General features: G+C 40.6%; 2 protein-coding genes and 1 non-coding gene across 8 annotated transcripts; 2 read left to right on the top strand and 1 right to left on the bottom strand.

The window, feature by feature from the left end:
* Positions 1-5,596: 5,596 nt before the first annotated feature.
* Pctp (phosphatidylcholine transfer protein) lies at positions 5,597-28,836 on the bottom strand. 2 transcript variants are annotated; one of them, XM_020179512.2, is made up of 6 exons: positions 28,533-28,836; positions 14,685-14,802; positions 11,695-11,774; positions 9,175-9,346; positions 8,268-8,335; positions 5,597-6,830 (listed from the first exon to the last, which is right to left on the bottom strand). In XM_020179512.2, the coding sequence occupies exons 1-6, from the start codon at positions 28,671-28,673 to the stop codon at positions 6,765-6,767; spliced, it is 645 nt and encodes a 214-aa protein (XP_020035101.2). In that variant the 5' UTR covers positions 28,674-28,836; the 3' UTR covers positions 5,597-6,764. The 2 variants fall into 2 exon arrangements, with proteins under 2 accessions (XP_020035101.2, XP_020035103.2); XM_020179514.2 differs by lacking the exon at positions 8,268-8,335.
* LOC141414286 (U6 spliceosomal RNA) lies at positions 25,784-25,886 on the top strand. Its single transcript, XR_012439348.1, has one exon. It is a non-coding gene; the product is annotated as a U6 spliceosomal RNA (small nuclear RNA).
* A 24,541-nt stretch (positions 28,837-53,377) lies between the features above and the next one.
* Positions 53,378-59,139, top strand: Tmem100 (transmembrane protein 100). Of its 5 annotated transcripts, none has more exons than XM_074046104.1 (3): positions 53,378-53,471; positions 56,163-56,276; positions 57,890-59,139. In XM_074046104.1, the coding sequence occupies exon 3, from the start codon at positions 57,955-57,957 to the stop codon at positions 58,357-58,359; it is 405 nt and encodes a 134-aa protein (XP_073902205.1). In that variant the 5' UTR covers positions 53,378-53,471; positions 56,163-56,276; positions 57,890-57,954; the 3' UTR covers positions 58,360-59,139. The 5 variants fall into 5 exon arrangements, with proteins under 5 accessions (XP_073902205.1, XP_073902207.1, XP_073902206.1 ...); XM_074046106.1 differs by lacking the exon at positions 53,378-53,471 and adding an exon at positions 53,485-53,879; XM_074046105.1 differs by lacking the exon at positions 53,378-53,471 and adding an exon at positions 53,887-54,061.
* The last annotated feature ends 4,390 nt before the right edge of the window (positions 59,140-63,529 follow it).

The raw sequence follows: 63,529 nt of genomic DNA, 5'->3' as shown, positions 1-63,529 counted from the left end.
CTTTGGGTACCTCTACTTGTAATCCCCTTCTCCCCATAGGCTTTTGTTGAAATCTCACCCAAGATAAGTAACTTTTAGCATGTAAACTGGCCTGGTACCCTCAAGTCTAACCCATCAGTAGGTCCTTTGGATGTACCTTTAAGATACATTCCAAATCTACCTACTTCTTTCCATTTCTGTTCTTGCTGTACTCTGGGTCACTTGAAAAGGCTGGGAACTCACCTTTAATGTTGCACCTGATGACTACTCTCCATGTATTTTTAGATTTTCTGAAAAGAAAATCAGAACATGTCACTCTAACCCTAACTTCTCATAACACTTAATAAACTACAAATTCTCTGCCTTGAGGCACAAAGTCCTACATGTGTTGGCCTTGATGTCCACCTTCAAGGGGGACATCTTTCTCTTCCATCAATGTGCCACACTTGTTCCTGGATCAGTCATTGTACCATTTGCCCTTCCTGCCTGGAATGCCCTGCTCCCTGATGCACAAATCAAGCATGTTACTGTTGAATGTCACCTTATATAAAAGACCTTGCAGTAGAATCAACCAGCGACTAGGTAAACAGTCATTCTCTACTTCATTACCCCATCCGTGTAAGATGTAGGACTTATTATTAAATGTTATTTGTTAAAGCTCCAAGACAGTACAAAGCTTTGTCTTATTTTCAATTATATATACAATATCTAGAACACAAAAATATCTAAAACTATCTCCCAAAGGAACAAATGACTCCATGGTGGGACAACCACCCATGCTTTATGATCTCAGATGACCACTATGCCAGAAAAATGGCCCAAAAATTGTTTTTAATCTTGTGTTCCACCTAATTCTTACCAAAGAGTGGACATTGAGACCAAACGAATTTTTACGATTTTTAAAGCTAGAGTTGCTTTGTTTTTCAGGATCCCCCCCTCACCATTGTTACTGTTACTATTTCATCCTGATCTAACACCTTTTGAAGATGTATACTGGCCATCCAAAAATCTATGGCAGAATGGTATTATTGATTCAACTGGGGGAAGGGAGAGTGGCAGGAGGCAAAAAAAGCAGGACTAGAAGAGAAGGCCTTTTCATTTGCAGGCCAGCAATCAGAAAGTGAAGAAAACCTGTATTACCCCAAGGACAGACCAGGGGGCGGTGGGGGAGGACAACACGCCACATCTATTATCTCATATCTATTGTACCTAATTCTTCTGTAGTGGTAAACTGAGAAAAAGTCAATGGAAGCCAAGTAGACAAGATGCCTAGAGCTCCATGCAACCCAGACTTTTGCTTCATGTTAAACAGCTTCTGAGGGACTGGATCTGCTATTAACTGGTCATGGATTCTGCTTACCAATGAATGTGGTATTTCATTTTCCAAGGGAGAGTGAAAAACATTCTTCCTTAGGAGCCTATATTTCAGGCCTGGCATTGAATAATTACAGGACGGCTGAAAGCTTCCAAGTAGGGATTTGCCCTCCACTACACAGCTTGGCTCATGTTCTCATTTTGGCTACTTTAAGCTATTGTAAACAGCACTCATTTTCCATTACAAGCTAGGAAATGTGACTGTGCAGCAGTGCTGGGTCCCTGGAGAGTGCCTACTAGGGAGGCCATTTCCTCACATCTCATTTGAGTCTGGGACTTGGTGGTGAGATTGAGTAATCACTGAAACTTCGTATCTTCCTATCCTATTCTGTTCCACTAATTCATAAAGCAGTAGTGACCCACTGGAGGACTAGCAGATCAACCAGATGTTTCCTGAGCAAAGAGAGAGTGCATTTCCCCTCGTACCTCATCTTGTGAGGGGGGGAGGCTGGCAGGGTTCTTCCCTGTCTGACATCATTGGGCGAGGTGGCTTGGGGGAGAATTTCAAAGCAGAGCAGTTTGGCCTAGGAAAGAGCTCAGCTGGCAGCTGTGTGCTGGGATTAACTGACCCAGATAACCATGGAGAAGGAATCAGCAATTTAAGCATATTCATTCTCCAGCAGGAAGTCAACTGCCTCTCTTTCATTTCCTGAATACCTATGGGTGATGGGAGACCTTCCTCAGTAGTTCCACATACACAGCCAGGATCACACTCACCTTACTTCTGCCCACCCCCCCTCCTTATTTTCCCTGAATTTTTGCTTGAGGTTGAAGTGGGAGAGGCTCAATTGATTGTAATGAGTAACAATATTAAACAACATAGAGAAGCTCAAATCCTAAAAAAAAAAGTCTATGATTTTGAACCATCCCCTTGTAGATCACCAGCTTAACGCATTTGAGGTGTTAAGATCCAGTAGAATAAATGTAGAGAAAACTGACATGGATTTGTCAGCTTGCCCATTGAATGTCATGAAAAATAAAACAAATAAGCAAATAGAATGTGTTTGCCATCCCTATGTTTTCTTAAAAGGAAAGGGAGTTTAACTTCATCTGCTCCAACTCACTCAAGGAATTTTCTTCATGCTTGTCATCAAACTAAAACTACTGAAACCTGAAAAGTTCTATATACCTAAGATCTAACCCCTGCCTACTCTTCAAGCTATGCTCCTCCTTTTAATCCCGGTCCAGCCTCTCTCTGTTCCTCAAACACATCATGGTCTTTACATTGCTGTTCCCGTCATGTGGCGTACCCTTCCCCCAGGGCTGTGTACCGCAGTGTCTAGGATAGCGTTTTCTGACATGGCTCCGAGTGGTGCCCTCTCCTCCCTGGTATTCACTGCCTGGTAATGATGCCCTCCTCTGGACGTGAGCTGATCTAGTAATTTGCTTCTCTATTATTATAGCTGTTAGTGCACAAATTTCATGTTCTCTATTCCCTAGTGGAAGAATTCATTCCACCTTTATGTTCTCTGCTGCCTAGCATTGAACTTGTGTATCATATAGAAAACTCACATGGCTACCACCTAGTTGCTCTACCATGGACTTTATACCAAGAGCATCCATAGATTCTGGAGGATTTCAGGTTGAGGTGTGACCTGATAAGATTTATGCATTCTTAACAGCCACTTATTTTTCTCCATGGCTCCCCAATGTCTCCAATGTTCCTCCCAATACAATCATGGGGAACCCTCCAGGGTGTTTTAAACCTTGTTACTTTGAATCCTCTCCACTTCAGGCAATCCGTCTCCTCTTCTCTCGTGAAATGGAGCATCTGTTATGTATATCCAAATAGGCAGACATGCATGCATGCTTATAAATAGATTAGCAAAATCAGTCCTTTATCTGAAGCCCTCCATTTGATTGGTTCTGAACTCTGTGACCCAAACAAAATATTTCTTTCTTCTTAAGTGAAAAAATATTCTTCCTTAGAGCTGGAGATGAATACAGAAAAAGGAACTTTGGAGAAAATGGACCTGCTTACATTTTTCTATGCCTTTCTTTTTTTCTCTCTCACTCCTAACATCACTCTCTCTGACAGGCTGCATGACACAGTCAAGCTTAAGAGGATGTGTTGTCAACCAGTATGGGCCAGGAGAGAGCCCCATTTAAGAATGGGCTACTCTCGGTCTTCCTGAGTGGAGGGGATTCAAAGTAATAAGGAAGCACCTTTGAGGGCTCCGCAGGGTTGCACTGGAAGGACCACTGAAGATGTGACTGACTCTGCTGCCTGAGGGTTTTGTGCGATTGATTCTTCTGTTTGAAACAATTTTCTACCTCCTCCTTCCTCCAGCCAATTCCAGTATGTTCTTCCCTGTCCTTAACCTTGGTTAGGGTCCATTGTTTCAGCAACCTCTATTTGCCCTTTCTGAGCCCTCCCCACCCATCAACAGCTTGTGTCTGCCTCATTAGGTCATAAGATCTTTGAGGGAAGTCACCAAGTCTGTTCCATTCATTCCAGGAGCCACCCTGCCTGTCATCCTGCCAGATGACATGAGCCTTTTGAGAAATATCTATAAGTGATTAAATATCTCCATGCTTTTAAAAATAATTATCTGAGCCAAATGGGTGGAGTTATCAGACATGTGAGAACCCAATGGGCTCTTCCCATTTGTCTTTTCCAAACCCAGCTGGAAAGCAAAGAGGTGAGAAGGGCAGGCATTGTGGATGGGGATCCTGAGGGAGGAATCCCAGTCAGATAGCTAGGCCAAGATTCTTGCTGTGAAACAGGAACACTGTCAAGGGAAGTAAGCCTCTCCTGGAACTCCTCAGTTCCAATGTGGTCATTAACTTTGAGTTGTTATGCAGGGTGAATAATTCACCTGGGAAAAAACTTAGCCTCCACAGTAGGGCTACTTTTGCCATTAAATTTCAACTGAAATCCTGACTAAGCTTGGCTGGACTCAGTCCACATTGTGCCATTTCTATAACATCCAGTATAACCCATAGTCACACCAGTAAAGCCACTGCTTCTCATGGTAGGACCTTGATATTTTCAAGAAAGGATTGATGGGAACCTAGGGAATCTAGAATCATTTGACTTGAATCAATGGGGAAAGAGCTAAGGTGGACTAACTTGTGGGTTTGTGACATTTGGACAATCTTCTCTAAATCAGTTATTCACTTGGTTATCACTTGAATGACTATTGCATACTATCCTTGTGATAAGGAATCAAAGTGCACAAACTACTTAATTCCAAAAACTTGAATGTCTACTCAGTGATACAGATACAGGAAGATGTAAGCTCAACAATGTGCTAGAGGAATGACAGTATATTTTAACTTCCAAATTCTGAATGATACATTTTGCCACTGTCAGAAGGCATACCCTAAAAAAAGGAGTTGAGCCATTTTTTTGTTTTGTTTTGTTTTTTTGCTTTGCACCTCTGGCACCTGCTATAGCAGGTTCAAAGAACTCAGAGTTTCTCAATTCCTCCACATTTCATATTTCAATGTTGTATAGGACTGTCACTCTAAATAAGCAAGCCAAAAAAGTCATAATTCTTCAAATTATAGCAAATTTGCTACCTTTTTTTCCTAAGTGCCTTACCTAAAAATTTGGTATTGCTAGTACTCTCAGTGTCCTTCACAAATAATTGAATGTTGTTTAAGAAATGGCTCGAGTGACACCATTTCATGTCAATTTTCTGTTAAGACTATAATCTTAATGCTTTCATTTCAAAAAATCTATACTTAAGATTTCAACTTATCTTCTATAACATGAACTATTGAAATTTAGTTGATCTAAAATTAAATTCCAGCTGCATTACTAATGACATTTTAATGATAAATTAATGAGGTATTAGCTTATTTGCATAATTCTATCCATATGCCCATAATGACTAGAACATGGGTAGGTATATGCTAGGAAGAATCTGCATTGTGGGTTAGCACAAGACCTATTAGAAAGAAATGCTGTCTTTTCTGTATTATTATTATTATTCCTTTGCTTGTTATGAATCTGGGAATATACAGGCCTATCTGTTGCTGTTAGCAGCAATTCTACCACCAAATGCAAACCAACTATCAAAGATAAATTGAAGAACACAGCTGAATTTTAATCTGAATTTGAGCCCCTGTATTAATCCCTACCTGAAGCCACCTATACCTAGCCTTGCATGTCAGTGAGCTCAAAGTTCTTTGTGTGTGTGTGTTCAAGTGTATGAGTTAGGTTGGGCATCAGTTGTAAACCAGAGACCTAACTAATTCATTCTTGCAAAAAGAAAAGAGCAGGAAGAAAGCAATACACAAGAAAAGCATAAGTCACTCTGTGTTTATTAATTATGGAACACACCTTTCTTCCCAGAAAGAAATCACACGGTCTGAGGAATTTAACAATTGCCTCCCTTTGGCTTTACATCCTGAATTGCTACATCTGTTCATCAAGGTCTGGTACCATTACACATAGTGATTAAAATTTTTCCCTGAGATCATCGAGGCTGTGCCTTTGGACACAGAGTATCTTTCCCTACCAAAATTCAGGAGAAAACATAGAACAGTATAAGTCCTTTTGGTGGCAGAAGAGGTAGAATTCCTGAGGAAAATTTTACCTGGCTATAAACTATTATTGTCCCTTCAACATCTTCAAAATGTTCTGGAAGGGAAACTGAAGCATCAAGAACAAAGATGCCTGTGCACAGCACAGCACTATGATATGTCTATGACTTTCTTTTGCTCACAGACAGGCACTCTATCATGGTGCTGTGTGTGAAACATCTTCTTAATGCCTCAGTAAAACGCAGAGCTACAGAGGTACAGACAAATTTCCCCAGTGGCGAATGGCAAAGAGGGAAACCTTGATGTGGATGATGGGAAAAATGGTATCACGTCATGTGCTCAGTAGGCCTGCGATGCTTCTCAAGCAGTCCGCTCTCATAGCAGCTGACCCTCCACAGGAGGCACAGGGTAAGACTTACTGGATTCTCACCTCAAACCCCAGCCTATTCAATCCGCAAAGCATAAGGTGAGTGGACAGCAGTCTCCAGTGTCGACTCTGAACCAAGGGAAACTGTCAGCAGCCCTCCTGGGTTGAAGACAGCACATTCTTGAAAGATGTCAGCTGGCCAGGAGTGGTCACTCTTAACATTTTGTTGTCTTTCCTCCACCCACTATGGAATGCTTATGTTCCCTATTGAGGACTTCCCTATTTGAAAATAAGCAAGCAAAGGTTTCCCTAATCTGCCGCTATCCCGTACTATTCAATAGAAGAAGGCAGCCTGGCTGGCGGGGTAGGCACAAATGGGAGAAGAGGCAGGTGGATGAGCCAGGCTTCAGGCAAACACACTTTGGGATACATGCTAGAGGGCCTGCAGGCCTCTGAGAATGGAAATATGAAAAGAAGGCTAAGCATCAAGGGATTGTGGCACTTCCAGTAACATCATTTCATGATGCAAGAGTCCGGATGATTCTCTTTCTTAGGATTTTTTGAGGTAGTTCTGACAGGCTTTTGCTGTGTCTTTCAAAAAGTTTGGGACTCCATTCTGCAAAGGAAAAGAGACTGTCATTTTTATGTCCTCCCAGCAATCACTCCTAGTTTTTTGGGATGGGACAAAAGGTAAACAAAGATGGCCTTGGGCATAAGGAAAAGGCAATAGGGCCCCTGATCTGACTTCAACACAATGTTGTCATAGATAATGAGGAAAGGCAAGACCCCAAGCATAGGTAAGAGTGATCTGCAGAGGTCAGGTGTGGTGGCTCATGCCTATAATCCCAGTTACTCAGGAGGCACAGATTATGGCTTGTGGCCAGCTCAGCCAAAAAAAAGTTAGCAAGATCTTATTTTTTTAAAAAAAAAACCCTAGGTGTGGTAATACACATCCAATCCCAGCTACTCCAGAGATGGAAGTAGGAGGACCAAGGTCTGAGCTTGGACAAAAGTGTGAGACCCTGTCTGAGAAATAAAGTAAAGCAAAAAAAAAAAACAAAAAACAAATAGGCTATGGGCATGACTCAATTGGCAGAGCACCTGACTAGCAAGCCTGAAGCCCTGAGTTCAAACCCCAGTACCACCACATACACAAAAAAGCAGAGAAACAATTATTGTTGAATAACATTCCCTTATATTTTGACTTACGCTAACAAAAAGCAAAGTTCTTTCTAGGACATCATTTCTTGAAAAGAAAAAGAAAACACAGGAATTGGGATTGGGCTAAACTGCTTGATTCTTCCAAAGAAGTGAGAGAAAGGACTTGCTTTGTACAATTAGAAAATGCTAAGAATTTGGAGTCAACACTATTATTTAGTTCAGCATTGTGCAAGATTTTTTCCCAATTCCTGCTGTGTGAAGTAGGGAATATGTACCTCCATTATTAAAGAAGCAAGAAATTCATGGTTCCCCTGAATAAAACAAGAAAGTCAACAGTAGCACCAGGATTTAAAATCACATCTGGGAAGTTTTGCTCTTCTGAGTTTGCTCAGCCCTTTTGTCAGAACTGTGCAAGAAAGCTGAATGGGTCTGTGGTGCTAGGATCATTGGCAGATTCTAGCGATCTGGGCCACCACTGCAGTTCCCTGTCCACATAGAAGAACAAACAACAAAACTGGAGGCTTCCTTCAGGCCTGGACATGTCTGGCTGTCTCCATGCCAGGACTGTCCATAAGCAGATACTAGGTCCCATGGCACTATTGTTTCTACAGGGAGCAGTCTGTTGTCCTGAGGTTCCAGAGAGTGATCCTGGCAGGGTCTGGGGCCACTAGCAAGGAGTGGCTGGCATTCCAAGCTAAGGATTCTTTGTCTTTTGTTCTAGCCTCCATCCTGGGTATTGGCAAGTCCAGCCAACCCGGAGTCACTCAAGCAAGCTCTTCATAAAAGAGCCTCATTACGCCGGGGACAATGCATCTCTTCAGCCTGACAGCTCTGTGGGCTAAGTCAACATTTGTCAAACACACTTCCTCACTCCCACCTCCTGGGATCTCACCTTGGCCGCCCAGTTAATGAGCCAGGACGGAATTTGGCCACCCGGGTTATCGAAGTAATACATGAAAACTAGAGGGGAGAAGAAAGGACAATTCAGAAAGGAGAAAAACACTGGAAAAGTGCAACAAAACCACTACAAACTTTGTATCTTCAGAAAGCAGAGGAAGGTAGCTATATTCCCAACCTTTCCTCCACTGACTTACCCTGAAGCATATTTATAGATAAGCATTTTTAAAAACATGGTGATAGGCATATTTTGCTGCTATTTATTAAACACCTGGCAAGTGCTAGACATTTGAATATAGCCTCTCATTTAATTATCCTAAAAACTCTAAAGAAACTGGCAAAATTAACCCCATTTTATAAATGATGAAAATGGAGACTCATGAAAGTTAGGTGACCATCAAGTTGACAGACCTAATAAGCATCAAAACTATGGTTCAGATTTTGCCTAAGACACAGGCCACAGTCATTGCAGTACAGCAGGTGGCCATATGCCCTGCTCTCTGCCCACACTGTCCTCCCTCAGGCTGGAACTCAACTCAGAGTGTCTTTGTGCTGATCAGAGCTACCTCCTGCCCTCTTGCAGCTCCCAGGCCCAGCCTAGATATCCACAGGAACAGCCAGAAGTGACTTTCTTTGAATGTTGTTTTGAATGCTCTCATTTCATCTACACAAGGCAAAAGTCAGTAAAGAATGGATTGGTTCGATTGAAACACTCACCTCAGGCTCTAGCCACGTTGGGGGAGGTGTATTGGTCTTCTGCAAGTGCTGTTCCCTGGTCTGCTTTGCCTGGTGTTACCTACTGCCCTCCAGGGTTAAGCTTTGTGCACTTAACACACCTCCTCAGCAGCCTGGCCTTCAGGAGGGGCCCTGCAGGTCATGCTGACCTGTGCCCCAGGCCTTACCTTTGCTCCCCTTCTTGCCATCACTCTCAATTGCCAGGCTCTGTTTGTACTGCTTCACTCGGATCACACCCGACTTCTCAGGAAACTGAGGCATAGAGATGCTCTGTGCCAGGACCACATGAATCTTCCGTCCTTCTACATCCAGGTCTTGCCGCTGCCGGACATAGACATACTGGACGACCAGTCAAGGCATGACATCAATGCCAGCATTTCAGATGGGCAGGAGGGAAGGTGCACAAGCCACACAAGCCAAAGAGTTGGTTCTGTACCTCTGGCTTGGCGTTTGCTCCCTTCTATTGCTTCTGCACTTACCTGCCCTATCCGCCTACCTTGCACAACCTTGTGAGATTGTGAAGTCTCATAGGAGTCTCTTTTGATCACATGATTACCTGCTGTGAATGACTCCCTGATGCTTTTAATTATGCAAGAAAACCATTCCTCTTTTCTCTAAGAAGGAACTAGCAGAGGGCAGAGGACTGGTCACATATTAGCTATTTGATTCTGGGTAAGATATTTGACTTCTCTGAGATTCAATTTCCCTGGCTAGGAAAAGGATTGCTACTGGTCACCAGGTAGGCTTGGCGGGGGCATGAGAGAAGGATGGAGCATCATAGCACTCAATAGCAACAGTGTCCTTCCTCTTTGCTCCTTACCCAAAGCTATAGTTACAAACCTTCAGGCACGAAAGCCATCAAGCGACTTCACAGCTAGTGACCATGGGAAGACCTGTGAATGCCTGAGGATTTAGTAGACTCTGTGTTAACACTGGTTCACCAAAAATAATGAAGCCATGTCATTTCCATAAACATTCAAAGAATGTCTATGGCTCTATTCTAGGGGAGACAAATCCTCAGAAACTTTGTGATATGTATCTCCATCTTACAGATGGCAAAATTGAGGCTCAGAGAGATAAAGAAAGTCGCACAAGATCCCATAGCCCAGTTGAACTGAAATAACCAGCTCTGACTCAGATCTGGCTCCAACACCTGCTTACAATGTCACAGCTGGATGATGAGGCTTAAAACTTTAATGAGTTAAATACATTTTCAAATAAGAGACCCTTGGGTTTCACACTAGAAGGAATTAAAAGCCTAAAATAATCGAAAGGACTCTAAGAACAACACCATTTTATTTGCTAATTACAATAACCACAGCCCCTTGCCACCTCAGTGTCTCTATAGCTCTTGCCATCCCCTGTCCCCACAAAGGATGGTCCAGTGCCCTCAGTCTCTTGGGCACTGATCAGGAAGAGGCGATTCTGCCCTGCCCTGGCTCTCTTCTCTTCCCAGCTTTGTACTTTTTCCTCACAGCAAACATTGTCTTCCTCTCTCTACAACTTGCTCAGCTCATGGATGGACATCATCCCTGACACTCCCCTGGAGGAAAAGCTACCCTAAGACATCCACTAAAATTTGGCACAGTGCCTTCAAACCGTTCACAGTTTCAGGGTTCCATATACCCTGTGACACCAGTTCACTGAGGCTCAGAGAAGTAAAGGGCATTTCTAAGGTCAAAAAGCAAACAAGCTGTACTTGCTCAGACAAGACCTGGAATCTTTTGCTCCAAAACAAATGCTCTTTTCTACTGCTTAATTTGCTGTTCTCAATAATTTAACAACCCTGACTGTGGAGACATATATACATACATAAAAACTAAGGAACTCATTATAGGATTATGTGGCATTAAAAAGCCAAGGAAACAGGATTTCAAGAAGACTCAAGTGTCCACCACTAATAATAACTGGTCAGCATGTCACTGTGAGGTCAAGAGAGGTGAGATGATGCCCTGGTGAGGAGTTCTGCCCTCGCAGACAGCTGAACTTGTAGTCTCCTTTGCCACATACTAGCTGTGCGAACCTGGCAGTGCTCTGAATTTCTCTTTGCCTTAGTTTCCATAACTGGGAAATGGGGATGATGACCTGTACCTTGCACTGTTGTTGGCAGGATTAGCGAAAACTGTGAGAAATCTAAGGGATTAAGTTGCCAGCAATTTATTGAAATATAAACCATGTGTATATAAACTAAAAATCTTTGATACTGTGCCTACAGATAAACTCATAAGAAACACACACACACACACTCACTCACTCACACTCTTTCACTCTCAATTATTCAGGAACAAATGAGACACAATGTCAGAGCTAGAAAAGGTATCAGAGATCCTCTATGTCAGTGGCTTCCAGACATTTTATTCCACATGACCTTTTGTTAAAACATGGTAAGTAAGAGACTCTGCTACTGTGACTGAAGAGGATAGCTGAGGGGTTGAACTCTCACCTGGAAAGCACGAGCTGCCTTTCAGTGACCCCAACTAGAGATGCTCCATGAGGTCAGTCTCAGAACACTTTCAAAGGTCTCCAAAAACCACACAAGAAGCAGCAGCTACAGCAGAAACTTCCATGAGATTCAAAGACAATGTTATCCCCACCTGATGGAAAATCAGCGCAAGCCCCTTCATTGAGAAAAGGCAAAGGGGCACAGAGGATGGACAGAGGAACAGTGTGCTTTATAGAAAGGATACATCCCTGTTAGACATGGGAAAAGGGTACTTCACTTCCCAGTATACCACGGTCTCTCCACTGCATTCCTTTTCATAGAGTTCTATAGGAGAACAAAAGAAGTAAATGCATAATGTGTGAAAATAAACCACTAACTCATAAGGTATAGAACAATTCTTAAAAGGTCTTGTAGACTTATTATCACTAAAAGTTTGTTGCCCAGCGATAGGCTAGAGGGCATAAAAACAGCAAAAATAAAAGAACCCAACAAAACGTGTCCAGTGTACAACATAAACAATATTCTGGGATAGAACGCAATGAAACAACATCAGGTATCAAAAAAATATAGCCTGAGGTGTTTTTAATCAGGGTTACCGCCAGATGTCACTAGAGTCCAATAGTTTTGCTTTTGTGTCCTTTATTTCCCATCAAGATTTGACGTCTCACTGCCAGCCTGAGATTGAAGGGGTCACCAGGTGGCACAGTCAGATAGGAAATGAAGGGTCCATGGAGATTAGTGTCCTCCCTAAACAGCTAGAAAGTGGCTGGCTAACTCTGGCTAACCACATGATTCTTGCTTCTCTCCCATGTTTCTTCACACTGTGCCTCAGCTTCAGTGACCAGATTTCCTTAACATTCATTCTCCCATGTGTGCAAACAGCCAACTCTTGGAGACAGACAGCATGCATACCTCCATGTCAGGCTGCACAATGGCCTTCCACCTGACCACCTAAAAGAGCCCAGCAAGTAACCAAGAGAATCCCCAGGGGAGGTGCTCAGTGGAGAGATTTAGTTTTTAAAAGAAAATCTATTAGAGACCATATATGGTGGCTCAATCCTGCAATCCTGGCTTCCTGGGAAGTAGAGATTGGTAGGATCACTGATCAAGGCCAGCCTAGGCAAAACCGTCATGAGACCCTTCTTCAATCAATGGCTGGGCACAGTGGTACACATATGTCATCCCAGCTACGGAGGGAAGCACAAATAGGAGGATCGTGGTCCAGGTCAGCTCGGGCATAAAACAAGACCCTATCTCAGAAATAACCAATATAAAAAGGGATGGGGCATTGGCTCAAGTAGTAGAGCACCTGCCTAGCAAATGCTAGGCCCTGAGTTCAAATCCCAGTACTGCCAAAAAAAAGAAAGAAAGAAAGAAAGAAAGAAAAAAATCCTGTTAGAAGCAGACCACAGATTAAGGAGTTCACCAGTGCATTAGTGCCGCAGGAGGCTAAAGATGGCCCCAAAAGGAAGGGAAGAGTAGACTGCTGTGGCTTTTGCACGCTCAGCATCGATTCCCCCTTTTCCTACCTGTATCTCAACTGTCTTCCAGGGTGTCACCTGTCCCGGGCTTCCCTAACACAGAGTTTAGGCAGGTTAAACAGTGATTTCAGGACTAAGATCACGAGCAAGACATGGCCACAGTGATTAACTGAGGGACAGCAAAGCTGGCCAGAGTCTTAGTTTGCACTCTAGCAAATTTAGGACAAAAGTGCTTCTGTAGGGTTCTTGGGTACTCATAATATCCAGGAAGACCAGAGTAAGGTTAAGAACCTCAGGATTGTTCCAGCAAAGCCTGCTGCTGCTTCCACTGGAGCAGACACCACAGCACAAGTGGCTGATGCCGCATAGCAGGCATCAGAAGCACTGCAACTGCTCTTTGTAAAGTCAGATGACTTTGCCAACATGAAAAGAAAAGGATTTTGCATGCTGCCTGCTTCCTCACGCTGCTCTTTTACAAACTGAAGCCACGGTGCCTCTCATGGGCAGAGCCTGTCTCACACAACTGCACATGGCTGCTAGGGAGACTGGGACAGAGGATCAGCCTGCGAGAGTACCACAATAACCCCTAACTAGGAAAGGTATTCAAGAACACTAAGTTGCCCAAAACCACGACAAATGTCTACAGGAAATGAACAGGTCCTCCACACTGAGCTGCTGAGAGCCAATTCTGCACTCTGGCTGCCCTCATTAGGAAAGTGGGAGTCTCTTTCCTCTGGGATTATTTATGTGGTTAGAATATAAACCTGGATCATCTGGAGGACAGTTTTGCCAAAAAAAAAAGAATCTGCCTGAGAATCAGGTCAACACAGAGGAAACAGTCCAGAGACGGAGAAAGAAACCTGATAATTTTATTTAATTTCCCAAATGCAGCTGTCCTGGAGGCCAGAAGCACCTGCACTTTTCAATACCGCAAAGCAATGCACTCTTTTCTTTACTTAACTATCTCTAGTTGGCTTTTTCTTACTTGCAGCCAGGAGTCCTAACTAAAGACTTCATGTGCCCATCGCTGGCTCTGGAGAGCTGCCCCACTGTGACTGAGACAGCAGAGGCCACTCCCAGCTCTAAGGGTCAGAAGGCCTCCCCTATTTAGTGCCTTTCATAATTCCATCTCTTCCAGGGTAACCTCACCATGTAGCCTGGTGGCCATGCTTGGTCCTTAGGGATCTGGACCCCTCTTCTGACCTTGGGCACTAGGAGTTCTCCACTCCATAGTAGAAAAGCTGGGACAAGGTTTGCTATTCCACCCAACCCAGCAACGGCAAAGCTACCGTAACTTCTGAACAGCTTGCTCTGTGCTTCCCTGTGCCTACCCATGCTGTTCCCTAGACCTAGACCTTTATGCCATCGAGTTACTCATCTCCTCACTGCCTTGCCTCCTCATGTGTATTGCTGCCTGCCCAAAAAAACCTTTAATACCTTTAATATAACTTTAACTTTCCAAAACAAAACTTGAATACCACCTCCTGCAAGAAAACTTCCATGACCAGCATGGTACACGGGATGACAGCACAACTCAACAGGCAGAATGTGCCCCGTTGAGTGGATCCAAGAGTGTATCAGGAGCAAGTGCAGGAAAGAGCAAGGTATATTTCATCCCCCACATTTAAAAAACTTCTGTGCCAAAATTTAAACACAGGCACAACACAGTAGAAATCACATCTGTTCCTTTCTACTAGAATAAACAAGAATAGCTTTGACTTTCTCATGATTTTTTTCAGTGTGTACCACTCACCTTTAACATACTGGTCCCACTGTTTTCTGTAGTCCAAGTCCATGTAGACATCTGCAAGTAGAGCTGGTGAGCAATCCTCCAGAACACCAAAGACTTTGTACTCATAAAGTCCAGTTGGCTGTAAAAACAGAACATGTATGTAGGACCAGTCTATCGGTACCAGAGTTTAGAGAAAACTGAGTTCCTCATTACATGAAAAGCAGCTGAGGAAGAGGTTCATGCTGCACTAAACACTGACCTCCTCTGGGCTCTTGGTGACAGAAAGGGTAAAAGCAGGTGGGATCCATAGTCTCATGTATCTTACCTTCAGCTGCAGGCACTGGTGGTGGGAACAGTGCTAGTCAGGCCATTTAAGTAGGATATAAAAGAAGGTTATGTAATAAATGGTACCTTGGTGGTGGGGGTTATGTCATCAGGTAGGGAAGGAAGGGCTCTAGGACATCTTGTTCTAAATTTCAGAAGGAGCCAGCCCTGGGAAGATGAGGAAAGTCCTCAGATATCCTTCAAGAGCTTGGGGTCTGGAGAACTCTGTATGGGAGAGTGGTAGGAGCTAAAGTTGGAGACTCTCTGGGGGCTGGACCCCTGGTCTTATAAACCAGGGTAAGGAGTAAGGATTTTATTCTGGTTGCTATGGAAAACTAATGGATGGCTTTAGACAGCAGAACAACCAGATCTGTCTAGGAATACACTTTAGGAATGACCACATCCAACTAACATATTGAAAAGACAATTCCTGCTGCAAGATCATAACAAGGAGATGGATTAACAGGCCAGTATAATGGTGATGGAACAGGGAGGTAACAATGGTGATTTATAGATAGAGTTTGGAAGTTATGCCAATAGGAGTTTCTTACAAACTGGCCACGGGAAAGGGGAAAGAAAAAAATAGGCTAACTGAGAACCTTTGCTAGAACAACAGGGTAGGTAGGAATTTTCTTCTCTAACACAGAGGAAAATGGAAAAGAGGTGATCTCTGGGCTAAGGAGGTAGGGAAAAAGTGCATTTTGGGAGAGTTGAGTTTGAGATGCTAATTAGGCATCTAGTGTTTTTTAGGCAGCTAGACTTCTGGGGAGGGATTATATTTTAAATATTTATGGGGCATAATGAAACCCAACGTATTTTAAAAAGTCAAAGCCAAGACAGATAATTTTTCAATTGCTTCTTTTTGACTGTTTATAAAGACCTAAAAAGGGAAGAAACATCTGCTTCGAATCACACTCGTTTCCTTTGTTCAAAAAAAAGGCCATTTCTAGATTCTAAGCACAGGAGAGTTCCCTTGTTTTCGAGTCGAGCCACATCCCTGTCTGTGAGGGGCTGGTCTTGATTTGGCCCCTTCACACATTTCACTCTATACAACCAAGGATTTACAATTCCTGACCCTCATCTTGCTTAAAGGTTTTATTATTAAGAGTAAAGCCATGGCCCTTAGATTAATTTCAATGCAAAAGAAACAAATAACACAAATGAATAAAAATGAAAGTTTTAGATAGGTTTTGCTTCCATGTGCTCTTGCTAGACATTCACGAACAAATCTATCTCCTTGAATCCCACGCTCTCTTCAAGTCAAAGGATAGACACGGTATCTTTTTAGCTTCAGGGGCCTCCAGCTCAGGTGGAAAAACCCAGGGCAAAGCACATCCCAGTTGAGGAGTCCCAGATGCATGTGAAAGTGCCTGGCAAGAAATGGAAAGGGAACTGAAATTGAACCCGTAGGATCTTGCAGCTGTACAAGCAGGTGGCTTTACACCAAGGTTCTCCAGTGATGGAGACACTGCCTTCTCCTGGCTGCCCCCTGAACACATAAGGGAACATGATGGGGAGTTACACGTGCTTACACATTTACACTACCACACACACATTTTCATCAACAGGAAGAGAGGCAATTTAGCAACTTGTTCAAGAATATAGAGGCCCCATTTTCTACACATGCTGAGCAAAAGGGGTACCTACGTGTTAAGATAGTGATCTCCCCTGCCTTACCTGATTTAACTTTGGATATCTGTATAAATTACAACAAACTGTTTCCTTACACTGGGTCCCTTCCCTTCCTGCATGCAGTTACAGCCCTTTGTGACCCCACTCCTATCTGTATCACGGAAAAGAGGAACAGAAAGCCCTCTAGGAAGAGAAAAATAGAAGGGCCCCAATTTGCGTGAATAGAGAAGAATGAACTATTGTGACGACTTCCTTTAAACACCCCCTTCATGGCAGATCTCAGAAAGGCCAGAACTCCAGAGGAACAATCTCGGTAACACCTTTCCTAGTCTATCAATACAACATTCTTTTCCAGTGCTGAATGGCACACCCCAAATTCCTGGATCAAAGCACTTTCTCACTCATGATCTCTTTCTAAATAGGCTTTCATGAAACATACTCATTATTATATCATTTTTTAAAAATAAAGTGCATTTTTAATAATTATAATAAACAATCCATACTGGTTATAAGAAAATTTGAAAAGAATTTTAGGAAGTGACATGTAACCTCACAATCCACCATGACTACTGATAATATTTGAAAACAGTACTTCTTTAAAGAGATTAAGTACTTCTCTATGGGGCCAAATGGAAATAATATGGTATAAACAGCTAGCATCCTTTTTTACAATTGTATTGGTATATGATAGCTATACAATGGGTTTCACTGTGACATTCCCGTATATGCATTATACCCAGGTTTGGTAGATCTTCTCCATTGTTCTCCCTCATACCCCAGACCCCTTCTTAAAATGACTTCAGCAGGTTTTAATGTTCCATATGCACATCTGTATAAAATGTACATCACCTATGTTCACCCTCCTTTATCCTCATTTACCTTTCTCCTCCCACTAGTGCCCTCCCTCTAACATGACCTGTTTTACTTGCCTGTCCTTCATTGGTTAAGTTTCTGCTCACTGAGTAGTGGGGATTCTGTCTTGGTATTTCACCTGGAAATAAATATATCAGTCTAACTCCCTCCACCACTCTTCCTCACCCTGCTCTGTATTGTTCAGCAGTTTTCAGTGTGGTTTATTTTTAACTTATTTAGGCTAAGGAAAGGTCACATGAAACTTAATTATTCTCCAAAGATATATCTATTTCTAAATATTCTTATGCCAATAAATATTTCCAGAATAATCATAAAACACATGGTCCAAAATTCTAATTTTTTCATTAGGAAAGCTTCCTTGCAGATGAATTTAGGGGCAAGTACATTCATGTTTTAGGGTGCTTTATATATCATTATAACCCTCCAGAAAGTTTATACCAAGTGTGTACCCTCATCAACAGAAAGAAGCAGCTTCCCAGGATTGGGCACCAGTGTTTTACAAACAATTTGATATAGAAAAACACAATTCTTAGCTTTATTTGGGCAAAGTTTATACTATTGATGTGTAAGACCTCTTTAAAATTGGAGATGGAAATACTTTGTGATATTTGCATTAGGTTTGTTTTTAATCTTACAAACATTTCAATAAATGACTCTCAATTAGCTTGCTCAAGAGATTCTTGGCTTTTCCTGAAGTTCTTCCCAAAACTACCTTTGAGAATAGCTCAATTTCCTGACCTAGAGCAAAACTTACTGGACACCTTTCTAATGTGCCACTTCAAACTGTGAAAGGATTACGCTGGTGGTAGAGAATTAACCAATACGTGTAGAACACAATTACCAGAAGAAGCAGAAGATTTGGTGTGGTAGACACCTCCTTTCTTTCTTACTAAGAGAACTCTTACGGAATGTGCACAGCTAGTAACTTTTCTAGTCTCCGATGCAGGTAGAGGTAGCCATGTGACACTCTTTCCCTGTTTTGAATGTGGACACAATGTTTGGAGCTCCCAGAACTACTTTGTGAACAAGAGGCAACACATACAAGCAGGCAGAGTAGAAAGACTCAAGGAGTTGTTGGTGTCACTGATCAGCCAAACCAATACCATCAACTGTAGACCTCTGAGCTATTTTTCAGGTTAAGAAAATGAAACCTTTCTTGTCTAAGTCATTGCTAGTTGTTTTCTATTACTTGCAGGTAAAAGCAATCCTAATTGATACAAACGGTCCTTACTGGCAGTGTTGAATTTTACTTGAAACTTGTGATCTCAGAAAACAAGATTAAGAAATCCTCCCCCCTCCTTTTTGGTCATGAAACATCTTCCTGCAAAGAACCCCCCTTCGCCATATGACTTAAGTAGGACTCACAAATGACAAGCACACCCTCCAAATTCCTTTCTCTGCCTCATAAATGATTAGCTGAGAAACCTGTACTGTACCCATTGATCAATCAGGACAAAATGTTAACAAAACTGGTTGAACTCTTCTCCTTCCTTCAGGTCCTGACCTTTGCCCTACCCTAGGTTTGAGCTGTCAGACACCCGCTCCTGAGCACAGGGGCCTCAGGTTCCTGTGTTCTCTGATCTCCAATGATCTCCCATCACACCGCCCTTTCATCCCCCTTCCTGCACACATGCTTCTTCCTAACCTTCTTTACTCCTCTTTATAAAATGAAAATTCATGTGCCTAAGTTTCCAGATGCTTGAAAAACTTGCAAGCAAAGGGCTCTCTCTGCTGAAATAAATTCCTTCCCACACTCCTTGAACTAATCTTTTGGAACAAAAGTCTCATACTAAGCCCAGATTGTTTGTTTCATTTCACATTACTCTAAAGCAGAATGGCAAATCATGCTGGTAAGACTTACGAATATTTACAAAGAAAATGATTATGTATAAATTCATTAACAGTGCAGAAGTACATAAACATTGCTAAAATGCACTGTCAGGGAAGTAAGAGAAGAGATAACAGATACGATGACAGGCATTAAGATGAGGGGGTTAACGTTTAATTTTGCACAGAGACATATGGAACTGCTCATGCCCTTTTACAGGAAGCACGGTCTCTTTTCGCTGAGTAACTCAGGAAACAAAGTACCAGTTTGCAGGGACCCACCAGGTTCTTTGCCCTGAGAAGAGACAGGGGTAGACTTCTACTTGACTTTGCAGCTCCAAATGTGTGTCTGTTGGTGACAGCAGTCACTGTGATAGTCACAGATTGTTTATTTGAAGGAGTTTTTCAATCATTTTGGCATGACGTGAATGCTTTCAATAATATTAGTAATTGTTTTTCTAGCTGGGTTTTGTTTCCAAGCTATATTCATTATCTTACACAATCATTAACAAAGCCCTGTGATGTACACAGAGAAGTTTCTATATCGCCATCTTTATATGAAGAAATGAAGGTTAGAAAAGCTAAACTACTGCCTGAGTCCCACAGCTGGTATCAGGACAGACGGCAGCAATGAGCCTTATCACACCAGCCCCTCCTACTTACAGCAATGTCTCCCGATTTCTCTTTACTTTCCTTGCATGCTTTCTCTGAAAAACTGTTCCAAACCACCAGCTGGTGATTAAGGCAAAGAAGACATATCTCACAGGATTTTATAGCAGGAAGATGCCATTGATCAGTTATGTAAAAGATGTCAATGACATGCCAAGGGTCAAGTGATGACACTGTTGGTGGCGAAGCCTGGATGAGAATTCCTCCTTAAACCAGTGCTCCAGCTCCAGCCCACCCAGGATGGGCCTCCCCCTGAGAGCTCCCCTGAGTCCCCAAACCTAGTGTGTTTGCCCAACAGGCCTCCAAAACAGCCAGAAGAGGTAATTTTTAGATAGCGCTTCTGGAACATTCACAGAAGGACCAAAGGAAAGGCAGGAATGGAGGAAGGATAAATGTTATTATCACTTTCGATGGATTGGGCACTGTGCCAGGTTTCCCACATATTCTTCCTAAGAGTCATCTCATAAACTCTGTAGCCAGAAAAGATAGCATCATCGTACAGCATGGGCTTGGAGTCACAGGCCAGGAAGGGTCCAAGTTCTTCTATCTACTAATCTGCGAAATGAGTGTAGTAAGTGCTTCAACTTCATAGAATGCTCGTTGGGATTGTATTACATGATCCATCTAAAGGTCTGATATGATGATTGCTTTCCACTTGAAGAACTGAGATTCTGAATCATAATATAATCCACATTTCTAGGGGAAATGCATCTATGAAGTACCTGCTTTAAGCCAGGGAATGTGCTTGGTGATGCAGACTCATAATAATCCTGTGAAGTAAAATCATGACCTCCACTTCACAAATGAGAAAATGCAGGCTGGGGAAGGGGGAATTGCATGGCTAGGAGATTTGCTACTGAGATACCATTCTGGATAGCTTATCAGAACAGTTACTTTTCTTAGCACTGGTGATTCAAATGAATTCAAAAAGTTGTGCAATTTGTTTTCAATTGCATTCATAAAGTACTTTGAGAAATACTATTTTACTAGTGCATCTATTTGTCCTAAGAATAAATTTTGAAGGCCTGGTGTGTTGGTTCACGTCTGTAATCCTAGCTTTGTGGGAGATAGAGGTGGATGGACCATGGTTTGAGGCCAACCCAGGCAAAAAGCAAGACCCTATCTCAAAATCAAGCTGCGCATGGTGGTTCATGCCTATAATCCCAGCTACACAGGAGGCAGAAGTAAGAGGATCATGGTCCAATGCTGTTCAGACAAAAAAAACATGAAACTATATGAAAAACAAACTAAAGAAAAAAAGGCTGGGGGTGTAGCTCAAGTGGTAGAGTGCTTGCCTAGTATGCACAAGGTCCTGAGTTTCAACTCAGCAGCACCAAAAATTAAAAGAAAAAAAGCAATTCTGAAAGAGCGGTCATTCTTTTACATAAGAGAAATGTCAATATGTCACCGTGTTGTTTGCAGTTGACCTTTGTAATCCCAAATGGAAATAATCTCCTTTAGATGTATCCCGCTCCCCTCAAATACCTCCTGCCTGACCTGGAGAAAGGTACCACTCCTGCCCTTCAGTTGAAGGTGTTCATCTGCATCTACATCACCAACTCCCTGGCAGCCTTCATGAATTGCCATTTCTCTAGTTCCCTGAATTTAACCTTGACTGTGCACTGACTTTCTCACAGAAGAGCTCATTTCCATTTTTCAGTGGGTCAGGGGGACCCCACTTCCACCCCTCAGTGTAGGTCTGTGGACACTGACCAACTCCAGCTGTTCTGTGGCACATAACAGACTCAGATGGCATTAAATGTAAGAGTTTTCACCAAAGTAAAACAGTGCAAATAGAAGAAATCAACATGAAGGCTGTTACTGATTTTAGTACTTGAGATCTCTCTAAGAACCTGTGGTAGGGTTAATCCCTAAGGATTGCAGATGGCTAAGTAAAATAATAATAGTTAATACCTCCTAAGTACTTACTGAATTCCAGGCACTAAACTGAATATTTTTTACACGGCCTAGCACAATGTTAAAATGAGGTATGGACTGTCAGTAAACCCATTTTTCAGATAAGGAAACTGGGGTTTAAAGACATTCTGAAAAATGTCCAGAAAAGGCAAATTTATAGACACAAGTTCTATAACCACCTCCCGGGACCCCCAGGTGCTAGCTTGCCCTAGTTGTGGATATGGTATTATGCCCAAAGGTCCAAAATGTGAAAGAAGGCCACATGTAGGTGCCTAGCTTTCAGACGTGGTAGCCCTCCCCAATAGCAAATTACAGCTCAGTAAGTGTCCCGAGTTCAATAATTGTGCTGCCAATTATCAAACTGGTAACAGAAGGGTAGGAGGGGGCAGAAGTTCTAGCATTCTGAAGTAAAAGATCGTAAGGATCCAAACTGGAGGGGATGTTGGGGGAAGCTTCTGGTCTGCAGAGGCCAATCTGTTCTTAAGAGTCTGTGCTTCCCTTCTAATGCCACACTTTCTCTCAGCCAGGCCTGGATCCATGCAGTTTCCCAGTCAGTCATCTGGTACTTTGGGAGGTTAACAGCACAGGAAATAGTGGTCCCTGGGCAATGACTGCCTCAGGGCTCCTCACGCAGCCCTCTGAGAAGACGCACCCAAGGGTCAATGCACAGTGGAAGCAGTCTCTCAGGACCCGGCACTTGGAGCCAAACCTTACAAGTCAGTCACCAGTCAGGTTCCTTCAGTCCAACAATTATCTGTCTAGGTCCAAGCTGTAAACCTATGTGTACCAGTTTCAGTCTATGGGCAGGTCCCAGCTATTGCCATAGTAACACAGTCCAAAGCTCCAAGGCCTGGCTGCAGATTACTGGGAATGTTTCCCAAGTGGCCAGAGCCACCCTTCTCAGAGAACTTCTCAGCACTGCTCGGGGGTCACACTCACTCCCAGGGACCACTCATCCAAGCATCAGAAAGAGCCTGTCTTACAATGGGTGGTGATCTGTTTCCATTACTTGTCATCTCTAGGGGACCCTCTTCCCTCCGACCTTACCTCTCAATGTCAGAACCCCCTGAGTGCCATGATAGATGCTCCTTGTATGCCACTGGTTCTCAAAATATGGCAGTATGGTCCCTGGACCAGCAGCTTCAGCATCACTCAGCAATTGGTTAGAAATATAATGGAGAACACACACACATAAACACACACACACACACACACACACACACACACAAACACAGACAACTCTCATGCCCCACACAAGGTCCATCAAGTGAGAGACTTTAGGAATGGGGGTGTGGCTCAAGTAGTAGAGCACTTGTTAAGCAAGTGTGAGGCCCTGAGTTCAAATCCCAGTACAAAGAAGAAAAGGAGAAAAAGGGAGAAGGGAGAAGGGGGAAGGAGGAAAGGAGAGAGAGAAGGAGAAGAAGAAGAAGACACTCTTGGATAGGATCTCAACTCTAAATTTTAACATCGTGTGATTGCAATGCACACTCAAATTTGAGAACAATTCTGCCACATATCATTTTATTCCATCCTCTTAATAATTCTGAAGTGTGTAATTCTACTTCGAGAGGAGTTGCTGAGTGGGAAAGTAACTGGCCAACCTCACCTAGCTAGTAAGTGGTCCTGGACCCTGGCCACTCAACCTCAGCTGCACTCACTCCAGTGCTGTCAGTCTTCTGTCTCTGTCCAGTGAACAAGGCAAGAACAGCCTGGCTCAGGGGCCAGCCCTCAATATTTCTTCTGCCTCAAAAGCCAGCATGCTCATTTGAATTTCCTGGGAAGCTTTAATGTTGTTGTTTAATAACATTTTATTATGAAGAACTTCGAACATACACAATAAATGCAATATCAGAATAACCCAACCATCCATGAAGGCAGGAGCTTCCCAAAAGGACCACAAAAGCCCCAGCCCAGGCAAATTAAATCTGAATACCTAGGGTGGGGCCTGGTGTCATTTTTTTGATGCTCCTCAGGTGACTGAACTGAGCTTCAGCTCTGAGACATACTCTCCACTGTATTTCTCCTCAGATGCTTGCATGATTTAATCTCTTACTTCACTATGTCCTCACCCAAAGGTTGCATCCTGGACTTTTCCAGACTCCCTTACCTGAAGCATATCATGTCATTCAGGCTGCCATCACCCCTGCCATGTCATTGCTTTATCCCACTTTATTTTTTGTAGCATTTTTTACCTAATATTTCATTATATCCTATGGGTCTTATCCATGACTACAGTTGTGTCCAAGCAGCTAATTCACTGAAGTAGCATGTCCATCTCCCGTGTTTACCACATATTCCTCATGTGCGGGAAGGCAGCAGCCCATGGAGGCAGTGGATGGATGATGCTCTCCTCGATGAATCAAGGAAGAAGAGTGGAAAAGAGCTGAGATTTGAACCCAGGACCATCTGACTCCAAAAATATGCTCTTCCAACAGTACCACAAAGCAACCTTGCCCTAGTTTTGCTTAGCCTTCAGAAAGAATGCAGTTTTTGCCTCAGCAAGCTGCGTATTTGGTAGTGAGTTTCTCTAAGTAGATTTGTTCATGGCAGTTACTGTTTACGAGGTCTTACGTGTCTCAATTAACAACTCTGGGTCTCATTTCTATCTGTAAAATAAGAAAACAAGCCCCTTCCTGGTTATCTTCCGATTTGTTTGGACAGGTAAATGAGAATTTTATCAGCATTTTGTAAACTTTAGCATCATGTACAGGTACCTTACTACCATTACGACATGGGGAGGAAAAGTTGTAAAGAAGAAGGTAAAGTAGGCAAAGAAAGAAAGAAGTGAAAGAAAAAGATGATGGTGATGGATGGAATGGTTCAGAAGAAATTTTCTAAGTCTAAAATTTTGTGCTTTAATAAAAAAAAGGAAAACCAAGACCCATATTGGTATGTTGTACATCAAAATTTCCTATTTGTTCAAGAAAGGGATTCAGAATCATTTGTATTTACTCTAGAAAAACATTTTTATTTTTTAATTTAAAATATAAATTGTTAGTTACATTGAAAACTCAAGAGCTTCTGGGCTTATTTTAGTCTTTTTAAACCATGTCATAGTAACCTTGTTACAGCCTCATTTAGACATGATCATAGTTTTGTTTTTTCCACCCTTGTTTTAAGACCTATTAAATAAGGAGCTCCAAGTCACAGTATGGCCTCTACCTGGGTTAACCACCTACGATAGAGTGAGAAGCCCAAGCAAGGGGACATCAACAGTCCCCTGGGTACCACACAGTGGCAAGCAGGATTCTTAACGGCCATCGATCCAACCAATGCTGACAACTTCTTCCTGACTCAGTACCTTCAGGGGAGCAACACTATCTTAGATCCATATTGCATTTAATCCATCGTAGCAAATCAATACAGGCTGAACGAATTATATAAAGACAATAGTCTTTGGTCTCTTTTTGGAGACCTCCAAAAATGAGGAACCTACGCGTCTTAAGGTGGTCCCTTTAGATGTAAAGTGTGCGTGGTGTCAGGAGAAGAGGAGGGCTTTATGGGCAAGAGTACTTGGGACTAAGCCAGTTTACCATTTCTTGGCCATGCGCCTTGGATGTGCCACTCACCCTTCCCTGAACCTTACTGCCTCGTCTGATTAAGGGAGATGGCACAAGTCCATGGGAACAGTGAGATGCATCTGGAAAGGTGAACTGAGAACACATGAGTTTAGCAAGCCCACCAGGTAGCATTTACCTTCTGTACAGAGATGCACAAAGTTTAAGGCTCAAGTCTGGAACCAGATGGATCTTGACCAACCAACTTAACCTTTCCATGCATTCATTTTACTATAGGCAAAAACACTGACAACCACAGTCCCTTCTCAGAATAAGGTCAGTGTGAAGACTGAATAAATCAACAAAGCTTTTAGTGCCTGAATTATTTGGGAGCATATATACTAAAATCGGAATGATATAGAGAAGATTAGCATGGTCCCTGCATAAGGATGACACGCAAATTCCTGCAGAGTTCCATATTTTTTTACACTAAAAAAAAAAAGAAAAAATGCAGTAAGTGTTAGCTATTATGATGACTGTTATTAATTCTGCAATCAACAGAGCCACTGAAAGGGCAGTGATAAGATCACAACCTTTCTCTCAGGTGCTTCATGTGTAAAACACAGGGGAAGAAAGAGGAAGAAGGCCAAGAAACTAATCAAAGTGCTAGATTTCTAGGTGAGGGGCATTAAGAACCCAAAATAATAAAGGCAAAGAAGATAAAGGGGAAGGAAATAAGCCAAATGTCAGATACATCTGAGCAGCTGAATCAATAAAACTTGGCAAATGCTTTGATGTGGCTGGTAGGAAAATGGAATCATCAGAGAGCAAATGCAAAGGTTTTGTCTGAAAACGTTCTTTTTCACACTGAGGTGTTTGCTAAAGTTTCACCAGGAAAATAATTTTTTCCTGTCCTATAGCATAAGCTTCTTGTCCATCTGGCCATAAGCAATGGTCCTGGTACATTCAGAGTTTGTTGAGTGAATAACTACCATTTTTATAGAAACATAAATGTAGCAGAGACACATGTCTCCCTCTGGATGTGTTTGAGTACAATCAGTGGAAACACGAAGTGATTGTTACAAGTTCTTTACATCCTGTAAAGTTGTAAGTCAATATATAAACAAGGCAACCACCAGACTTATGATTACCAGTAGGTCATAAATGCAGTGACCTAGAGTAGAATTTCATATTGAGTGTCAGGTCAGTAATACCAAAATACAACAACATTATACAGAAAAAAAATCACATGTGACACCTTGCCCACTTTCAACATCTGCTTTGTTTTGGGTTTCCCTATTCATTTGTAAGTATCCAAGGTAGTATATTCTCTGCTCCAGAGGGATGGATTATCTTCAAAGAAAATACATATGTTTTTAGAGAGGAAATGTCTTCCTAATACCAGTATTCTCTCTATATTTTTATAGAGTTTCTCTCGGTAATTCTTTATGCAGGGAGCTGTTCTGTGCATTGTAGAGTTATACACAGCTCTCAAAGATATTCCCATAGCTGACAAATTTGACTTGAACTACCTAACAGACTGTGTGAGGAAGCAGGGCAGGGTGTTTGTTCCTGTTCAACAGATGCGCAAACTTTATTGCAAATGTTTGGTTTTAGTTTTAAAACATACAAATACTGTATTTGATTTACACTATTATGCAACTGCCTTAAAAAGCAACCACACGCTCAATATTCACTAGACCATGACCCTTCCAATCCTGCCTCTGCCAGAACTTCACCGGGGGCTGAGGCGTCACCCATCCAGACCTGCATCTTCCACCTGTGAACAAGGCTGAACCAGGTGAGCACTAGGGCTCCTCCCTGCTTTGGCCCTGTTCTGGTCTTCTGCCAGGAAACTTACCTTACCTGCAGGTGCCTTTTAACCTATAGGCCATATAGCTCCTGTCACACAAAGCAACAGGTGACAAGCATCTGCTGATAGGCCCCTGGTGCAATGCCTCCCACTGGATGACTCCCTGCCTCCGGAGGCTTACAATAAAACACTGAGAATTGCTTAATGACCGACTCCATTCCTCCTACACCTTTGTGTAGTTAATCTTCCTGCCAAAATTTTCCAAAATTAACTTATTAAGTGCAACTTAGAAGGAAAGCCAAAAGAAGCAGGTTGCTAAACGATTGGAGAGCATAATAGCTCCCCTCTGAGCAGCTCTGCACATCTGGTCCCTGAGGGCCTGTCTCTTCCACCTGCATCTAAGCCCCAAGATACCACCTGTCCTCCGGCCTCTCACACCCCTTCCACCCACTAGGAAGAGGGGGACTCATGTCCTTTGCAAGCTTGTCCATGGGTCTAGGAATCAGCTGATCCACGTTTTAACCGTAATTTCCTTCTAACAAACTACTTCCGGAGTTGGGCTGTCATCATTCTGAACCCCGAAATCACTGATCACCTGCTGTCCTATCAACTGTTTCCAAATGCTACTGGCTTGTGAAAATTAAAGCTGCATGCCCCAACTGCTGGCGCCCAGTGATCACAGTTTCAAATGCTCAAGGGAACTCTACACAGTGGCTACATGTGGTCGGACCTTATGTTGACACTCCAGAGGACGTGGGACTCATTAGAACCCCATTATAATGATTTTAAAAAGTAACGGCACCACGCCTGATCCGACCATACCCAAATTAGAAAAGTAGCGTCCTGATTCCTAAAAATCTCTCTTTTCCGTGAAAAGCTCTGACGTCAGCGTGCATACCACGCCTCCCTCGTTCCAGCAAAAGTCCAGACCCCAGACCTGCTGGGAGAAGGTGCCTTAAGAGACTTAAATCCCCCTCCTCCATCCATTGGCCATTAGATATAGTCCCTGCCTGTTCCCAGGACTGTTGGGTTATCCGCAAACGGCTTTGAGTAAATAAAATAACCTACAAATTCGGCAGGAGGGCCTGACCTGACCCTGAACTCCAAGAAGCTTCTAACTCCCCGGGATCGTCTCGGAGCAAAGTGACAGAGAAGCCCCATCCCGCGCTGCAGGGGACCTGCGGAGTCCAGCCGGGCCGGGCCGGGCCTGGTCGGGTCGGGTCGGGTCGGGTCCGCGGGGTCCGGTCCGCAACTGCAGCCCGTGCCCAGCGGGCAGGAGGGCCCGATCCCTGCCCTTGTCCAGACAGCTGCCGCTACCTGGTCCAGCAGTCGGTAGATGGTGATGCCCGAGGCCTCCACCAGCAGCTGCCAGTCGGCCCCGGCCAGCGCGGGCTGCTGGAGCTCGGCGCAGGCCTCCCGGAACTGGTCCGCCGCGAAGCCGCTGGGCGCGCGCGCCATCCTTCCGCAGCCGCGGCTCGTCCGCCTGTGGCGCCCGCTGCCCGCAGGCCAGGAGCGGGCTCGGGGGCGGGGTGACAGGTGGGCCCAAGCCCGATTGGCAGGGGACGGAGAAGAAGGCGGGGCTTCGTAAGGGGAGGACCTAAAGTGGGTGGGGCTAAGCAAGGAGTGGGGAGGATGGCAAAGGTAAAAGTAGAGAAAAGTTGGTGTTGATCGGTGTAAAGAAGGAAGGACTAGAGAAGTGGGGAGACTATTGGAAGAGAAAAGAAAAAGAAAGGACTACAGTGATTGATGTCACCTTGGAGACCACCTTATCAGGAGCGCATCCTATACTCCTCCCCACATATGCAAATATGCGTGGGGTCTCTAGTTTTCTGAAGAATATAGATAAGTCTCCCTGAAAGATTTGGGAGAGCACATGAGCAGAGCACAAATGCTTGAAAATCTCAGGGGTCGGATGCTAGAACTGTGTTTTAATATAATTCTCTTCTTTCTATTAAAACATTATTCTGAGAAGCGACCTATGCGATTTGTCAGAAGGCCAAAGAAATCCGTGGCACAAAAACAGTTAAGAAATCTAATTCACAATAGATCTGCAAGGTCATTTGCCACCCTGAAGGGTAAAATATCTGAAAGATATCTTGGTATCCACCCAGGATTTCTGCAGCTTGCATAATTCAGATATTTGTGCAAATAAGGTAGATAGTTTAAACATCAAAACGATGCAATAGTCACATGAGTGCCAATAAACTGTGGATACCCCTGTTTCCTAACCTGTAAAATGGGTCAAGAATTGCGCTACTGTTTAGAGAGGAGGTGACTGAACGTAGAATATGTTTGCACAGTTTGTGTCAAAGTAAATGTTCGGTGAAAATAACTACTTATTTTACATTGCTAAATTGAGATTGAGATACACGCCTTTCTGTATTTGAAAGAAAGTCAATGGCAATTTTGTTTGTGCCGATTTTCAGGAATAACCACAAGATTACTTTTGGCAGTTAGCTCAACAGAGCAGAAATTTGGTGCTGGCTCTGTTTTGTTGTATAAAGATAGAAGAAAAGAAGTGAGATTTTTCTATTCTAAATGCACAAAAGATTAGAAACATACTTTCTTACTGTTTTTATAGTAGATGGAAGCTTTCTCTTGTTTGTAAAAACTGTATTTTATTTAAACAAAAATTCATTCTGAACAAAACAGTCACATCCAGGACTGTAAAGTAGGTACAGTGGGAGGGAAGTATAAGTGGGAGAGGGCAGGGTGAATGAAGGAGATTAAGGTGAGGGAATATGGTTGATGGACTTCATATACTTACATGAAAAAGAACAATCAAACCTCTCTCAATTGCTTTAAGTGGGGCAGGGAGGGGGTTGAGGAAGGAAGATAGTGGGAGTGACCTAACCAATAAACAGTATAAGCCTATCTGGAATTATCACAATGAATCCCCCCCTGTACAATGAATATATCCTAATTAAAAAAAAAAGCAGTAGCATCAAAAACTATTGGCAATGGGGTATTTTCAAATGTCTTCAAGAAGTCTGCTATAAAGGCATTCTTTGATGAAACCATAACTTTATCACTACATCACAAATGATAAATGGAGACAAGCCTGAGAGTATAAATGACATCATGCAAGATATAAGAAATAAGGCACAGAGTTCAAATTGCATTTATTGCGTGTGTTTTGAAGTGTTATCTATGAACCTCAATACAAACACATTTGGACATGTTGACATTTTAATCACGCTTATTTTATTACTGTTAGTGCAGGGCAGAATAATATTAGGAAGTAGTTTTTGTTCTATGCAATCTGAAAGGTCTAGAAAAGTCTTAGGCAAAAAGGTCAAAAAATAACCTGTTCACCTTGAAATTTTGCCTTATAAGGCCAGCCTGTTTCCTTTGTGAAAAAAAAAAATGCTCTTTGGAGGAACTTCTCTCAACATGGTGGCCAATACTCTTGACCTCAAATATAGAAATGTTAGATAAGACATAACAAAGACAGTTTTACATACATAACTTTAGATCAACCTGTTTTTGTACTTGTCCACTTGTAGAAATTATGCCTTCTCATCTGCCTTAGGTTATATAGGTAACTCAGAAACAGGCTCTGCCACTGGAAATCTAGGTGTAAAGAGTGCTGTAATACTATTGTTGCCAAAGACCCAAGCTCTGTTCTCTAAACAGCTCTGTTGCAGTAAAGGTGAAAAGCTGATCCATGCCTGACTTTGGCATCTGTCTCTAGGTTTATTCCAAATTAAAGTAGATCAGAGAGAAGTGTTACATTTAGGGTTCCCTAAGTTCTGAACAGACAGAAGCTATAAGAGCTGCAGTTTGGGGTTCTAGTACTCAGGCTTGATCTGAAGACATGGCTTTGGGCTGCAGCTGGTGGGGATCCTGGCTAGCATCCCTCACAGAACCTGACTCTTCTAAGAGCTATTTCTGCCATTCTGAGGAAATCAGAAGACACCCCCCACCCTGCCACCCCAGCCTCTATACAAATAGAATCCTCAGGGAAGCTCATGTTCTTCTAATAGCCTTACATGAAAAGAAATAAAAAGACAATGGGAGAAATCAAACCCTAAGCCTATACCAGAGATGGGATTTAATTTTGTGTTACCTGTATTGCATGGGAATCACAATGATAAATCAACACAAAATCTGGTTCAAGGTCATTAAACCCCTGGGATTCTCCCAAAATAAAAAACCTGGGGCATTTTCATGGCCAGAATACATGGAATTACCACAGAGAAAACAACACCAACAGAAGATGAATGTACAAAAAAAATGAGTTGCCAAGATCTGAGGAAACAAGACTGGGGATATGGTTCAGTGGTAGAGCACTTGCCTAGCATCTAGCATGCATGAGGCCCTGGATTCGATCCACCATGCATGAGGGGGAAAAATACAAGACCTGTGAGTAGAAACAAAGAACTACAAATAGCAGACCAATATGAAAGTGATTATTTAATGAAAAAATAGAAATAAAAGAAGATCCAGAAGCCATGATAAAAGATCAGAACACTAAGGAAAAAAGAAATGAACTTGAAAAAGAATCAAGTTGACTTACTACAAATGGAAAATATAGTCATTAAAAAGAAAACTTAAAATAAATAAAATAGTTTCCCTGCCACAGTTCAAGAGAGATATAGGAATAAGAAGGTAGCTATGAGGAAATTTCCCAGAATGCACAGAGATATAAAGAAATGGAAAACATGAAAGAGTAATTAAGAGACATGAACAATACATTGAAGATCTCAGACATTTCCAAAAGGAGAGAATAATCCTTATTCTCTCATTAAGAAATGAGTTGGGTACTTGGGGGAGGAAATGAAGGAGCACTAAAATTTACAACAGCAGAAAATCTAAAATGAGGGAAGGTAAGGTCATAGTTTTGTGTACGAGGTAGATGAAGATACTGATTGATTTTAGTGTTGTTTAGTTTAACTGTGCAGGTGAAAACTTAAGGGCATAAACTCTTAAATATCAATGATAAGAAAACAAACTATGTAGTAAACACGGGCAAAAGATTTAAATAGATACATCACCAATGAACTGGTGACAAATAAGCACATGAGAAGAAGTTCAAACTTATTGGTCCTTACAGTGATTTAAATTAAAAGCACAACCTATGTACCTATTACAGTGTCCAAAATAAAAAGATTGATCCAAGCAAGTGTCAGCAAAGTGTAGAGGAACTAGAACACTCTTACCTTGCTAATAGGAATGTATATGTTCTAAACACTTTGGAAAGCTATTTCTCAATTTCTTGAAAAATTAAACACATACCTACTATACAATCCAGTCTTTCCACTCCTAGGTATTCACCCAAGAGAAGAGAAGAAATAAAGCATTGCCCATACATAGACTTGGACATGAATGTTCATAGAAGTTTCATTTATATAAGCCAAAAAGCTTCAACAGGTAAACCAATAAAACAAGTTATAACATATCCATCAATAGTCAGAAATAAAAATTTAGATGATGCAAATATGTGTTTAAAAGTGTGTGTGTGTGTGTGTGTGTGTGTGTGTGTGTGTGTGTGTAGTTATCTCTGTCCATTAAAATGGTTTAGTAGCTTATAGGACTTCCTTCCTACCACAAACACCCTCATTACCTATGAGTGCACCCGGTGATAAGATCTTGGCTTCTATGTATCATTATCTACTAAAAGCCTCTTGGAAAAATCAACCAATTCTAGGTCTGACGCAGGCACTTATAAGGCATGCTCAGGCCATCTTCCACCTGAAGGTACAGAGATGCTTAAAGACTAGTGGTGTCATGTCAAAAAGCTACGGCAGTGGGCTTGAAGGGGTAGCTGCTGGCCAGATTCTAGGAAATATGAGTTCAAGAAAGAATAGTGATAAGGTGGGGCACTGTGACTTGAGCCTATTGTCCTAACTACCTGGGAGTGGAGATTGGAAGGTCTGAAGTTTGAGGTCAGCCCAGGCAAAAAATTTGTGAGACCCCATCTGAATCAATGACTTGGAGTGGTGGTGCATGACTGTTTATCACAGCTACACAGGGAAGCCAAATAGGAGAATCTCAGTCCAGGTAGCATAGGCATAAAGTGAGAACCTATCTCAAAAAGAATCAGTGCATAAAGGGCTGGCAGAGTGGCTCAAGTGGTAGAGTGCCTGCCTAGCAAGCATAAGGCCCTGAGTTCAACCCCCAGAACCACCAGAGAGGGAGGGAAGAAGGGAAGGAGGAAGGAAGGAAGGAAGGATAAAGGTAATGGGATATAGAAAACAAGGAGAAAAAAAACTCCTCTTGGATAAGAATGCCAAACAATTCAGGTAGAAACAATGACAAGAAAATCCCTATTTTTCCCAACCCCAGGGTACTAATTAACAGATCTAGGCAAGGATATTCCATGGATGCTCCTACTGTTGGATGAAAGGTTGTTGGAGATTAGATGAGTCACCTGTTCCCAAAGTGTCACCCACAGATTACTTGCTACTTACAGAAAGGAAGTTGTATCTCAATGGAGAAATGGTGGTTGTCACCTTAACTAGGATCAATATCTTCACAACTAGTGGGAAACTGACATCACAGCCTTCCTAAAGTGATGCAATGAGACGTTTGCAACATCATCGAAACATTTCTGTCAAAAGTGGTTAACCTGTAACTAATCGTAAGCCACCAAACAGAGAAAACAGACATTTCTCAAGATAACTAATATGAGATTTTTAAAAAATCAATAAAAAAACCTTTTAAGACTCAAGAGAAAACAACTACATGTGATACATAAATATTGGTTAGATCATGGGTTGGTAAAAATACTATGAAAGGGCATTTCTGGGATAAATAGGAGATATTTGGTTATACACAGTTTTGTAGATGATATTACAAAATTTCTCATTTTTAGGTATAAAATGAGAAATGGTATTGTAGTTGAGTGGAAGAATGCTTTCATTTTTAGGAAAAGCATGCTGAATAGTAAAGTACTCATAATTTATATTCAAATTTTCAGTTTAAAAAGTATGCCAGAAGTAAAAGTGAATGTAAACAAATGGTGAATTTAGAGGAAGGAGAGACAGATTTTTGTTTATTCAAATTTTCTAAATATTTGAAATTATTCAAAATAAAAATTTATGGAAAATATAGCTGTATGTGTTCATAGGAAACAATTAAGATATAATTACACCAAAATGTGAAGGTTCAGAAAATATTTATAAGTAAACCCTAAATGAAAAAAAGCCAATGTGACTCTTAAAAGATCAACCAAAATAGACTAACACAAAAAATAGAAGTTTGTGAGTTAATGATTAAGGGCACATTCTGAATTCTGGATGCTTAAATTTGTATTTGTCAGTTTCAGAACATAATCTCAAATATGTAAGGCAAAAGAAATCAGCAAATTTACACTCTCAGTGGAATCTTTTAAGGCTTTTTTCTAACAAAGGGATTAATCAAGCAAAAATACAAAAAAAATGGTAACTGTATGAAAGATTTGTGTTTGTAACTCATATATTTGATCTCAGTACTTATTTAGAACTCCACATCCAAAAAATAGAACACACAAATTATTTGGAAGTTTTCATAAGACATTCATTAAAATTTTTATGAAATAGATTTCATTTATTGAAATTGACAATCTTGTATGTCACAAAATAAATACTGAAGAATCATTGATATTTCTCTGATGATAATACTAGAAACAAGAAGAAACATGCAATCCAACAAGCAAATGTATCCAATCTCTACTCCCTGTCCCCCATATATTTGACAACTTTTTAAAAAAATAAATATGCACTTATTCTAAGAAGTTAGCCATCAGTCAATTTCCTATATCAAATTCCTCTCTGCTTAGATGCCTACAGAGGTTTTCTTTCCGACACTGACACTTAACTGATAACTATATTCATGGATTAAGATATTAGTGTTTTTAAAGATGACCACTTCAAGCAATTCAAACTGTAAATTCAATGAAATTTGAATAAAAATTCATAAAGGATGTCCAAGGCATTTGACACACCAATTCCAAAAAGGTCTAAGGGTCAAGAAATTTGAAAAAGTAGGAAAATAATTTTTTAAGTAGTAGGACAAAAGAGAAAACCTATTGTATCAGATGAAACAGTGTCTGATTGATCCGTGGCTAGGAATGGATAATAATAAAACAATTAAACAGCTTGCTATCTGAAAGCAAACCCATGTGCATGTTGAAATGCAGCATATGAAAATGATGGACAATTTAAAAATGATGTTCGAACAACTGGCATTTTAAAAATGATGTTTCTGTATCAATCATATCATATACAAATCTAATTTCCAGATTCATAAAATAATTAATTTTATAAGGCATGATATTGAAAGTTTTTGAAGATAATATAGGAGTAAACCTTTATGACCTAAGCCTTAAAAAGACATTCCTTAAAGTCATAAAACAGCACTAACCATAAAAGACTGTTGTTTACATTAAAAGCAAGAGCTCCCGCTCAACTATATAACAAAAATAAACTAAAATCCAACAGATAGATTGGTAGAAGACATTTGTTATTCACATAGTTAACAAAAGACAAATACTGAAAATACATGCAGAAATCAGTAAGAAAAACCCAACTAGTACAAGTGAAAATATGAAGAGTGAAAACTTACAAGGTGCATGAATAACAGAAGTGATTCTACTTGTATAGTGATTGGGGAAATGCAAAACAAATTAGACCATTTTATTTACATCAAATGGGTAAGACTGAGAAATCTGATATTAGATGTTGGTGAATTGATGAGGAAGTGTAAGTTCTGACATAAAGAATTCCAGTTCAAGTGTGAATGGTGTTTGAAAACAATCTGACAACACCTATTAAATTTGAGGATGCACACACAGTCTACTTTTCAGTATGCCTCAGAGAACTGCCAATATTATATAAGGATGTACATTCTTAGAGACAACATAGAAACCACATAAATACCCAACCATGGAATAAGTACAATAGTAGAAATATTCCATAGCTTTTGAAATAAGAAATCTATTTTTATGTCATGAATTAATCTTGAAAACAGTATTGAATAAAGAAAGTCAAAGAAGAACAAACAGGGTAAGATACCTTATAGTGCCTATAAATTATTCACATGCTCCAAAACTTTTAAGATGCACATGGGACAGATTCACATGAACCTCAACAAACATTTTATTTTTTAAAAAAATTATTGGAGGGCACCCTCTCTTGGGACTCTGACCAGCTCTGGGAGCTCTACTCTTTGTTACTTTTCTATCTCATATGAGTAAAGTGAGACTATATATATATATATATATATATATATATATATATATATATATATATATGTGTGTATATAATAAAATGAGACACTTTACTCGTTGAATAAGAAAGTTCGCCAAGGTCTTTGTCTCAATTCCATTATTTATAAAATAAAAGCAGTGGGTGAGATAATATAACACCTTCTCAATGAGAGAGAGAGAGAGAGAGAGAGAGAGAGAGAGGAGAGAGAGTAAATAAGATGTAGTATCAATGTATGTGCTAGATGGCAGGTTCATGAATGCTTTTTTTATTCTCCTTGTCAGTGTATCTGAAATATGCATAATTTAAACAAATAAATGAAATCTAATAAAGATACATTATAATTGTCATTAAAATAGCAAAAGTAAACACCATTCTGGAATTTTATGAAAAACGTTTAAATAAATGAGCATTCACAAATGCCCAGTTTTTTCAAAGAGATCATACCTAGATGATTTGTTGTGATCTAGCAGTGTTTATTTGAAAACTGGGGTACTGAAGTATATCTGTGTCTATTTACTAGAAAAAACTATTATGCACCAAGCAACTGAGAAGTGAATGAAATACATGACATCACAGAGAGAATCAACTGGGTAAAAAGACAGCCTCACTTTCCCTAGGGATATTTCTCAGAATAAAGAGCTCATTTAGCACATGCGTTCCCAAAATAGAGACAAAGTCAAGAGATCTGGGTTTGGGTCACTTTAAGAACCATGAGACTCATATTAATTCTTAAAACCTATTTACTTAACAATGATATAAAATGATAAAAAAAAACAATAATACCTGTCCCAAGGGTTTGCTGAGTTGATGAAGCAGATAATACAAAAACAACTGAATAAGCAGCACAATAGAAATTTTTGAATTCTGTAGCAGAGCCAATTTTGATCTGTTTCAATTGCTACTCAAAACAACTTAGTTCTATTCAACTTTTACTCCTGAGTTATGGTTTCAGTCTTAAATCTCCCCCAAAAGTCAAAATGCTAATGCTTGGTTGTGGCCCTCCTGGGAGGTGGTGGAAAGTAGTGTCTAGTGGAAGGAAGTTAGGTCCTTGGGAGCATGGAAGGGAAATATTGGGGACCCCAGCCCATTTCTCTTTCTGTATTTGCTTCTCAGCCACCATGAAATGAACAGGTTTCCTTCTGTAGGTGCTTCCACCATGATGTACTGCCTTGCTTCAGGCCCAAACACAATGGAGCCAACTGACCATGGACTGGAACATCTAAAACTATGAGCCAAAATGAACCTTTCCCTTCTTATGGGTTGACTTTCTCAGGTATTTTGTCACGGTGGTAGAAAACTGACTAACTCATATCGAATGTCTACATCTATTAAAATACTCCGAAGTTTTATCATGTTAGGACAGCAGAGAAGAATAAGAGGGCTAACCAATGCTTATAAAATAAGTTCCAAAGCAATTAATGTTAGTTTAAGTCTGCTGAGTACTCATTATGAATAAGGAACTATGCAAGATGTTTTCATTTAGTCCCCATAACACCAGTCTGAAATCAGTTCTATTATAACCTCCAGGTTTTACACAAAGAAACCAAGACTAGAGAAACAAAGTCACTGTGTAAGGTCACAGGTAGGTCAAAGGTCGAGCTGGAGTTTGGAGTTATTTCTGTTGGTCTCGAAAGTTCACTTTCTCATATTTAGGTCACACGTAGTGGATACAGGGTCTACAGACATGAAGCAGTAAGCACGGCTTCTAACCAGATTCTATTTGTAAAGGTCTTCACTTCTAAAAAATACTTTTTATGAACCATTATTTAAATAAACTATTAACTTTCAAAGTGAAAAATATCACCTTTCATTATTCTCTTACTCATTTATTCAGGTGCTCACTCCGAAATTAATAAATACATGAGTGCCTTAAGGAAAGAATAAATCAAAGGTGAGATCTGAAAACTCCTTCAATATGAAATTTTGTCACCTTATGGCCATAACAACAATCATGGTATATGAAAAAGCAGCAGGTGCAAATTCCCATCCTTAGCCTTGGATCCATGCGAACTCACAAACACAGCAATTAATTGGAGAAGGTGTTATATTATCTCACCCACTGCTTTTATTTTATAAATGATGGAATTGAGACAAAGACCTTGGTGAACTTTCTTAATTAGTCAAATCGTGTCGTCACAGATTTATGAAGACTAAGACTCCCTAGCATAGTTAACCTGCTAACGCTAATAAAATAAGAACATGTAATTCCAGTCAGGAATGATAAGTTTATGATACTGCCTCTTAGTACAAAATACTGTGTGTGAAACTTCCAGTGAAATTGACAATTTAGGAAGCTTGGTTTGTTTGAATCCTGGAAGGGAACAGAGAATAAAGTCACCACTCACCTTCCTTCCAGTAAGGGGACGCCAGTGACATGTATTGTATGACCAAGTCCCTTCTACTCCCCTGACTGTTCAGTGCAAAGGATCCGCGTTCAGCACCAGGATGTTTCAGCCTGAAGTCTAGAATTTCACACAGGCTGTGATCCCAAGATCACAGAACTGCTTGCATATTAAGCAACATAAATACCAGGTCTTTTTTCCTGTCCACCTGGAATTCTCTCTTTAATGGAAGAAGCCTCATGTTTGGGTCAGAAACCTGGCTGCTTTCCTCTGGGAATGCGGACAGACACCCTGGTTGTTTTCTTTCTTCTGGGTGACTGCAGCAGAGTCCACCTGGGAAAGGGGTCGTTAAGATCCCTGCATGTGATGTCTCACTACAGTTCTGTGTCCATGAGCACAAATAATGTTTGTTTGGAAGTTTGGAAACCTTACAATGATGCTCTCTCTTTCCTTCAAACCCCAGTTGATGTATCAACATTTTTGTTTTTTTTGCCATTTCTGCTTCCCTCACTGCTTGAATTTGTTCACTTTCTTCCTATCTGTCTGGCCACCCTTCCCTGTAGACTATTTATTACTCATTACCTATCTGACCATCTTCCTGCTAGATCCCACTCTCCACACAGGGACAGAGGCGGCTACATTAAGATGCTACATGCTGCTTCCTTCCTCACAACCCTTCCATGACTTCTCATTGCATCAAGGGCAATTCTAACTCCTCCTCCTGTGTCCTCAGGCTGGTTCCTGCTTGCATCTCCATCCTCATATTCTCCACCCTTCCCTCAGTCTCGGGCCATTTTGCTTTTCTTTACATCCAAGGTCATGTCTGAGGTGTTTCTTCACCTCAGAAATGTCACCCATGCCATGCTACACTCTTCACACATCCTTATCTTTCAGGTATCTGCTTGAACAGTCCTCCATGGACTCTCTTTCTTTCCTCAGTCTTCCCTTGTTTTTTTTTTCTATCTCAACTTTTTCTCTTTTTTCCCCCTGTATAAAATTTACCACTACTTGTGGTTGCATTTAATAGCTATGCAAATATCTATTGGATGAATTAATGGAATTGTGTATATACAATATGCAGGCAGGATAACATAAACATATATTTCATATATATAGTTATGATCTGGCCGCCGTGATGAATTCTTTTGTTCATTCTATTAGTTTTTATGTTGTTTTCCTCAATTTTCTGGACAACAATCACTGTCAGAGAGATAACTTCATCGTAGCTTTTCCAATAGCTGTACCAATCATTTTCTTTTGAAATTTTATTTTTGAATTATCATACATTAATAATGTAAAGGGATTTAATTGTGATAATTCATATGTGCATACAGTGTACCTTGAACAGGTTCACCCCCTTCATTTTTTTTCCATTCCTCCCTCCTTTTTTAAACAGTGTTTGGCAAATTTCATTATGCTGTTTCCTATGTATATATGTAGTGGACATTCATCCTCCTAAAGCCTTGTATGCTTTCCTTTCTCCCTCTCACCGACCCCCCAGACTGTGCCCCACATGCATTCATGCCCCATCACTACCACCACCACCATCATTTTAGGTCTAGATTCCACAAATGAGTGAGAGCATTCGATATTTTGCTTATCTCATTCAGCATGATGCTCTCCAGTTCTCATGTTAAATCTTTGTAGGTTTTCTATATTGGGGTTCTCAAAGAACTTATGAGGGGTTTGTTAAAAGCAAACTTGGAAATCAGTGGGCTAGAACAGTATAAATAGTGGTATCATAGTCACCCTTGGGTTAGGTGGTTGGTTTGTTCACGACAGGGTCTTGCTATACAACCCAGGCTTGACTCGAACTTGGAATTCTCCTGCCTCAGCCTCTCAATTGATTACAGGCAACCATCGCCATGCCTAGCTTTTCCTTTAAAAAATAATAATTTATTGACTGTTTAGTATGTATCAGTAGCTATTTTCTGCCCCTAAAAGCCCCTAAAAAAGCCCTTATCTCACTACAAATCTTTTGAATTATGTGTCACTACCTCTAACAGATGGGAAAATAAAGATTAGATAACATATTCACAGATACATAGAAAGTAAACATTACAAACAAGATTCAAATCAAGATCTTTAGTCATTTCTTATAATTACAAAGCTACATAAGACCACATATTTGGAGACTTTCAAATACTTTCTTTCACCTTTAGTAATTTGAAGGTCACTAATTGTGTTTTCCAAAAGTGACAAAATAAAACCTCTCATCTTTCAAATGCATGACTTTAACACTCCTCCCCCTAAGAGGTAGAGTCTGTATCCCCATCACTTCTGGCTGTATCAGAAGTGATGTTATGCTGGGTATGGTACATGCTTGTAATCCCAGCTGCTTGGAAGACTGAGACAGGAGAACACAAGTTCAAACTCAGCCCACTACATAGTGAGACCCTGTCTCAAAATAAAATTTTTTAAAAGACTGGAGACGTAGCTCAGTGGTAGAGCTCTTGCCTAACATGTGCAAGACCCTAGGTTCAATCCTTGTAAAACACACACATACACACACTCATACACACACACACACACAGAAGTGACATTCTATGACTTCCAAGACAATCTCATAAAAGATTGTAGTGCTTCCTGTTTCTGTTGGAACTTGCTTTCAGAACCCAGACAGCATGACATGAAGAAGCCCAAGCAGCCCATGAAGAGGGCATTTCTGAGGGGTCCAGAGCTCTGCCTGCAGCCCTGGCTCAGCTACTCACCAGAAAATAGTACCAACTTGCCAGCCATGAAGAAAGTCACCTTAAAAACCCTCCAGCCCAGGCCTCCTGAGCTGGCCCAGCTAACACTGCCCAGAGAGAGAGGCGCTGCCCCCACTCATCCCACCTAAGTAACACTTTCATAACAAATATCTCATGCTCGTAGGTCACAAAGATTTGGGGTGATGTTTATGCAGCAGTAGATAACTAAATTAAAAGACACAACGCTTATACCTGTTGTCCAAAAATATAAATGAAAGAAGGAAAATCCTCCCTACTAGGGGGTACCTTTAGGTTTTGTGGGTGGTTATGTTTTTGTTTTGTTTTGGAAACAGGGTCTCCTTATGTAGCCCAGGCTGGCATCCAACTCCCAATACTCCTGCCTCATCCTCCCAAATGCTGAGATTATAGGTGTGTACCACCACATCTGACTACCTTTAGGTTTTTTCAAACATGTCATGTCTATCAGTATCAAGAAAACATAATTATTAACAATTTTCCCTGTGTAAAATAAATGTGGTGTGTTTTTATCTCCTCTCACTAACCTTTGTCATTTCGTGGATTAGTCTGTATTATTTTGGAATAAAGGCCTGGATGATTATTGCCGTGGTTTTAAACATCTTCTCTTTAAAACTCATAGTTTCACATTTGTAAAATGTTTTAAAAGCATGATTTCATTACTCACTTTTTGTACTTTTGAATTATGCGTTTTCTATTTGAGGTTCTTTATTTGAATTCATGTTGAAAATTTTGTGAACATTGAATGGTAGCATTTAGTTTTTGGTAGAATGGCTTGATTTTTGTTCCTGTCAAAGAAACATGGTTTGTTTTCTTTTAAGCCTCCATTCTTACAAAAAGTTTGAATTTCCCTGTATATTCCAGAGTTTTGCCTGGATATAGCTAGGCACATGCTTCTTTTGTTTCTTTTCAGTGAATTTTTTAAAGCCTCAAACTTAAGTATTTATTTAGATCAAAATTTCTTCTTTTAACCAGTCATGGTGGTTAATGCCTGAAATCTCAGCATTGGAGAAACTGAGACATGAGGATCTTGAGTTCGAGGTCATCCTGGGAGAGATAAGTGAGATCCTGTCTCAAAACAAAAATAACAAATTTCTCTTTTGCTTATGTTCTCTCAGTTCCATTTCCTTCTCTGGAATTCCTACTCTGTATGGACTAATTCTCTTGAGTTAAGACTTCTTACTTTTTATCTTTTTCTCACTATTTTAATAAATTCAAGATTTTTCTTCATTGTGACTATCAATACCTTCTAGAGTCTTATTGAGAAAAAAGACTAAATCTTTTAAAATGTTCACTCTTCACTTCTTATAAATATTTTAATGAAATTTGGTAGAAGATGATTAGAAGTGCAGGAAATGGATGTGAACAGGAAAATATTTGACAATACAGCGCAGGTGTTGTGACCTGAATACTGGGGTGTCACTTTCAACACCCAATATTAACTATTGAGTGTTATCAGTGTTTGGTTTGGGTTTGTAACACATCTTCATGGGGGTAAGGTGTAAGAGGAAAGGTTTTTCAAAAGCAAGGAAAAAAGTTGGAAGCAGATTAAATAAGCACGCATATATTATGGGATGTATCTGCAATGGAACGCTATATAGACATTTCTGATGATCCATTTCTTGATATGGAAGAGCTTTCCAAATCTGGTTAATGATAAAAAACAAGTTTGTAAAAATTGCATACAGCGTATACTTTTAAAGAATGACAATGTTCATATTATGTAAGGAAAACAGAATTAAGGTACAGCAAATGTTGATGGTTCCATTAAAGGTGGAATTAACATGTGATTTTTATTTTCTACTTATTTTTATCCATGCTACCTCACTTTTCACATTCTGATTAGATTTTCACGGTGTCTTCCAAAACAAAATAGAAGGTACCATGATTCCTTAAAGTGGTAATTCATATATCGTGACTTTTGGTCACAGGCTAGGCAGAATTGTGACTTTGCTCTGAACAGTAGAACTTGCTAATTCAATACCCACTTGCTGGCGGTAGAGGGAGCAGAGGAGAGGAGGCAGTGAGGGGAGAAGCTGGGTTGAAAGGTTTCAAAATGCCTAAAGTTATTTTGCTTTCCTTTTTACACATCTATCCAGGACAATTTCTAAAAGATAATAAGCATAATTGCAGTATTATTATCACTTATATTGCAAAATGTTTTGCATTATGTTACCCAGAAAGTCAAAGCATGGATTTTTAGTGGGTAAGTGGAAATAAAAATAATTGCATGGCTAGTTTATGGCTGGCACTGACATACACTTTATATACTGTCTTCTCCTATGTAAAATTTACTTTGATAAGTTGAACCAGATATTGTAAATAGATCAACACAACCTTGATAAGGATGTTTTCTAAAAAAGGAAAACATATGAATTACTAAGGTTAGAAAGGGTTAAAAAGGAAAATTTTAAACATAAGCTCATATGCCTCTTCAAAAAACATAACAAAATACATGTTAAAAAATATTTTCCAGGCTGGGAGCATGGTTCAAGTGATACAATGCCTGCCAAGCAAGCATGAAGCCCTGAGTTCAAACCCCACCAAATAAAATAAAATAATTTACCAAGTAAATATACCTTATTGAATTGTATGGTAAATTGACTTAATTCTGAAATACCTATGTTCAATAATAAGGTAGTGTACCCTTAAAAATTTGTTAAGTAGATCTTACATTAAGTGTTCTGATCACAATAAAATTTAAAAATAAATAAATGTATAAGTAAATAAATCAATCATAGTCTACCCAAACATGGTAATAGATTCTCCCACAGCAAAATATACAAAGAACTTATAATGAACCTTAGTTTATTTCCAGGTATCTCAGAAATATGGAAAAGTCTTGTTTTACTTGATGTTCTTTTCTGATAACTTCATGGTAAGCATGAAAGATAAGAAGGCTGAAGACCCTACACTTAAAAGTAGAAGCGATGGCCATTATCTTCCATTAATATCAGAGAACCACCAGTAAGTGTTGATTCACTTGCTCATTCAGTACCTAACTGGCAAGTCTACAGGCAGTAATTTATACAAATAAATGCTTGATTAAACTCACATTTTAAAAACTACCTGAACATTAATGAAGTAAGGTTTTGATTAAGAAGTCCACAAAGTTGAGAGATACCCCACAACCAACTATGATTTTTTAGTTTATTCAGTGATTCCAGATTTATTATTTTATTTCACCTACAACCTGTTAAAACATATCCTTCTCTTAAAGGTGAAGAAATAAGCAAGCCAGGTGGTTTATGGGATATGGCAAAGTGAGATAGTCTCACAGCAGGCCTCTGTGTCAGGATATACTGACTTCACCATGTTGTTTTTCTAATAACCTAGAAATCTGCAGCATAAATAATAACACTTTGGTCCCACTAGAACCACACAATATGAACAACATTTATAACAATAGAAGCCAAAGAACTTTAGCCCTCCACTTTTAAAAGAGGATTTGACGTTATATTTCATGTCCCTGGTTCCTAGATTAATTCTTTTAGATCTGGTGACTTCCAAATGCCATCTGGTGACTCCAAAAGCAATGAGTGAGATTAAATCTTAGTTGTGGTTTTTACCCTTAAGAACTTTTTTAAAAAGAAATATGACATGAAGGGTAGTTTTCCTCTCTCTCTCTCGTACTTATTTAGCAAAACAAAAATTTGAATATTATATTTTTTACTGATCTGAGTCCTTGAGGAACCAGTGAATTTGTTCAGCAATGTGTAATCCAAGACTCCCAGGGTGCAGCGGGCTACCAAGCCTCACCAGGAGCAATTCAGGTAAATTTGCACACAGAGGCATCCAAGTTGTATGTTCTCCAAAATTCTCAAATAGAAAAACCTTAGAGGTGAATAAGAGGTGCAAATTTTCTCTGTGGCAGTCTGTCACAAATAAATCTAAGAAATTTGCAAAAGAAAACATTTTAAATATCAGAGCTACTTGCATTATGGCTGAAAAAAAATAGAAACACTGAACTCACTACTTTAAAAACAATACTTCTCACCTCAGAAGAAATATCCCCAACCCTGTGCTGAAAGAGATTTTAAGCTGAAGGAGAGAACTGTGTATATATTATAGAAAAGGTTGGAAGATAAAGTTTAGTGTGATACACTAAATACATAATAGAATGATTCCGGTTGGCTTTTTTTAGTTGGTCAGAAGCTGCAAAGAAAACAAGGAGGAGTCATTCAACCTCTCAGGCTTCAGCATTCCCAAATTTAAAAAGAAAGAGCCAGTTCCATGATTTCCGGCTCCACTGGGAACCATAAAAACATATTATGTCTTCGACTTTTCAACTTGTTTGTACAGAATTTTATAATTTATGAGTACAGTTGTAGTCTACATGTTTGGGCATGATGTGGTTAAGGAGAAAGCCCTGAGCAGCTGGGGCTGGGGCAGGAAGAAGGGAGTGACACAGGGAGTATCAAGTCCACATCTGCAAGCGGGGGTCCTTTTTAGCTGAATTCAATCTGAAAGAAATTCTGCTATAAGGAAGGAGTGAGATCTATAAATCAGCCCACCACAGTGCAGGGATAACAGGCAACAGTGATGGAATGCCCAGTGTGCAAAAGGAAGTCATAAAACAGGCAAACAGAGTGAGAGGAGAGAGGGAGAGAGGGAGAAGCTCTTCTCAAAAGCAATAAATAATGGGACAGGCTGTTCCATGGAGCACACTAAGGGAACCAACGTCCTTCACAGTGAGTGGATGAGACTCTTTCAACTCTGTGAATGCTGCACTTACAAGTGCAAACTCTGCTCATTTTCCATCACTAAGACAAGGGTTCAGGCAGCTAGGAAGTAGCCAACCATCCCAGGACAGAGCAAAAGGAACCAGAGCAAAATAGGATGCAAAGAATGAGGTGGCAATAGTGGAACCACTCTATGGAAACCGGGAAAGAGGGACAGGAAATGAGAATTATAGAGCATCAACAATATTGTAAAACATAACATCTGTGAAAGCAGAGAATATAAGGATGTGTAGTGAAAGCTATTGAAAAATGGGGAGTGGGAGGTAAAGGGGTAAGAGAGTAATGGAAGGGGTTGAATGGATCAAAGGAAAGTACTGACAGTGAGCATACACTGAGACACCCCTTTAAACATCAACTTAAATTTCAATAGCAAAAAATAGAACTGTAAAATAGGCACAGTGCATGTGTGGGGGGGGGGGTACTTGTGGGAGGGAAGAGGGTGAAGGAAGGAGATTCAGGTGAGAGAATATGGTTGATGGACTTCATATACCTATTTCAAATAGAGCAAAGAAACCTCTTACAATTGCTTTAAGTAGGGTAGGGAGCGATTGCAGGGGGAGTGACCATGGGGACAATCTAACTAATGTACAATATAAGCCTATTTAAGAATTGTCACTATGAATCCTTCCTGTACTATGAATTTATCTTAATAAAAATTTTTATAAAAGAAAAAAGGATGAGGTGAACAGCCCTTCAAAGACACAGAAAGTCAGACAGGTCTAGAGCAGAGACGCTCCTGCTGCCTGACTGAGTCTTTCTCAGGAGGCATACCTGCCTCATCTGGGGTGACAGTGTTTGTATTGTACCCTGTAGCACTGTGCTTGGAGTTGTGTAATCACTATGTCAGTCTCATTCTGTTTTGAGGTTCAATTTTATTCAATAAGGTTTCTGGTGCTTATAATGTCCTACAATAAAGAAGCCCCCAGGTATTGTCATGGAGGATTATGTTGTTTGGTTGGACGTTGACTTTCAGTATTATTCAGACTATGTCCAGAGAATGCAAACATGAAGGCAGCATCCTACAGATGTGTTGCCTTAGCCAGGTTCCTTCCTGCATTTCATGTTTTCACTCATTCTATCCATATAACAACCTAAAGAAGCAAGGCTGGTGTTACTATCCCCCTTTTGTAAATGAGGGAAACTGGGACACAGAGACAGGCCATGGTCACATTTTAAGTCAACTAAGATTTGCTAGAGTTTCTGACAGCTAGTAGTATATCAATAGAGTTTTGCTCAAATGTGTATTATTAATTTATGAGTCAAGTGGTATCTTGGAAACAGGAGAAAGACATTTTATATACCTCCTACCCTTGAGAAGTTCTCGGTTTCTTAGATAAGAGGAAATAAACAAATAGATACTTTCTACCTTGTTTAATGACAGCTATGATATATGTGAGCACAGAGCATGGTTCTTAACCTAGGATGATTTTGCCACTGAGAGCTATTTAGCAATATCTGAAGACATTTCCATTTGTGACAACTGAAGGTTTGGTTACTACTAACATCTAGTGAGTAGAGTCCAGGGATACTCCTCAGTACCTGTAAGAACAGTCCACCTTCGCATAATAAAAGAACTTTCCAGTACAGAACGTCATCAGTGCCCAGATTCAGAAATGGTTTCCTAGAGCATTTTGGGAACATCAGAAAAGGGAACTCAGAGGTGCTTAGACTGAAGATAGAGGGGTACCTTTCAGAGAGGAGTTCTAGAAGCAGGCCATGTTTAAGATAGCAATAGAGAAAAGAGTAGACGGCATCCTGAGTGTCTAAGAATAAGACCCAGCAGGGCACAAGGAACATGAAATAGTGGATTGTTTGAGATTTGTAATTTGACCCAAGCTGGAACTGAGGCTAGAGAGGAGGCAAAGGCCAGCTCATGGGGGACCTTTTGTATCTTGCTGAGATTCTAGACCTTTGATGAAGGAGAATCATTGTGAGTTTGCACCAGAGGTAGAGGTGTGGTTAGTTTTGCTATATTAGTGTGGAAGAGAAGACCTCCAAGTCCATCTGAGATATGAATAAAAAATATAGATCCTGACTTTCCAACACACACACACACACACACACACACACACACACACACACATCCTGAGGTGATAATATAGTAATGCAGTAGGATGGGAGGGTAGGGCCCAGAAACCTGTATTTTTTTAATAAGTACTCTACAATTCTAATGCAAGTAGTTCATCCTTTCCTCTGTTATAATCTGATATGCTAGAATCTGAACTGGATACTTATGAAGGGATCCATGCCTGAGAGTTGGGGGAGAGTCACACTGAAGCACTCTAGCTCCTTTTTGGATTCTGTGGTCTGAGAAGGGAGATGCCCTAAGGAAATACCACTCCCATGACCAGAGCACACCCTCTTGGCAGCCTCTGAGAAGCTCAATTGCTTCTACAAAGCCTGTCAAGCAACTCTGTCCAAAAGCCTTGTTGGTACAGCAAGACCTGCTTCCTGTTCCCAGAGAGCTTCACCCTTGGGCTTTCCTATCCCTCTTCTCTAAAGTTGGCTTCTCCTGTGTCCTGTCACATAAAACTGTGAACTGAGGTCTCTGACTTACGTCATGTCAGACACAGTAGGGTGAGGCTCCACACATGTGCATTTTGGCTCCTGTGGCTTAACTTTCAAATTGAGTTTGCAGTTTGTTGTGTGATGGGACAGCCTGTGCTCCTTACTGCATTGATTTTAGGTCCGCAAGACTGGAAATCAGTGTGCAAACACTATAAACCTGGAATTCCTGATAGTAAGTGAAGAAAATCTTTACACTGTAGTCAGTCCCTGAGCCAGCCGCCTGTGACTCTTCACATGGAAATAGATGACTATTCACAGTACAAGGTCAATGGCTTTGCTGACAGATGTTGCACCAGGGAATTTTTTTTAAAGGAGGCTTCCTACTGCTATCCTCGCTTAAGTAGCAGTGTTAGCTATTTCCCCAAGTTGTCTTGTCTTAGTTTTCTAATATTCTGATCCCACATAGACTTCATAAAAATAGAATTCAAAGGAAGAATAGTAAAAGATTTACAGACCGAACTCTAAATTCTAACAGAGTGACTGTAAGAAATTGGGTGACTCGCTTCACTGCTGAAGAGAGAAAAAGATTCAAACCCAAATTCTTGACTTTCAGTTCCTGGCTATTTTCACTGCACAAGAGTAGAGCATCCAAAATGTTAATTTTACTGTGGAAGTGATCCAAAATCTTATGCTGTGACCCTAGGGAAAAAATGATCAAGTCCTATCAGTACTGTAAACAAAGTTTTCCAAACTAAGTTGAACTTACAAAACAAATAGCAAGGAATAAATCAGAGGACAGAGGTGCCCTGGAGGCTACTGAGTTCACCAAATTTGAAGTCCTCCAAAATTATCAATAACAGACTTACTGACTGGGTTCAAGTAGTCAATTAGAGTTCAAAGTCATCTCAGTGCCCTCCCTGTGCCCCTATGGAAGAAACATCATGTTCTCCTTCTGGGGCCATGACCTCTCTTAGGATCATTGGTCATACCAAGTTCTATGCTGCTTTTACAAAGATAGTAATGCCTTTTTCCTGTATAGTTTATTTAAGTAAACAAGAAGGAGACAGCACTTCGTTGTCCTTTTGCGAAACAAGATTTTAAAATTTTTATCTAAAGAAAGAAAGCAAAAGATCTGTTCTCTGCCTTGTTCCATAAGATAAGTTCGTAAGATAAACAGTTCTATTTTGAACTCCCTTCAGCTGGGCAAATTGTTCTGTTTTCCACTACCCACCCACATCGTGGACATCAAAGACTTTTTAAGTGGATCAAAATGCATTCGGAAGGCTTCTTGAGCTGGTCCTGTACTCACTCAATGTACCCCTGCTGAGAATCTGTGGGAAGATAATTGCATGTTTTTTCTGGCAAAATGATGATTGAAAAACCCGAGTTTATTGTGGGGCTACCTCCTTGTGAGGTACAGGAAGTATGCCCATTATCCGAGCACAGAAACAATATTCCACAATGGTTAGAGGGATAATTTTTGGGTTAATCAGGTTTTGGTTTAGTCTTTGAACCAAAATTTTCCAATATTTATTTCAGGACAAATCCTTTACCTCCTTCATTTATGTAATGAGACTATTTCCAGCACCTATCTCTTGGATTATTTGTATTAAATGAAATCATAAATCTATAAAAGCTGCATAGCACAAAGTCAGTACTCAATAAATATTTATGTGTCTTACTTGGTGCAGCCTGTGACTTTGTCTACATAGTATCTTAGCATCCAAATAATATTGAACAAATACAAATAACATAATTATAATGGGATTATAATTCTAGCTATATATATTACATAACATGCTATAATATGTTATAATTATATAATTAAAATTATAAGGAATAATTCATGTACTTAGCACTAATAGGGGGTTATTTGAAATAATTTTCTTGAATAATTATTTGAGTTTTCAATGTGAAGTCATTCTTTTGCTTATTTATTAAAGACAAATATTATCCTTAAGGAATTTATGGGAGAGTAGCCAGTCAACAGGATTATAGTAAACCCCAATATGAAGGTTTATTTTCATTGCATAAGACTCAAAACATTACATTTCTAAAGAAAACCATAGTAGACTTGAATTGCTTTTGTTATTGTTAAATATTAGCATATTATATACATGTGTGTGTAAATTATGAAGTCATTCAAAATTTTAGTAGAAAATTCATCTGAGTATGTAATGACATTATTAGACAACTCAGATCATAAATTAGTAGTCAGCTAGTAAAGACAACTTTCACTAGCATTTGCCTCTGTGCTAGAGAAGTAAATAGCTAGTTTCCCTCACATGAAATTAATTGCCAAGTTTTGCTGATTCTACCCTAGTAATAACTTTCCCAGTCCACGTTTCCCAGTATTAGGTTCCCAGTGCCTTTCATCTAATTAGTGTCCCATCCCCCTTTCTCCTTCCCTGTATTGACTTTCTGAGAGCTTTCCACCACTCTAATGCCAGGCCACTGTTTATGATGCACAGAACTGAGTATGAGATCCTATTCAAAACCACATTGCTCTCAACATGAAGTCCAAACCCATCCTCAAGGCACTAATCTGACCATAAAACCATTCCAGTCTTATTTTGACTGCTCTCTGCCCACCCTGGATTCTCTAAAATTCAGCTGAGCAGGCTCTTTAACACTCTCTGCCGAAGACCTGAACCTTGCAAAGCTCCATTTGTATGTAGGCTGCTCCTTCCATCTAGAATAATCACATTCTCTCCCTCTTTCCTTGTAATGTCAAATGCCATCCGCTCCCCCCTACTCCCACCACACACACACACACACACACACGCACATCTAGACCATAACTGATTGCTTCTCTGCATCCCCTCTTAGAAGTTTGTTATTCTGTCTAGTAAGAAGGTTGCTGCATTGGTGTCCCTGTGCCTCTATCCTGGGCTGCAAGTTCTGAGAGCAGAGACATTGCTCTTAACACTATTTTGTATCTGCTCATCTACAGCATTTATCAAATTCCCAAAATACTCCTGAAGGCAGAAGGCTCAGGGGATCCCTGAAATGCCCCTAGTGTTGTGGCATCTTCTATAGGATCTGTGAGTGCCCATCTATATCTGTCTTAGCCTTAAACAAACCCACATGTGCATTACACTGCTGTTTTCCAGTGCTTAGAAGAATACAAGACACAGTGCATGGTTCAATCACTACACTTCTTTTCAGAGAACTAGGGGTGCTCTTGAGCAGGAAGTACTCCCTTTCAGAATACTTTTCAAAAACCAAACCCAGTGACAGTATGTCACCCTGTGCACAAGAAAATGAGATTGAATCTAAATTAAGAATATGCACACAGAATGGGGCTCTGAAATTAAACTTGGAAACAGTGGATCATCTAAAAGAGCTGTGTTATCCTTTCTACACCCACATGGAGCTCACGGAGTTCCAGTATTTGGTAATTGACTAGCAAATAGTAAAATACATTTTTATTTAAGGCATATTTGTTGTTCCTCTTGTTACTATCCGATCTTTTTAATGTCCTAGCCCTCAAAGAAAAGTACTTTGAGAGGGGAAAAAAGTGGTGGTGGGAGGAATAATAATAATATGACCTGTTATCCAAAAGGAACACAAAAGCACAGATCACTTCCCAAAATGTCCAAGATTTCAGAACATAACTTCAAACTTGCCCTTAAAAGAAGCAATAGAAAGGGGGAAAACTGGCCAGCTTTCCAAATCTTGCTGAATCCAACTGGGCTGGGTGACCACTGAGATCAAAGGCGTGCAGTGATTGGACAAAGGGCCGGGAGGAACTGGCATCTTCCAGGCTGCTGGAAATTTGCCAGCTCAATTGCACCAAGCAAAAGCAAACTGCATTGTAATAAGTTGCATATAGAGATACTTGTCACAAAATGCAAAGCTTATGTGTTCCCAAAGGAAAAACTCCAGGTCTTCAACAGAATACAAAATTCGAAATGTCCCCTTTTCCAACCTAGAGTCTGAACCTTTGGCTTCTACTGAGGGGGAATGTATATATGATCTCTTTGTCCCGGTGTCCCCCATCCTTCTTGATCCTCTTCACTTTGAATTTATGCCCTCTGCCCCCCTGCCGCCCCTTAAATTTGGGAGGATTCTCTCTATAAGTTCCGAGCTCTGTTATTTGTGATGCTTTTGGGCGCCTCAGTTCTCCAGAGAAGTGACTTCCCAGTATTCTGTCATTCTATCCTGGGATGAAGGCACTGGTAAGACCATTTCCCTGGCTTTGGGAACAGGATCCACACTACAGCTATTTTTACCACTAATTCTTATCTTTCTCTATATTCCTCTTACCACTTGCAAGTTACAGTGAAAGAGATTCACGTGTGGTTCCACTCCCCATTCCCAAACACTTCCCCAAACCCACCCTATCCCAGTAGTGCAGAATTGGTATAAGATTACAGATGAAACTTTTTTCTGTAGGTCCACATGATTACAGAGAGAGGGTATCAGAATTGGGGGTTTGAATAGGGAAAACTTTAAAAATGAATGTCTAAATAAGGATACAAAAAGGGGAAAGCAAAGGAGGATGTTCTTTTCTAACTTAGTGCTTTTTACAAAATGGATTATGTTCGCATAAAGGAACCATAGAGTAAAACACAACAGCATTGAAGGATTTTTCTTTTACCAAATTGTCTCCGGTCCCTTAATGGTGTTTCAGCCTTGCTGAGTACTTTGTTTACGGTCCCTAGTGCGGCAATTTGCATCCTCCTCTCCGGGTTGCCGTTGGCTGGGGCTGGCAGCTGTCTCAGTCCGATTCTGGCTGAGAAAGGTAAGGATTTTTCCTTGCTCTTTGAAAATTCTGGGGAAGATATAGTGGATGTTTATGGGGAGAATGGAGGGGCGTACTGATATAATTCGTGCATTGGAGGCTTTCAGGAAAGTTCTGTAAACTTAAAGGACTCTCTTAAAGCCATGTGTTTTAAAAAGAGCCAGGGAGATTTTCTCTCCCTTGTGAAAGAAGAGGGCTTGCAGAAAGAAGGCTGGTTGCCTTGTGGATGAAATTTTTGCTTGTGGGGGCAGGTGTTCCTGAAGGGATTTTCCCAGGGGTGTTAAATATCATGGAGGCACGAATGGACATTCAAAGGCATCACACATGGGACACTAAGAATTCTCTTTGAATTTCAACTCCAAGCAGTAATAAAGTTAGTAAAAGCTGCATGTGTCCGCGGTTACAGTGGTAGGTATCTATTTTCCTGATATCTTTTTCCAGTTAATCCGAAAGCTTTCTACTTCTTTGGAGTTACCAGTGCTTGAGTCTGGAGATGTGTATCATCTGCCCATCTAGGCAAGATGCACAAATGCTGTGTGGGAGAATTGGGATGGATGAGACACCTGGAGTCTGAGAAGGCTAAAGCTCTGGTATTGCAAGTAACCCTGAACCTGTCTGCACTCCCAGGGCACAGCTCTACTCACTGTCCTTCGGGGTGGACCCAACCCAAGGCTCACCATTATAAAGGGTGCATCCGATCCCTCTAGAAGTTCATTTGGCTTTCATAACAGGATAAGGTGATGCTTAGAGCCTCCTTGGGGTTATTGAACTATATATATATTTTTTGTGGAGAAAATGATCTGTGCTAGGAAGTAGGGAGAAATTGCTCCCAAAGGGGGCTGTTTCAATACTACCTGATGAATCTCCAGTTGCTGCAACCTGCCCAACCCCTCCTCCACCCCCACTGTCATCATCTTCCCAAGGCACCTTGGCAAGTTCTGAAATGCCCTGGTTCTAAGTGTCTCTGATCTTCAACAACCAGGGACAGCACTCAGCACTCCTTGTTCATGATGGCTCTGTTTCTGTAGGTTCCACATTTTAAAACTGTGAGGATGGTAGCAGTTGAGGCCTCCAAGTGACCTCCAGGTACCTGCCATCCTCGGTGTGCTTGGTTCCTCCAACTCAGCCAGGTCTCCAGGACTTTTCAGCTTTATCTTTTGAAATGAAGAAGCCCTCTCTCTGGCTTCCATCCTAGAAAAAAGAACTGGTCCCTCTCTCTTATTACATGGGGCTAGAAAGAATAGGGTGGCATGTTTGGGAAGATCCAAGCCCTAAGCCAGTGGCTAGAGAACCCTGCTGATCCCACAGAAAGAAGGAAAATAAAACTCTTCCAAGAGTTAATGAGGATGTGAGATTCTCTGTATTAGTTACAAGGAGTTAGTAATACTTGCACATATTTTTTTTAAAAATGAAGGATGGATAACTTTTAGCCACAGATGTATAGGGACAAGCTTATAATAGTCTCGCAGTATTATCTCCATTTTCCCTCAAGAGATGATCTGGTCTCTTATGTAGTTCAAGTATTTTAGAATTTCAAAAAGTTTGTCTGTATGAAAGCATAAACCTACCAGGCCATTGATGGTTTTGGGAAATAGACTTTTAAGTTTAACATTTGAGAGTATGACACGTCAAGTCATACTTGTTTCAAATATTTAAAATATTTTACTCCTTAAAATTGACCAATGAACAGCAGCCTTGGCATAGGTGGGCAGCTTGTTACAGACCCACTGGATCAGAATTACATTTAACAAGCTTCCTGGATGATAGATAGATCTTTTAATAAATGGAATCCAAACCAAGGGTTTTTTTTTTTTCTCTTGTGTGACATTTGTCAGATTATTTCACATCTCTGAGTCTCCATTACCTTATTTATAAACTAAGAAGAATTAACATTAATATGTGACATTCCTTAATGTTGTGCTATGCCCATAGTAGGTGCTCTGTAAACAGGCAGTGATACTGATAATTCCAGCATTGCCAAACTCACTTGCTTCCTAGCACAAGAAGTAAGCAATCCTGTTTAAATCACTACTGGTTTTCCCCCTTACCCACAGTTTTTCCCACCCTCCTTCCTGAATGAATTAGCATTCAGCGGAGGAGTGTGGGGTGGTGGGGAGTATGGAGAGGATGTGTGGAGGGTGAAGTTTCAGATGACCATCACACATGTAAGTAAAACATACTGGAGGACCTAAGAACATGAATTTTTGCTGCTTTAGAATTCAGCTGCCTAATGACTCCACAGCTGTTCAGCCCCTCTAGAGTGTCTGTCCCCTCAGCTGGGTCTGCAAAGCCGATTCTGGGATTTTCTTATGAAAATGCCTGATGGGCGGGAAAGAGATTTGGAGGTTGGTTGGGGAAAAAATGAGTAATTCAAAGCAGACTGCTTAGTAAATGCTGCAAGAGAAATAGAAGTAAACGCTGGCTCCTGTCTCTGGGAATTCTGTAGAAATGATCCTGACTTATCAAGTCACTGAGCAGACTTGAGAAAAGCCAAAACTTGGAATCTGCTAGCAAGGAAAAGAAAGAAGAAAAAAAAAGTGATAGGGAGGGGCAAAGTGAAGGGGGAGGGAATAAAAAGAGAGAGGGAGGGAAAGACAAGCGTCTTTTAGGAGCAGAAGTAGCCTGAAAGAAGAGCTTCGGGACTCAAAACCAAACTGCATCAAATATTTTTATAACTTTTCTTTTCCCTAGAGGAGATCCTTGATCTGTCATTTCATTGACAGCCATCAGTGAAGGTATTTTCCCCAGAAGGTGAATGAAGACACTCAACCTTGGCTGATTCCTCTCTCCCAAGTCGTTTCCATGGTAATGGATACACACATACTCTCTCTCTCTCTCTCTCTCTCTCTCTTTCTCTGTGTGTGTGTGTGTCTGTCTGTCTTTCTCTCTTTGAGGTTTGGGGACAGGATGTTGTTTATTAGGTTAGCACAATCTCAGTTTGAGAAGAATACTTTTAATTTTTTTTTTCAGATAAAATGTCAAATATCCTTTAAATGGGTAGGCCAGTGTTTATTTAGGGTGACATTAAACAGCAGCAATTAATTTGTTTGATGATTAAAACTTACATGCAATTAGTCAGCTCCAATAGTTAGTGTCGTTGCTCACTAACTATTCTGACCTTCCTGGGCTGGGAAGAATGAATGGTGAAGTTTGACTTGGGTTGCATTTCTTTTCAATTGATGCTTAATATATCCAAAGGATTAACCTCATAAAAATGATCTCAAGTGTCTTCCTGTAAATTCTTTCAGTCATGGCGACTGTTCTGCCTCTAGAGGACACGAGACAGTGACTTAACTGTCTTGAACAGCACACAGGACTTTCCACTGACTTCTCATAAAAGCATTTCAGCCACAGCTTTTGATCAGGGTATTGAGATTTGTCCTAAAATGTTCAGGTTCAAAATATTTAGAAAGGGACAAGTTTTGTACACAAGGATATGGTCGGGGGGGAAGGCAAATGCATCTGTCAAATTTTATTGAATATCTAGCATGCTTATTTTTTTTTGTCTTTTCTTTTTTGGTGCTGGGATCGAACCCAGGGCCTCATGCATGCTAGGCAAGAGCTGTATCACCAAGCTGCATCCCAGCCCTAGCATGCTTATTTAATTATGTCATACATAATATACATGATATCAAAATTTCTTGTTGATTTTAATAGAAAATTTTCAAGCTGACAGCCAATTACTCTAATAGTCAATTTAGTCTTTAACTTAAGAAAGCATAAAATTATTTCACACGAATTGCTGCTTTTTTTCCTTAGTTTTTTTTTTTTTTTCAAATGGATAAGGGGCTATTGCCACACCTCTCATCACAAACTGTAACCTCATGGTCACTGAACTTTTTGCTGACCTGCCCATCTACCATGGGGGGAATAAAAAGGTCCTGGAACCCATAGTTCCACAGTAAAGCTTCATCGGCAGACAGTTGATGGAGAAGAACACCATTTGCATGCTGGTCCTGACATCGATTTCCTGAGCAGTACATGGGTGATAGCTTGGAAAGAATGCTTGTTATGCCTGGCAAACAAGCCAGTTGAAGCTGAAGTTGCTAGGAGTTGTGGAACTCACTGTTTACAGCATATTCTCCTCTTGAATTAGGCCATCTTTGGATTAGGATTTGGGCTTTCTGTGTTTAGAGAAAAGGAAAGCAATAGGCAAAGCAGAAAAGCTTACAAAAAACATTTGTAGACCGCCAAGGAATATTAAACACTGTGAAGTGCTTCCTGCTTTTTCTGCCTTCCCTTTCTTTATGTTTATCTGCTTTTTGCCCAATGCCAAGAGAATGGAACCAATCCTAAAAAATCAAAAGTTGATTTCCACATGTTCTCAAGTCTCATGGGAAGGGGGTAGGCAGCTCTCTGTTTCCATTTGCAGGGCTTATTCTGGTGCCTCTGGCTGATGTCTCCTGTCTTCTCCACAGCTTCCACTCTGGTGAGGCTCTCCAGATCTAGTCTGCAAAGTCAGCTAGGAAGCACCACTGTAAAAATGACTGAAGAGCTTGTAAAGGAGATGCCAGGAGCCCCCAAATCATCCATGCCTGGGACAATGGAGAAAAACCCCAAGAGTGAAGTCATAGTCACCACGGTCCCCCTGGTCAGTGAGGTCCAGCTGATGGCTGCCACAGGGGGTACAGAGCTTTCCTGCTACCGCTGCATCATCCCATTTGCTGTGGTGGTCTTCATCGCTGGGATCGTGGTCACTGCAGTGGCTTACAGCTTCAATTCCCATGGCTCCATTATCTCTATCTTTGGCCTGGTCCTTCTGTCATCTGCACTTTTTTTATTAGCCTCCAGTGCCTTGTGTTGGAAGGTGAGACAGAGGAGCAAGAAAGCCAAGAGACGGGAGAGTCAGACAGTTCTCGTGGCAAATCAGAGAAGCTTGTTTGCTTAAGACTGAAACGAGACCAAATGGGATATGTTGCCTGAAGAACCTGTTCTAACTTGGTCAGCCAATTCATCCAGAACCAATGTGGGAGGGAATGGGCTTGGCTTGGAGAAGACTAGAAAAATGGGAGTAGGTTGAAGGTGGGGGGGTCAAAGGGGTCCTCCTTTGTGACAAATGACCTTTTTAAATATTTTCTTTGTGAATGTCTTCTATAATGACAAACTTAATCCTAAGTGCTAATTCAAAGACAGAGCTTTCACTTTAAGTTAATCATTGCAGGGTGTGTGGGGGTGCCCAGTCTTAGACGTTTGGTTCACCTTGGGCAGTAGCCAAGAAATGAGAAAATAGTAAGATAGTGACATTGAGCCCCCTCCCCCAAATAAACCACATTGTTTGAGAAGTTGTTATAAAAACATTCTGCGGAAGGTCTGCATTGCCTTGGAATTTGCATATGTCTAGAAAATTCTGTGGTAGTTTTTACCTTTTTTTTTTCAGTAAGTTGTTTCTCTGGCATCCATTTTTATTTTTCACTTTCAGTAACTCATCACTGGTGGTACTTTATCTTGAAAAATAAACTAACTTTAAAAAATATTTTTAACATTGGACAGTTTTAGGGGATTGTAATGAAGTATCAGAAGTAAAAATAAAAGCTGCAGGTAATAGATGATGGGGGTTAAATTAATATTAAAATAATCCAATATAGCACTTTTGATGGTTTTTATATAAAAATTTAATGTACATTTCACTCGAAATAATAAATACTTATTGCTGCTGAATCTTCTTAAATGGTTGTTTCTGTTGAAGTTATTTTTACTTCAGTCCCAGATTTTTCATCTTCCCCTCTCTCATTTGCCAGGTATTGATTGTATTTCTCTCAAAGGGACATGTTGCATCTTAACTTTACTGGAGGATTTTTATTTTCATATTTTACTTCTAAAGAATACTATTACTTATGTTAATTCTATTCTAAAGGATTCCTATACCATTATAATTAGAAAAACAATGCTTAATTTTCTATTAAGTGTACATTCCCTTTTTGTTTCATTAGTTCTTAGTTATTTAATTAACGCATCTTTCTGGGACCATCTATACGCCAGACTGCTTGCTCAGTTAGATGTGATGCTATGCAAATTAAGGTCACTGGAAACATCTGAGTGATCTTGGAGGTTAGATGGTAGCAGGTGCAGATCAATGTCCTTCCCCACCAGCTGCAAGTGAGTGGAACTGTGCTCATTTCAGTGTCAATGAGGCTGTGATTTGATGCACCCCTTTTCTGCAGAAAGAGGCAAATTCTTTGTGAGAAAATTTCTCAGGCAAGATTCAGGGTTCTCCAGTTTGCTCCAAACAGATATGTAGGCTTTCACTCTCACTCTTACTCCCAGAGTTCCTTCTGAGTTAGCAGTCTACACTTGTCACCGTACTATATCAGCTCTGCTTTTTCTCCATTGTGACAATGGTGTCATCCTTTCCTCCATCTCGGTCTACCCAAATCCTGCTTCTTTTCAGCACTCCAGCTCCAATGCCACCTCCTCTTGGAAGCCTTCCCTTGTGTATGAAAGTAAGTGCTCTTCTGTCAGTCATTATTCATTCTCTAATGGCACTCATCCATTCCTTCATGTCGGTGGTATAAATTTTTTACCCCCTTCCAATGCTCCTTAGAAGTGTGTGGTGTATGCTTTAACTCTAGTATGATACCTAATATAATGTCTTGCACAAGTAAGAAACTCAACAAGTAACTAATTGGCATGCTGAGTGAATGCAAGGATGAAAAATCAGACAGTGAGGTGTTTTAACCAGAATTATAGTCCATTCTTATTTCTTAAAAGAAAATAGTTTTCTTCTCAACTTTCTCTAAAATAGGTCATTCTATTGCCCCTTCTCCTGTGCACCACGTCTAGGTGAGTATGAACCACCTTTGTATTTCTTTAATCTATTCAAGCTCTTACAAATGCTGGGAAAGCAAATTTGTGAATTATATCCAGCCACCAGGGGGCCTCATGCTGCTACCTGAGTCCCCAAAGAAATCCTATGGAAAGATTTAAATTATAATGTCTAAAATAGTATTATTTCTGGAGACAGCAATATCTCTCCTAGCTGTGAAGAGTTTGAGGAGATCCTCCAACTGGCCACCTCTACACACTTCCCTGTATCACATCCCAATGGCTCTTGCTGGGGTTCTTGTAGTACAAAAAGGACTTGTTCTGTTAGGGGAATCTCCATTCATATTAAAAGGTGTGCACCCCTGCAAAGTTGCAAGGCATAGAGACAGTCCTACACATTGGGAATTGCAACTCCCATGAGGAAAATAAACCAGATTAGAGTTATAATCGCAGTTACCATAATTATCTCATGTCTTTATTCAGTTTAAGTCTACTTTACAAATGGATCTTTTACACACAGACAAGTAGGTGTTAAATATGTACATTACATTATACAAGGATAATGTAAAGGTCATCTGGCCCCATCCAGGTCAGGGTTCCCCTTAGTTCCCCCACACATCCCACCATGCACAGGAACAATTTTTAACCTTATCCTGCACAACAGGTTTATGCCAAGTGAGAACCACAGCTGTCTGGAAACTCCTGCTCTTCCCACCTTGCTGTCTTGATGGCTCTAGGAAATCTTGTCTGGAGAATGTGCCCAAGGAGGGATATCCTGGTATCTTAGGAAGTATTATGGTTTTGAACTTGGAAGATCTGGTTATGAATACTAACTCCCTTGTTAAATTAGCCAGATGATCTTGACAAATTAGGCTTCATCTTTAAAATAGGGTTAGTTAAAAGAAATGATTTTAACTTTGTAAATTATAAAGTACTACAAAGTCACAACACTGCTATTTATAATAGTATTTGATATTGACTTCAGCTTCTTTCTCCAGTTAATTCCCCCTACGTGTAGTTAAGTATCAGATCTCTGTTTTGACTAAATTGCTTTAATATTTCACCTTGACATTATCTACGGCCTTTTGAGGACCAAAGTAATCTGGGGAAAGCACCTGCTCTAAAAATGAATAATAACTTACACTTCTTAATATTGTCATAATTTTTAGTCATCATAAAGGCATATTTAATCAGTAAATTCAACCATGAATCCCCAAAAAAGAGATGTCAGGTGAGAGATAAGTGTCTACCTTTGGTTCCCCTCTACCACCACCACCACTGACCTGACATTCAAGCCAATCTTGTCCTTGGCTGCCCTGCAGAAAGGAAGAACATGGTAGAAATCTACAGAGAAATGAAAAATGTACATTCTTGATTCCTGTCTTCTGAGCTTCTATGGGCCTGAATCCCAGTTTTAAGATCCATCTGAGGAGTTTTCATGGGTCATTTGGTCACACTTGATTTTTGCATTATTTCCTGACTCTGGTCTTGATCTTGTGGATGACAGGACTCAACCATACCTGATACAGTCAATATACCCCACTCTGCCATGGGACTAGGAGAGTAAATTATCTGCTCCGCTTTGCAGTTGAGGAATCTGCCACACCATGAGGACACTTGGACAGTTATGGAAAGGCCTGCATGGGGAGGAACTGAGGCCTCCAGCCAATAACCAGAGAACTGAGGCCTGCCAGCGACTACCCCCATGGAGTCTTCCAGTGACTGTATTCCTGCTGACAGCCTGACTGAAACCTCATGAAAGACTTCTCTACCAGCCAGAACTACACAATCAGGGCTGCGTTGTGTCCATAATGGGACCTAGATACTTTTGTCCTTATTAGCCCTTTATTCCATAAAGAAAAAAAAAAAAGAATGAATCTTACTTGTTGTAAGAAGGACATTGTACTGACAAACACTGTGGCCCTCAGCACTGAGCTTACAGCCCTTAATGGATAATTTGGCCCTGCAACCAGTTGAGTTGCTCCCAGACTACTGACCCACAGAAACTATGAGATAATAAATGATTGTTGTCTTAAGTTGCAAAGTTTGGAGGCAATTTTTTATGCACGAACAGGTCACTAACATTGCACTATTATGAATTTTCCTCTACATGGTTTTATGTACATGTGTACATGTTCCTGTTGAGTATAGACTTAGGCATGAAATTCCTAGATGAAAGGTAGGTATGCGTTTCACTTTACTGCCATACAGTTGTCAAAACTGGTTGAATCAATCTACTCTCCTGCTATCACTGTGAGAGAGATTGGATGCACTGTATCTTCATTGGCATTTCCATTGCAGTCTTCCTATCTTTCCTATCTTTTTCCTATCTTTTCCTATCTTTTCCATTGCAGTCATTCCAGTCAGTGTAACATCTGCTTTTAAAGTATCTATTTGGGAAAGAGGATATGATGCTAGAATTTCGTCTGCAAATGGGCAAAGCCTCAAGTTCAGAGAAGGGTTTAGAATAGAAAACTCACATTTAGTTTGGACTTTGAAGAAGCAAAGCAGAAAGAAATAAAATCTCAGGTAAGTTCTCTGGAAACCAGGAAAACAGACTAGAGACTGGGAATTTAATTCAAGATCCTAACAGATGCATTTATCAAGCTTTCACTAAGCACCACATATCAGGCTGAGCTTCACATGGAATATCTAATTTGGTCTTCACAACAACCCAATGAAGTAGATACCATTATTATCTTCATTTTATAGCTAAGGAAACTGAGTCACCAATTAAGCCAACTAATTGACACCACACCACTAGTAAACAGTAACCTGAGTTGGAAATCTAGAACTCACTCACTTACCCATTAGAGGTATCCTGCCTGGCCCACACTAAATTTCAGAGGCCTGATTTTGGAATCAATGTCTAAAGTAGAAGATGAGCAACACAGGGTGAGGAGTCTGAGTTAAAGAGTGAGGTCAGTGATAGTCCCAAAAGTCCCAGGTGGAGCTAATCACTGAATTACCTGCCATCTTCAGGTGGGCCTTCTTAGGCCACCTCCATACATTTGCAGCATTTTTACAAATATCAAAACACTCTCTCCTATGAATGAACATGGGACTGACTCAGAATCCTAGCCACATCTTCTGCCACCATGTGCTTTCATTGTCAGCCTCTTTGAGTTTCTTGTGTGGGAAACAAGATCAGAATATGAGCCCACCTCAGTCTGTCAGTAGAGGCAACTGAAAGGAACTGCATAGCAGAAATATTGAACACACTTTGCAGGAAGGCTTCCTGTACATGGTGAGTTGTTTAGAGTAGAATAGGTAGAGGAGTTATCCAGGTGAGGGGC

Source organism: Castor canadensis, chromosome 11 (genome assembly GCF_047511655.1).
Source record: "Castor canadensis chromosome 11, mCasCan1.hap1v2, whole genome shotgun sequence".
NCBI lineage: Eukaryota > Metazoa > Chordata > Mammalia > Rodentia > Castoridae > Castor > Castor canadensis.
This window is presented reverse-complemented; position numbering and strand designations above follow the sequence as displayed.

What these genes read in the sequence shown, in the direction of transcription:
- Pctp (XM_020179512.2), bottom strand. Translation starts at nt 28,673, where the DNA reads ATGGCGCGCGCGCCCAGCGGCTTCGCGGCGGACCAGTTCCGGGAGGCC. An exon ending in TTCCCATGTCTAACAGGGAT is followed by an intron (nt 9,347 to 11,694) that starts GTATCCTTTCTA and finishes CTGGTCGTCCAG; the next exon opens with TATGTCTATGTCCGGCAGCG. An exon ending in TGGCAAGAAGGGGAGCAAAG is followed by an intron (nt 8,336 to 9,174) that starts GTAAGGCCTGGG and finishes TCTCCCCTCTAG; the next exon opens with TTTTCATGTATTACTTCGAT.
- Tmem100 (XM_074046104.1), top strand. Translation starts at nt 57,955, where the DNA reads ATGACTGAAGAGCTTGTAAAGGAGATGCCAGGAGCCCCCAAATCATCC.